This window comes from Eulemur rufifrons, chromosome 8 (genome assembly GCF_041146395.1).
Source record: "Eulemur rufifrons isolate Redbay chromosome 8, OSU_ERuf_1, whole genome shotgun sequence".
NCBI lineage: Eukaryota > Metazoa > Chordata > Mammalia > Primates > Lemuridae > Eulemur > Eulemur rufifrons.
This window is the reverse complement of record NC_090990.1, coordinates 4,865,002-4,935,775: the sequence shown is the minus strand read 5'-3', so window position 1 is coordinate 4,935,775 and position 70,774 is coordinate 4,865,002. Positions and strand designations below refer to the sequence as shown.

The following is a 70,774-nucleotide window of genomic DNA, read 5'->3' as shown; positions in this document are numbered from 1 at the left end:
ACATGAACTCTGGGGGACACATTCAAACCCTAGCACCAGTTCTGCTCAAACCTGGCAAGATCTGATCTGGAAATACGGCCTCCATGTGTGCTGCCAGTGTTCCGGTCAGTACACGAAGGACACAGGCTTCTGCAAGTTGCACTAACTGAGGTTCCTTGGATATCCAAGAGATCTGCCCAATGACATCTACTCTTTGTACATTTAAAAAAAAATGCCACGTGCAAAAAGAAACCACAGGGCAATAAGAATTGACTGAACATTGTGTCCAGTCTGGGGGTCTGCTGTGAACATTTTAATCATCCGAGCAGCTCTGGTGCCTGGCAGGGAGCCTGGCCCTTGTTGGCACTTAGCACATGTTGGGTGAATGAATGTGAACTGGAAGGATCTTCAAGGAAAAGGTGCGCTGTGAGCTGAGCCTTCAGGAATGGGTGGAATCTGCACGGCAGTGGAGGGAAGGTGTTCTGGAGGGCAGCGGAGGAGGGAGCATCGTGAATTAAGAACATGCATCTATGCAACAAATATTTACCTGGCACCTACTGTGTGCCTGGCAGTGGATCTAATGGTCCAAAAGACAAGTAAACCAATACTTAAGATTATTTCAGGTAACTGTCAGGGACAGTGTTAGGGTGCCGGGCCAGACGGGAGGGTGGCTTTAGAAAGGGTGGTCCTAGGCAGGTCCTCCCCAGGGAGGTGACATTTGACCTGAGACCTGAGGGAAGAGTGTCTAAGCAGAAGGAGCAGCGGGAAGGAGCTCGGTTTTGCCACGAGCCGGACTGCGCTGCGGCAGCGGGCTCAGAGAAAGGAGCAGGCCCACTGAGCCTCACTGGGGAAAGCACGCGGAAGAATCAAGAATTGGCTGATAAAGCTGAAAGATCTGCTGTACTGGCATTCGGTGTCTTTAGAAACAAACTGGAAGACAATTGTGGTTGGCAGAACAATGATGCCCCCAATGCGCCCCTGCCCTCATTCCCAGAATCTGTGAAAATGCGGAGTCATGCGGCAGAGGAGTGAAATGTGCAGATGGAATCAAGCCTGCTGACGAGCTGACCCTGGGGGGAGATTATCCGGATTATCCAGGGGCCCAGTGTTATCACAGGGAAGAGAACCAGGGCGAGGGCAGCATGAGAAAGACCCGGTCTGGGGCTGCCGGCTTTGATGGGCCCCGGCCGCCAGCCAAGAAACTCAGGCGCCTCTGGACGCTGGGAAAGGCAAGAAACAGATTCTCCCCACAGAGCCTCCAGAACCAGACGCAGCCCTGCCGACACCTTTTTGTTTGTTTGTTTTTGTTGAGACAGAGTCTTGCTCTGTCACCTGGGCTAGCGTGCTGTGGTGTCAGCCTAGCTCGGAGCAACCTCAAACCCCTGGACTCAAGCGATCCTCCTGCCTCAGCCTCCCGAGTAGCTGGGACTACAGAAAGCGCCACTGCACCCGGCCCCAACACCTTGAGAGACCGTGTCAGACTTATGACCTGCAATACCCTGAGAGCGTAAATTTGTGTTGTTGTAAGCCACTAGGTTTGTGATAATTTGTTACGGCAGAAACAGAAAACTGATGGAGATGTTGCTACTGGGTGTTGGGTGGGGGCTGCTGAAACACCTAAATAAATACCTCAGAGCAGGGCAATGGCATGAGCGCTGGGCAACGGGAAGAGGCTGGAAGAATTTCAAGAAATGGGCATGAAAAGCCTCGACTGGGTTAGTGGAAACAGGAGGGTTGAGGACCTTGCTGCGGAGGACTCAGGGGGAAGTCGGGGGGCAAAACGCGGATGCCCTCAGAGAACACCCAAGAGGTCAGGGGCGCGCAGGAGAAATAAGAACCTCCTGTCCTCCCTGCCCTGAGATGGCCCTCCGGCCACCATCCGTGGCACTGAGCGTGCTCTGCTTCGGTCACTTCACATAAAGTCCCTGTTAATGAAAGACACGCAGTGTTTCCAGGTTCCCACATGGTTTTCATGATTATCCTTGGACACAGCAGCCTGGTGTTCCAATCAGTCCACTGGTCATGATTTATTCGCTCACTCCCTTCTTTTTTAATGCTTGTAGAGATGATTCTGAAGTGAGCACCTTTTTCCAAAATTTGATGGACTTGTTTAATACTATTAAGTGTAATTAGAAATAATAAAATTGTATTTCTTTAAAAGCATCTAGTTTTCTCTTTCCCCCTAATGGACAGTTCGTCCCAATGCATGAGAGGAGGCGGATTTGGAGAAATGGCAGAGCAGAAGCCGCCCAGATCCAGGCTACGGCCTGACCTGGTTTCCAAAACTCCTGATCTCTAGGGACCAATGTCAGACGATGTTTATTCCTCCTTGGTGCAACTGGGGAGCTTCTGGTGTGGGGCTTGGCGGAGGCAAAGATGAAATCCACGCTGTGTGTGACTTGTGCACTGGCAAAACACCAACCTGTTTCTTATCAACATGTTTAAGGAGATTTGCTCCTGGGAAACGTTGGCAGGTCCAGAGGGCAGAAGGGTCATAAAGCCATGAGGGCTCAGGGGAGAAATAGCAGGTCCTGCAGGTGGCCAGCCCACAGCAGGACTAAGGTGTCACTTGGCAGGTAGAGCGCACCTGTTCTCCCACCTGAGCAAGGATGGAGAACAAAGAGGCCGGAACCCCTCTGCCCACCCCACCCAGGGAGGGGGTAAGTGCCAAGTCTAGGAAACTGTCACTATCCCTGTCCCTTTCCCACCAGGTATGGGGACCTGTGGAGGGAGGTGAAGGCCTTGGAGTTGCTTCTAGCAAGGAGGGGACAGTGCGCCCTGGGAGAGCAGTGTAGGGGAGCAGCTATCCCCAAACCCCACGGCTTAGGGGACGTGGGAGGCTGGGTGGCACTGCAGACACACCTCCCTCTGCCCTCCCCCAGTTCCCCCACCCTTAAGGGCCCAGGGGACTCAGCCTCTGAACGATGCCCGAATCCTTGTCTGTCTGGCTGGGGCAGGGAGTGCCGGGCTTGGGCTGTGGGCGGTCAGGCAGCTGATGGCGTGGGGTGTGCAGGGAGAGGGCTGGGTGGTGGTCCAGGGTACGGCTGTTCACCAGCTGGTTTCTCTGCTGTGGGAGGCAGCCACAGAGCCCACCCAGCCCCCTCCTCACACTTTGGCCCTTGGGCTCAGCCGCCTCTGAGCTGCCCGGGCTGAGCTGTCCGGGGTGTCATGGTGGCCATGAAAGCCCCTGTTCCTGAGCTCAGCCTTGTTTCTCTAGAGCCAAAGGCAGGCAGTGGGTCCTCGGGGCCCTGTGCATTGCTCCCCATCTAGAATGCTCTCCCCGCAGAGGCCCCGCAGGGCTGCTAATCTCACTGCCCGGGGCGCAGCTCCAGGCAGAGAGAGGCCTCCCTGCCCACCCCACTGAACACAGCCCCCGGCCCCCATTGGCTTGGGCCCCACCCGTCACTTCATTGTCCTCACAGCCTCTCACTGTTTGGAATCATTGTATTTGTCTTTTTTTTTTTTTTTTTTTTTTGGCCTCCCCTCACTAGAAAGTCAGCTTCCCGCACCCTGCTGGGCCTGTCCCCTAAAGCACCCCCCACGCCACCCGTCACCTCCCTCCAGGGCCAAGCCCAGGCACATGGAGGTGCTTAGATAACCCTCATGCAGACAGAGGAGACAATGCTGTCCATGCCCCAGCCGCCTCCTCCTCCTTCCCTGGGCGCGGCCAGGGCTCCCCATCCACTTCCAGGCCACGGTGGACCCCACAGTGTGCTGACCTTGGCCCTCACCTCCCGCAGCGGCTCCAGCCCACGCTGGTGCTGGCCACCCTGAGCGCGGCCTTCGGCTCGGCCTTCCAGTACGGCTACAACATCGCGGTGATCAACACGCCACACATGGTGGGCACAAGGCGGGTTGCTGGGCAGCTGGGCAGGGCCTGAGGGGTGGGAGGCGGCTGCTGTCTTCTTCCATGGAAGCCACTGTCTTCCCCTGGCCTCCTGGATGCCCATCTCTGGGGACCAGGGCATGACTGGAAGTGCTGCTCCCAGGAGTGTTGTCCTCTCCTAGCACATTGGGACGTCGGGGGGACCTCGAGTCCCTGCCCAGCATCTTTGGTCCTCAGTCCCATTGCTCTCACCCTGGGAAGGCCCCTCATAGATGACAAAGAGAATGGGGTCAAAGGTTGAGCTCTGTGGGTTTAGGGATTGAGATTGGGGCTGGGGGAGCGAAGGGAAAGAGAAGAGACCTTTAGCAGGTGGGGGACCCGAGGGCGGAGCATCCACAGCCTACTAAAGTGTGGTGGGGGGCGGGCAGCTGTGCTGATGAGTCCAGGCGGGGACCAAGGACTGACCACGGCTTTGACATTGTGCAGGGTGTGAGTGACCCTGACAAGGTCAGCGGAGGGGAGAGCGGGGGACAGAAGCTCAACTGAAGGTGGTTCAAGAGAGAACAGGAGGGAGGAGCAGAGAGGAACAGGCAGCCTTTCCAAGGAGTTCCACTGCATGGAGAGACAAACAACACTTAGGCCGGGCACAGGAGGCTGAGGCAGGAGGATTGCTTGAGGCCAGGATTTCAAGACCAGCCTGAACAAAAGCAAGACCCTGTCTCTACAAAAAAAATTTTAAATTAGCCGGGCGCAGTGGAGTGCTGCAGTCCCAGCTACTCGGGAGGCTGAAGCAGAAGGGTCGCTGGAGCCCAGGAGTTCGAGGTTGCAATGAGCTATGATCACACCACTGCACTCCAGCCTGGGCAACAGAGTAAGACCCTGTCTCAAAAACAAAACAACAAAAAAAAAAATGATGCTTAGTGGAGGGAGATGGGGGGGATCATGTTAGATCTTTTAAGGCAGGAGCTGGGTTGTGCACTCATGGGAGGGGAGCAGCAGGAGGGGAAGGCCAGGGATGCAGGACAGATGGGGACAACCACAGGGAGGATGTCTCTGAAGGGGTAGAGGGGATGGGACCCAGCCTCCAGGCGGGGCAGGTGGAGTGGTCGTTCATGTGGGTATGTGAGTCCTGCTGTATTTTTAAAAATCAATGTCATTAACTTACAGTTACTGCTTTATAGAAGGTACTGCACTAGTTGCTCATGGCACATACTAATATATACATGTATGTGTATATTACGTATATACACAAATCAGTGTACTCATTCATAATTATTACCATTGAGGGAACATCTTTTCTGAGTCAAGCAATGTACCACCCCTTTATCACAGTTAATGCTCACAAATTCCCTATGAGATATATTTCCATAACTGATGAGGAAATTAAGGCTTTAGAGGTCGTATAACTTGCCTGAAGTTATACAATTAGTAAGAATATTTCCTATGTTGCCACTGGCAGAGTAAGGCTCTAAAAAGTGAATTTTCTAACAGTGAATTTTTTTACAATTATTTTTTTGTGCAGTGTGCTACATCATCTCAACCCATCACACAGTAGATTTGTTTATTCTCAGGTAACAGCAGGAAATTAACAGATTCGATAGTGTCCCAGGGGTATTGGCAGAAATATCCCTCTGTGCAACGGCAAGTGGCCACTGAGAACACTCACGTCATCGTTTCTCATGAGTTGCACAGTGTTCTTGGCTGTGGGTGGGGCATTGTTTTCCAGGTCTTGAAGTCATTCTACAACGAAACCTACTTCGAGCGACACGCCACCTTCATGGACCAGGAGGTCATGCTGCTCCTGTGGTCTTGCACGGTGTCCGTGTTTCCTCTGGGCGGCTTGCTGGGATCCCTGGTCGTCAGCCTGCTGGCTGATAGGTGTGGCAGGTAAACAGAAGGTTCGCTGCTCTCACTTGAGATTCACGTTAGGAAGCCGCACTGTCTCGTGGCCGTTGTGCACCTGGTGGGGAGATGATGTGACCCCTAAAACCAGAAGGTCTGAAATCTAGTCTCCACTTTGGCACAGGCATCGTGACCTTAAAGCCAGTCCCCGGCTGTCCCTGGGATTTCCTTCCTAGGCAGTGGCAGGGGAGAACACTCCCTCCATCACCACCGCAGAGGCGGGGCAGCCTTTGAGACCAAAGTTCCTGACAGTCCCCAGCTTAGTGCCTTGTAAGCACTTCCAGCAGGTGTTTGATACATGCTTGTTGATGGGCTTCCATTCGGGGTCCGGTGATCTCGTGGCTCCAAGTTCCAGTAGCTGCAGCCCCTCCTTGCACAAACTCATCAGACTTTGTTGCCAAGGTTTGGGGTCACACTGAGTCACTCTGCTGGCTGCCACCAGCTCATATCTAGCTTGGAAATGAAGGCCAGGTAGGTCTTTGTACTTTGCTTGCCTTACACAGGTTCACTAATCTTTCTGCCTAAGCCCAGGTGCTGCAAAAACGTGACTGCACAGATAAGGAAAGATGAACAGGTCAAGGTCCCCAGGAAGGAAGAGTGTGGGCCAAGGTCTCAGGGTGAGGCACGGTGGCATTCCATTAGGTCAGCCCCCACTCATTGGCAATTCACGGTGACACTTGGACTTGACGTGCCCAGTGGGTGGTTCGCAGGATGAGTGGAAAGCCCCCTAAGGAAGCTGACTCGAGAAGCCACCGCATTTCAGTCTGCAGGCTTGAAAGAAAATAGTGCAGATGTGAAAATTAATTATGTATTTATTAATGCAGGACTCAGGGCCTCTTCTTGTGAGTAGTTAACAATTAATTTGTCATATGTTGTGCCCTGGAATGAAGAAAACACTCAATGTATTGTAATTATGCCATAATTCAGGGTTTTTTTGTCATCCAGATTGTGCTATTCTCGGCTAGACTGAGAGTGATTGGACTATTCTAGAAGCCTGGGCTTGGCTTCCACATTTCGTGGTCTGAACCCCACAGTCACAGAACTTTGGTGGTGGAGGGACCATAAGGACATCCCATTTTGCAGATGAGAAGGCTGAGCCCAGGAATGTGGTGGAGCCGGCCTTGACCAGAGGGTCCCAGCCCTAGCCCCTCCGAGGCTGACAGGCCTCCTGGTTGTCAGGAGGGATTGGGGGTCCAGAGGAGGGCGGGGACCCGTGGGGGCCGCTTATTCTCCTGCCGGCTGATTCTCTGCTCTCCATGTGGGGGCTCTGGCCACTGCTCTGGCAGCCCCAGGAGACAAAAGTGGCCTGAGGACACCAGTCTGCATGTCTGTGGACTCCCTGGTGAGTCCTCAGTGTGGCTGAGCCAGGGATATTTTCATGGAGACCCCACCACTGTCCCCCTGCTCTTGGCACCAGAGCCCTGCCCTCCTGGTTGGCTCATTCGGGGCACCTGCATCAGTCGGGGTCCCGGGGTCCTCTGTGGTGTGGGGGAATCACAAGGTGGTGCCTGGGGCTGCTGGCAGCTTCAGCACCTCCTGACCTGAAGGGGTGAGGGGAGGAGCAGTCACCATCGCCTAGAGGTGAAGAGAGAGAGAGATGGAGGGAGGGAGGGAGGGAGAAAACACCAGACCCGCCAGCCAGCAACCCCACAGCCGGGGAGCCCTCTGCCCTCCCAGCCCACTCCCTTCTTCTCCATGTGCAAAGGCAAAGCCAAAGGCAAGGCAGCAGGGGCAAGGGACCCCGGGTGCCACCCGCATCGTGATAGAGCACAGAGTCAGGAAGACAGGAAGACGGGATGGGTCACAAGGGCGCCGGGTGCACCAGACACTCCCTCCCTCCCTTCTAGAAGCTAGTGGTTTTTAAGCCTTGGACAGGATCTTGGAAGTGACCTAGTCCAGCTCTGTATCCCACCTGCTGTGGGAACTCGGGTTTAACATTCCTGCCAATCATCGTGTCTGGTATAGACACCACCAGCAATGACTTGACTACCCCCAGTGACGGGAGGCTCTCTACCTCCTGAGGCAGCCCATTCCTCTTTCCTTCCCTACCACTTCTAGGCAGTTCCAATTGTTAGGAAGATCCCCTACACCAGCCCTACTCCTAGTGACCCCAAATCTTCCTTCCTATTGTCCTCGCTTCCCGGTTCACGCTTCCCATCTGTCCTAATCAGCTCAGGCTGCCATAACAAAACACCACAGGTAGGTGGCTTAAACAGCAGACCTGTATTTCTCCTAGTTCTGGAGGCCAGAAATCCAAGATCAAGGTGCCACAGATTCAGTTCCTGGTGAGGGTCCACTTCTTGGCTTACAGACTGCCTTCCTCTTGCTATGTCCTCACGGGGCAGAAAAGGAGAGAGATTTCTCGCATATCTCTTCGTACAAGGGCACTAATCCCATCACGAGGGCATCCCCCCATGACTTAATCAATCCCCTCCTGATGCCATCACATCAAGGGCTTCCACGGATGAATCCGGGACACAATCCAGTCCACAGCCCCGTCCACCAGCGCTTGCGCAGATACAGCCCAGCCCCGCTGAAGACAGGTCTGGAGAGCGTGAGCTGGTGTCTGGCCTGCTGTCTTTGCAGGAAGGGGGCCCTGCTGGTCAACAACGTCTTCGCCATCGTCCCTGCCATCCTGATGGGGGCCAGCAAGGCGGCCAAGGCTTTTGAGCTGATCATCTGTTCCCGAGTGGTGCTGGGCGTCTGTGCAGGTGGCTGGGCCCCGGCGCAGGCTCACCCTCGGGGGAAGGGGCTCTTTGGCCGGACAGAGTCCAGCTGGCATTACCTGCCTCCGTCCCCTTTCGGGGCATCCTCCTGTCTCCCTTCCCAGGCCCTTGCAAGCCGTATGCTTTCTAGCCCTTCCCTTTCCTTAATAAAATCTTCTGTCGGGGAAGGATCTTTAAAAACACACTTTTACCTTGAAGCACAAATAGCCAATAAGGTCTTACAAGGTATCTTCCAAGGATGTACAGTTTAAACTGAGGATAAGGGGCTTCAAGTGAAAGGAATACAGAATTTGGGGTCTCAGGCAGCAGGTGAGCGAGGTTTCTTAACTATAGCAGTTTCTCCTATTTAAAAAAAAAAAAGTTATACAAGTAATCTGTGCTTTAGAAAAATCAGAAAATAAACAGAAGCAAAAAAGTTACCTTCATGTCCCGCTACCCAGGGACACCTGGAAGCTCAGTGTCCTCCCCTGTGGAAGTGGCCCAGCCTGGCAGCTAGAAAGGAAAAGGTGTCGTCCTCTCACCCTGGTGATGTGCCCCTGGGGGCTGAGGATTCTGGAGGGATTTTGTTACTGAACAGTCAAGATGGGCCCATTTCCATCTCCACAGAGGGGCAGACAGTGCGGAGAAGCTCCAGGGTTAGGTTGGGGGTGAATGAACCCTCAGGCCCGTGTCGGGGGAGGCCGGGTCTGCTCCTCGCCTCCCCTGATTTCTGCTTTGCCCGAACCAGGCATCTCCTACAGCGCCCTCCCCATGTACCTGGGAGAACTGGCCCCCAAGAACCTGAGGGGCATGTTGGGAACCATGACCGAGGTTTTCGTCATCCTTGGCGTCTTCCTAGCGCAGATCTTCAGCCTCCATGCCATCCTGGGCAACCCTACAGGTGACCAGCAGCACACGGGGGTCACGGGGGGGGGGGATAGCTGGGGCCACAGCACACGGGGTCTAGGCATTGACTCGGCTGTGCCGATATTACCGATGGATCAGGTCAGATGGGGCCTGAGAGGTGACCTTTGAGTTGGGCAATGTGCAGCGTGGTGGGTGACCTTGATCAGGGCTGTTTTGGTGAGTGGTGGGGACACATCGTGCTCGGGAATGGGAGGCAAGGACTTGGAGATGAGCAGTGTAGACCATTCTTAGGAGTTTTGCAACATAGGGAAGGAGAGAAGGTGGGTGGTAGCTGGAAGGGGACACGGGGTCCAGGGAAGAGGGGTTTTTTCAAGCCGGGAAAAGTATTGGCACCTTTGGCTGCTGCAGGAACAGTCCCTAGGGAGTGAGGTCAATGGGCTGAGCCACCGTCACCATTACCAGGGTGGGTGTGGCCCCTGCACACCTGCAGACGTTTTCTTCTGGTGGCTTCTATTTTCTCAGGGGAACAGGAGGTGGGGTGGTTGCCTGAGAATGAGGGTGGGGGACAGGGTGGAGGTTTAAGAGAGAGGAGAGAGTGTGACACAGTCACGCAGGGCTGAGTAAGAGGAGGGCGCAGCACACAGGGCTTGGACTCGGCGCAGCGGGGGCGTTTATCACACTCATTTTCAAATGACCCACATTCCACAGATGCCTCAGTGGGTGGGTCTGTGTCCTTGCATTCCCCACAGTACCCTGAAGGGACTCGGACACTCCGAGCCCGGTGGGCGCTGGGTGAAAACTCATTAGGAATAATGACTCCTAAACCGCCGCACTGTAGCTGAATATTAAACACACTAATTAGACAGGCATCGACCGGGAAAAGCCACCTTGCACTGATGCTCAACACATGGCACCTCTTTCATCCTCGCCACGCCGTGGCTGGTACTTTATTTGTAGTGTTATTAGCATTATTATCTTTATTTTACTGATGAGAAAACTGAGGCTCAGAGAGTCTGAGCAGCTCGTCCAGGTCCCACTACCAGCAGGGGTGGGCGGTGGCGGGTGCAGCCCCTGCTCTCTTCGTGGGATCTCAGGGTCCCCCCTCACCCCAGCCTTCCAGGAGGAGCTCACACAGGCACATGCCGGGTCCACCCCACTCCCCAACCACAGCCCCCAGTGGGGCAGAGGTTATGCCCATTCCAGCCATAAAATTAGGAACAAGACGTAGCTTCATTTTCTCTAGGGCTCAAACTTTTTTTTTATTCTTTTTTTCTTATTTTTTTTTTTGCTTTCTAGGATCGTTTCTGATCAAACTTTTAAATCATATCCTATCCCTAAGAAAAACAGTGCTCTTCCTGCAAAATAATTAATAACATGTACTTTTAAAATTATAATTATTTTCTCCATTTTTCATGTGGAACCCCTTTGTGGGTGGGTCCTGGGTTCTCCCCAAGGGTAGGAACACCAGAGGCCAGCGACCCTCCCTGAGAAGGGAGTCAGGCCGTGGAGGGGGGCCAGGCAGGGGGTGCTCGGAGCCCCACGGGTATCCCTCAGCCCTTGGCCTGGCTCCTTGCAGGTTGGCCGGTGCTCTTGGCGCTCACGGGGGTGCCTGCCCTAATTCAGCTGCTCTCCCTGCCCTTCTTCCCTGAGAGCCCCCGCTACACCCTGATTCAGAAAGGAGATGAAGCCACAGCGCGGCAAGGTATGAATGCCCAGCTGCTCCACCAACCCCTCCACCCTGGGGCACCCCGGAGGCCGTGCCCGCGGTCAGAGTAGGAGTCACCGTGGATCGGGGCTGAGAAAGTGGTGTGGGGTGGGTGGATAGAGCGGGGGTGGAGATCGGGTCACAACCACGGTTTTGGGGACCTGGCTGGGGTCCGGTGGAGGGGAATGGCGAGGGGAGCCTGCGGTCAGAGTGGGCCGCGTGGTGGGGTCCGGAGGTCCAGCCCGCAGCGAGATGAACGGGCTGCTGGGGACGGCGCTCTGCTCCTGGCAGCTCTGCAGAGGCTGCGAGGCCACGCAGACGTCGAGGCCGAGCTGGAGGACATGCGAGCAGAGGCCCAGGCCGAGCGCGCCGAGGGCCGCCTGTCCGTGCTCAACCTCTGCACCTTCCGGCCGCTGCGCTGGCAGCTGGTGTCCGTCGTGGTGCTCATGGCCGGCCAGCAGCTGTCGGGCATCAACGCGGTACGCCGGACCTGGCGAGGACGGGGTAGCGGGGAGGGGGAAGCAGATTGAGCAGAATGAACCAGATTTGATTTATAAATGGGTGGCTCCCGCAGCGCAAGGCCAGGGGTCAGTGGGCCCAGCCTGGGTCAGGAGCTTCCACCAGCCATGACACAGGTGAACATGGTCCTTTAGCTGTAACCGTGTCTGTGGATGGTGCAGTGGGAAGGGTGGAGATCTGAGAAAAACAGAGGGAAATGTCAGAGGTTGGGTGGGTAACCCAGGTGGTGCCCCCGGGAAGTGCCCGAGAGTGGCTTTGGGCCTTTAGGGATCTGTGGATGTTTAACAAGTGATCTTGGGAGGGCCGGACAGCCCAGGTGGGGGCCACCAAATGGGGAGCAGCATGACATGGCTATCAGAAGTGCTGTTTGTGCCAACGTCCTTAGCTCTTGACCAGAAGACAGGCTGAATTGGGGCTTGACTTGGCCCAAAGCAAGGGGTGAGAAATCATTTTGTGGGGTCTGAGCTCATAGAACAGCAAAGTGACAGAGGGAAAAGTGCTCTTAAATGTCGTGTGGTCCAGTTCTCATTTCATAGATCAGAACCTGAGGCTTAGAGGGGGGCAGGGCCGGGCTCTGTCCCCGGTGTCCTGACCCCCGGTCATGGCTCTTGCCCATCAGCTGCTGCCTCCTTCCTGTCCAGGGGTCCCCAGCCCAGGCTTTCAGGACTGTTCACTGCTTGAGTCAAGAACGTTAAGCCAGTGGCCCAGGTCTTTGGGCCTCTCGGCACAGCCCTGTGTTTTTGTTTAGATCAACTACTACGCAGACATCATCTACGTGTCCGCGGGTGTGGACCCCTCTCACTCCCAGTACGTAACTGTGGGTGCCGGTGTGATCAACATAGTGATGACCGTCATCTCGGTGAGTGCCCGGGCAGCATCCTGCCTACTGGAGGGGTCTCTGAGCAGGTGTCCCCAGGTAGACAGGAGCCCCACAGAGTCAGCTGAGTGTGGTGACCCTGATCCTGGGGTCACTTGCAGGACATGGACTTTTGGATGTGCTCCTACTTACCATCTGTGTGACCTTGACCAGGTGTTTCAAAATACTTTCAAATCCAAGTTTCTTCCTGTGTAGAATTGTGATGGTGATTGCAAAACTCGGTATCCTGATGTAGGTGTTATTTTCAGAGTTTAATGTTTAAAATCTGAGCCACTTTTGCTTTGTCACACATGTTGCATCAGGGTGACTCCGCAAAGGTGCGCTCACGCACAAAGCTGAAGATCACGCTGTTCCTTCCCCGGAACATTTTCAAGTTAGCGTCTGATTATTTTGATTCTTATGTCCTGAGTTGCCAGGGAGAGTCAATTTTTTTTTGGAAATTATTTATTACTTATTTATATTTTCCCTGGAGCTAGTTTAAGTCCCAGTCGGGAGGGAGAAGTGAAGGAAAACAGCAGAGGAGGATGACAGGAGAATTAGGGGAGGAGGCAGGAGGCCCCCAGGGCCCAATTCTTAACCCCTTCCTCCTGCTGTCCCCTGGGCCCCTCCCTTTTGTTCCTCTGGGGCAGGATCCACCCTGTATCCTCAGAGCCCTCCTCCTCTAGGATAAATGATCACCATAGGACCTTCTTCCCCGTCTGCCTACCCGGAGAAACCCGAGCCAGAAAGACAGACGTTCCCTCTCCCTGGAGGGGCGGCATCTGGGCGCCAGGCACAGTCTCACTGACGCTTTTTGTATAATGCTGGGATTGCCGTTGTGCTCCTGGCTGGCCCTCCTCAATGGCAGTGACAATCCCTGTCCGCAGGGTGGCTGGGAGAATTGGAAGTAACATGAGTCAAGTGACTGTGCAGGGCCTGGCCCTGGGTCGGACAGTAGGGACGGAATAGACACAGAAATGGCATTACTAGAGACGCAAAGGAAAGGAAGGAATATGCTAGTCGGAAGGAGCGTGGCCGAGCTTGGAGCACCAGGGAATGGGGGAGTCTGCTTTTAAATGTAGGTTTTATTATTACTCAGGTATGGCCAGGCCAACAGGTGAGGAGACAATTGCTGCTGAAAAGATAGTTTGCGACTCACAGTTCCCAGGAGGAGGGGGCAGGCCACGCCGCACAGGCCACACAGGAAGCTCTAGGCCAGTCGGGCGCAGAGGAACCGAGGGGAAGATGTGAGCAAGAGCCTTTATTGCGGTTCCTGCAGAAAGGAAGGGGCGAGGCAGGGCAGGCAGGTTTAGTATTAGCTCGGTAAACAGCAAATAGTTTCAGCAGGCTCTGGGGCATACGTGGCTCTGGCTGATCAGGCAGCTGCACAGCGGCCAGAGTGTGCGAGCCCCACCCAGGAGGTGGAGGGAGTGGGCCTGGGTTGGCTTGCACAGGAAAGAGGCGCTCTCGGGGACCCCTCTTTGCTACCTCCAGGAATTGGCTAACTGTGGGAGGGGCAGTCCCTTGGGCCAGCAAGGTCCCAAGTTGTCAAAGCATCTCAGAAACCGGAGAATGTGGTTGTTCCAGTTGGGAGGAGGGAGCTGCAGGGAGCCGAGATCCCTGCAGTCTGTAAATGAATGGAACCAGGAAGGGTCTTGGTGTAGGGCATGAGCGTCAAACACGTGTCAAAGCAGGCAGCCTGCATCCCACGCACAGGCAGGGAGGTGAGAAAGGGGCACCCTTAGGAGGCAGTGGAGGCTCAGCCCAAGAATTCTGGGTGCCAGGTGGCCTTGAGGCTCCTCACCGCTCACACTTTCCCCCAGGCTTTCTTGGTGGAGCGGCTGGGGCGGCGGCGCCTCCTGCTGGTCGGCTACGGCATCTGCGGCTCCTCCTGCCTGGTGCTGACACTGGCGCTCCTCTTCCAGGTCTGAACTCACTCCCTGTCCCCTGGGCGGGGGATGCGGGCAGGGGGTGGAGGTGAGACATGTGGACAGGTACTTTGCAATGCTACCATCCTGGAGTTCGTGGAGGTCAGGGATGGTTTGGCTCACCTACACCCGGGCCTGCAAACAAATAAATAAACACACCGGCCCAGCTGTTACGTAAAGGAGAAACTGAGAGAACAGTTTGCAATAAAATATATATGTGCATATGTAAATAGGAGGGCACAACTGTGCTAGAAAACACCTACTGATAATGAACAGGTGTGGATTTAAGAGCACACCTGTTCTTAAAGAGGCATCCCGTTCAAGAAGTAGAATGATGTGAGAACAGAGGCTGGCGTGGACTACAGAATAAACATTCGGAGAAAATAACTACTGACCCAACGCTCTTGTCTGTGACAAGAGGAAGGAAAACAGTCTCGATTGAAATAGGAACAACGACACACAAGACGAATGAGAGGGTCAGGCTGCAGGGAAGGAGGAAGGCACAGGATGTTCTGGCACATGAGCTCGGGCTGATTTGAAACTGTGTCCTTAAAATGACTCCCCAGGTAATAAGTGTGGCAGAGCTCTCTTTAGAGGGCCCTGCCCTGGCAAGTGTACGTCAGTCTGTAGTATTAAAAGTATCTTGGAGTCCAGATCAGGGCAAACTGGGAAAAGAAATAGTAAAGGGACAGGCTAAAAAGAAATTGGGGATCGTATCATGGTAAGATTGAAAAACACATCAGGCCATCCAAACAGGAAATATACCATTATAATGTGTAACTTTTTTCAGCCTATATTTATTACCTACGTCCTCCAGAAGTTACGAAAATACATAGGATGGCCATGATGTGAAAGTTTTAAATTTATTTTTATTTTGTTTTATTTGTACAAATGTATGGGGTACATGTGAAATTTTGTTACATATATATAATGCAAAGTGATCATCAAGTCAGGGAGTCGAGGGTGTCCATCTCCCGAGTACGATACACTTTTGCTTAACTATGGTCACCCTGCTCTGCTGTCAAACCCTGAATTTATTCCTTCTCTCTAACTGTGTGTTTATACCCTTTAACCCACTTCTCTTCATCCCCCTGCTCCCGAGCACCCTTTCCAGTCTGGTTTCTCTAGGTGATCAAATTCTGTAGCTCCCACATAGAAGTGAGGACATGGGATATTTGTCTTTCTGTGCCTGGCTTATTTCACTTAAGATAATGACCTCCAGTCCCATCCATGCTCCTGCAAATGACATGATTTCATTCTTTTTATGGCCAGATAGTATTCCATTGTGTATAGATACCACATTTCCTTCATCCACTCCTCCACCAATGGACAGTGTGGCTGATTCCGTATCTTTGCTGCGGTGAACAGTGCTGCAATAAACATGATACACAGGGGTGCAGCTGTCCCTTCGATATACTGGTTTCTTTTCCTTTGGGTGGATACCCAGAAGTGGGATTGCTGGATTGAATGGTAATTCTATTTTTAGTTTTTTGAGAAATCTCAGCACTGTTTTCCATAGTGGCTGTGCTAGTTTACATTCCCACTGGCAGCGGTTAAGAGTAATATGAAATATTTTTAAAACAATCAGCATTTTGTGTCTCCTCGGATACTTCTTGGCTGTTGCTGCTTTTGCAGTAACTGCACCACTGTACTGAAACCCTTTCAAATTAAAAACATGTAGTTGCAAACATGAGCATACACGTACATACCTGAGTACAAGAGTGTGTGGAGTGAAGAGATTACTCTGTAATTTAGAGATGAGGTCTTTGTTCTCTTCCTTCTCTTCTTAATGGCCTCTCCCTAATGACTTTCTCCTTAAGCGCTGGGCAAGTGTAGAGACCTTTCTGTGGGAGGAAGCTGTTGGGGTCTGGGGACTCTTCAGCAATCTGGGGCCTGGGGAGGGATAGGAGAGGCAGAGGGGGGCAGGGGAGAGGCGAGGAATAGGATTAGTGACTGTGGGGGGAGGCAGAGAGATAAGAGGAAGGGGTTTATTCACCCTGTGCACGGGGAGAATCGCAGAGCGATTACCCAATATCTCAAGGGGATCCAGATATTTTTATACCCTCTTTTTAGCAGGGAGGGGGAGACGAGGAGTAATCGATAATTCTGTTTAGGGGCAATAAATGGTTGCTGAAGAGGATAAATAGATACTTGAGAGAATGAATGGATGGGGAGAAACAGATTGACTTGCAAACTTAAACAGCTATCATGTTTAAAATGATTTGGACCCGGTCTGGCTGCATTCTTGATTTTCTTTCCTGCAGTACAGTGAGATAAAGGGAAGGGAAGGGAGTCCACTGTGCTTTTGACGGGTCAGTCTGGTTTATGCAGCTGGAGGGACAGCCACTTCCAGTGCCTTTTGATCTCGAAGGGCCTTCAATTCAAAATACCAAGGAGTCATATTTTGGGGCGAAATTTCCTGAACTCCTTCATGACGTTCATGATTCTGTTTAATTAAACCTTCCTGTTGAAAGAACTTTCTTTTCTAATTTTAAAACAAATGTAAGTTTTTAGTAGAAACTTTAGAGACTATGGGCAAGAGGAAAGGGGTGAACAAAACCAAGCATCGTCTGCAGAGGGCACTGCCAGTGCATTTCAGAAACCCTGGCAGCGTCCTTGGTGGCTTTTCTCATTCACTTCTCTGTCCGACCTGGGGCTCTGCCTGAAAACGCGCCAGCGGCTGGCCCCTCACACCAGCTCCAGGGCGGCCCCCCAGCCTAGGCAGCTCCCCTTTTGCTCCAAGTGTTGAAATGCCCCCGAGCCGCCCGTCTGCTTCCCCCAGCACCTTCTGTTGAAATGGATCCGGTCTTACCACTCCTTCACTCGGAAGCCTCCAGTGTCCCTTCACCCTTCATGTTTTCCAGCCCGCTGCCAACTTCTTCCTTGTAGCATTCATCATCGCTGTCATTAGAACGTCACCTGGGGAGCTCATCTGGGGGCGCCCCGTTTAGTCTGGCTGGAGTCCATAGACCTGGTTTTGCGCCAGCCCTTCCGCTGGCCGTAGGGGCAGAGAGGGTGGTCTGCCGGCTCCCCTGGCCTGGAGCTCCTACAAGATTCCCCACAGAGAGTGCTAGAGTGAGTCCGGATCCCAAGCCCATCACCTGTTGATTGGGTGACTTGGGCCAATGCTTGATCCCTGAGGGACCGGGGGCGGGGGGGGGGGGGGCCTCATGGTCTGTGCCCGGGCTCTCTGACTGCACGTGTGCAGGACTGAAATAGAAATATGCGCCTGCAGAGGCGTGTCAGGAAGGTTAGATGGGTAAATACATGTGAAGTGTAGGAAGTGGCACCTGGCATGAAAATAAATAGAAGTTAGATATTCCTCCTCCTCCGTCACTCAAGATTAGGTGAGGTTGGAGGGAGCCCGCTGTGAACTTGAACGTTAGAAGGCAGTCCTTGTTCTCATCTTCCTCTCTTGCCCACAGAGCCCTTGAGGCCCATGTAGGTGTCAGAAATTCAGGTGGTGCAGGAAGGTGGCCTTGCAGGTGGACCTCTCTGCACGTGGGCCCTCAGCCCCAGGGTCGCAGAGGTCCCAGGCCAGGTCCTCTCAGCCCAGACAGCCCTGCCTCTCCCCACAGAGCACCGTCCCTGAGCTGTCTTACCTCAGCATCCTCTGCGTCTTCGCCTACATCTCGGGACATTCCATCGGGCCCAGTGAGTACCGCACCCCTCCCCCACCCTGTCCTTCCCGGACCTGACGCATCTGCTGTGCTCAGTGAGTATTTGTGGAATGAATGGGTGTCCTCAATCCTCCACCCCCACTGGAACAAGAGACCTGCTTCTGCAGGCCTCGGGCTCCTCCGGGAAGAACTCAGTAACCAGAGGTGCGGGCAGATGAGAGGTGATCTGTCAGGTCCTAAGGGACGCTTAGTTGCATTGTCCCGGTGGAGAAGAGGGGGGCAGGACAGTTAGCTTCCCGCAGCACCCACTCCGGGGAGCAGAGCCCTGAGGAAGGCGCCCTCCTCTTCTGCAGCTGACAGCTCCAGGGTGGCTTCATTCTGGGGCTCTGAATTCCCCTCCGAGTGCCTCCCCAAGGCTGCGCATTTTGCACGTGACCATATCAGCCAAGGGCTGGAGATTGGTTGGGGGAGGGGCTGACTCTTACTCTTTTTGTGCATAAAGCCAGAGATACATATACAGGACATAAACAGATATACAGTATGAATTTTCATGGGATGACGGTTAGGGAAAAAAATGGCTTTAGACATTTTAGACAAAGCTCCTTAACGGGGCGATAAAGAGAAACGGTTCAGAAAAGGACTCGGCCCCAAAGAAAGGCGGGCGGCAGGCGCTGCGGTTCCCAGACCCCCCACGGGGGGCAGCACCCCCGGCTCGGCCGAGCCCTGCTGCCCTGACCGTCGGGGAAGGTCAAAGCCACGCAGCGCAGAGAAGGGCCGGGAAAGCTCCGTGCCTGGGAGGGGAGGCCGCGTTCCTTCCGCGACTCACCCCCGCTGCTCCCAGGGCGTTTTCCATCCGCTTCATCGCTACAGACCTTCACTGGCCTTGAGGAAACCTGGCAGTGGAACCCAAATCCCAGGGGACCTTTCCCGCTCCTGCCCTCTCCGTGCCCTGGCCTTGTGGACGTGGGTGGGCTTCCTTTCCCGTCCCCGTCGCAGCAGGGCAGCCCGTACGGGTCCCTGAGGTCTGAAGCTGGAACAGGCCGCATGTCGCCAGCCCTTGGGGACATTCCCCGCGCCCCCCCCTCCCCCGGCCCCGGGCCCTTCTCCACTCCACTGTCCCCGGCCCTCTGCCCGCAGGTCCCGTCCCCGCCGTGGTGAGGACCGAGATCTTCCTGCAGTCCTCCCGGCCTGCCGCGCTCGTGGTGGACGGGGCGGTGCACTGGTTCACCAACTTCATCGTGGGCTTCGTGTTCCCGTCGGTCCAGGTGAGCCAGGGGCTCTGTCCCCACCCCTGGCCCAGCCAGCCCCAGCCAGCCCCAGCCCTGCGGCAGGAGGGGCCCCAGGGAACCAGCAGTCGCTCCCCTCGTGCCAAGAACCTCTGAGAAGTCAACGAGGGTGCGTGGCTCTCCCAGGCTTTTAAGGGCAGGTGACGCTGCTGCAGCCAAACCCTCTGAACAGGCCAGTTTCCCACCGCTGAAGGGAGCTTCCCACTCCACTGTGAGGGGCCGATTACTCAGGTGCTCTGATCCCTGAAGGTCAGAGGCAATAAAAAGCAAGCTAGAGCAAGAAACGGAGCAAATCCCCTGCTTCCTGTTGCTGAGATGTGCACATGACCTTGACCTTGACCTCTGTCTGCATGCTTAGCACCTTCAGGGCCCAGAGACCATAAACCCCTATTGTCAACGGGCTAAGGATTCCTTTTTTATATTAGGGGATCCAATTTTCTAGCTGTTTTACTCCTCCAGGCCACCAAGAACCTCCTTTATGGCTCACAAAAGCCTCACCCAGAACTGTCCTGTTGTGTCTTTGTGTCCCCCTCCTGCTGTCTTCGTCTCTCTGTCTAGGTGGCCATTGGTGCCTACAGCTTCATCATCTTTGCGGGAATCTGCCTCCTCACTGCTGTGTACATCTACGTGGTCATTCCTGAGACCAAGGGCCGAACGTTTGTGGAGATAAACCGCATTTTTGCCAAGAGAAACGGGGTGGAGATTCCAGAGGACAAGAAAGAAGACACCATCATTGTTGGTCCTCAAGTACTCTCTGTGGCCACCATGAAAACTTCCTTTTAGGGGCTCTGTGTGGCGTCTGTGTGCCCGTGGACAAAACTTCCTACTATGACAAAGGAGATTCCCTGCCCCAGGCCCAGGAGAAGGGTAACAGCTCTGAGACTTTTGTGCCCCCAGTGGCAACTGGAAGGTAGTGGAAAGTTTAGTCCCTGATTTAGTTGAGAAGTGGTCAGCTGGGAGGGTGACAGACAGGGCCAGGCAGGTACGCGAGCATTGATTGGTCAGACTCGATTCTCTGATTCTGCATTGGCACCACAACTTGAATGATGTACAGATTCACTTTTTAAAGTAAAACTTTTCAAGTTCAGCAATTGATACGCGGAGACCAGAATGTTAGCTGAAGAATCAAAGGCTCTAGATCCCACTGCCTTCCTGGCGAGGTGGCTTCCTGTCTCCACACCATGGAGATTACACAGCTAGTCCTGGCCAGTGTTCACAGCTGTTGATCCCAGGGGCAACTGGGCAAAAGAGTATGACTTGTTCCCAGTTTCAGCAAAACAGTCCCAGTCAATTCCCTCCCTAGGCTGGGGCAGTTGACATCTTACTTGAACACAAGGAAAGCATGTTCAGCACCTGCATTCTGCCTGATCCCAGCAGATCCCCTGCTACAGTCCTTGGTTGACTCTCTGTCACCCCAGATGGTAACCTTGGCATTGCATGGTTTCCTGCCACCACCCCATGTACTTTCAAACGTCTGTGCCTTTCTTCCTGGGTGCTTTCACACACCCCTCATCCAAATGACCAAAACCCTACCAAGCCCTCAAAACTCAGCTTGAAGGTGCCTTTAGAACCTCTCCTGTCCTACCCAGGGGGAGGTCCCCTCACCTCTGGGCTCCAGAATCACTGTGTGCCTTCTTCCCTTGGAGTATTTGTCACTTTGCATATTAATTATTGGTCTGCCTGTTGCCCTGTAACAAATAACCTCCAAATGTAGTGGTTCAAACAGCAACAGTCATGTGTCTCCTGGTTTCTGTGGGTCAGGAATTCAGGTAGGACTCAGTGGGGACAGCTTGTCTCTGCTCCTTGACATCTGGGGCTTCAGCTGGAAGACTCGAAGCATCCAAAGGCTCGTTCAGTTTCTGATGGTTGTTGCTGGGGCTCAGCTGAAAATGACACATGACCTGGGCCCCCCCATACCTTGGGAGCTGGATTGGATTCCTGGGGGTGAGGAGAAGGAGAGACAGACAGGCAGACAGAATCTCTCTCTCTCTCTCTCTCTCTCACACATACACACACACACACACACACACACGCACACACACACACACGCACATGCCCCAGCTTTCAAAGCCACATAGCATGAGTTCTGCCACATTCTGTTCGCTAGAAGCTGGTCGCTAACTCCAGCCCATGCTGGTGGAGGGCCGGGGATAGGAGCTACACTGCAGCTTTTGAACAGAAGGGTGTCGAAGAGTTTGCAGAAGTTGTTTTAAACCACCACAGGATCTTTCTTTTGATCCCAACTTTTTCACCTGTTCTGGTCTTTAGGACCAGGTAACCTTAAGTTACCTAATCTCTTTTAGCTTCATTGTCTACATTTCTTAAGTTGAGACTGATAACATTTGCCTTGTATAAGCCAGGTGGAAATGCTTGGTTGGCTATGAAGCATTTTGCAAACGCCACGGGTCATTTTCCTGATTACTATTGGGATAGATGTGACGGCGGAGGACCCTGCGTGCTCATCCCAGGGACCCCGCCAGGCCTCTGGACCTGTACGGAGCCCTGGGCCGATGACTGAGTCCTCTGGAGGTCCAAGGTGTGACTCCAGCAGGTCGCATGGCTGAACCAGCTCAGGTATCTCATTCAGGAATTCCAGGAGTCCATGTGATTCTTCCCCAGAACGAGGATCCCTCCCCCCAGGTCACACACCCTGCTAGAGGCCGTCTCCTACAGCCCACTCAGTGGTTTGAGAGCAAAACATTCCAGCAGCCACCAACCAGAGTGCGGCTGAGTGACCTAATGTCCTTCAAATACGTTTGCTTCTTTCTGGAGTAAAACAGAAGATGATCTGGTGGCCGATGTGGTTGGTGTGAGTGGAGAAGCATGTTCTGGGCCTAAACAAGTCTGACCCACTTCCCCTGATACAATACAGCCAGGGACGGATAACGAGGGGGTGCTATGAACAATTTTATGCCAATAAATCTGACAACTTAAATGAACAAACACCTTGAGAAACACAAAGTACCAAAGCTTACCCAGTAAGAAACAGATAACCTGAATAGTCCTAAATCAATTAAAGAAATTGAATTTTTGTTTAAAACCCTTCTCAGAATGGAAGAAAACTCCAGGTCCCAATGGCTTCACTGATGAATTCTACCGAAATTTAAGGAAGAAATAATGCCAATTTGACACAAATTCTCCCAGAAAGTTGAAGAGGAAGGAATATTTCTCAACTCATTCCATGAAGCCAAAAGCACACTAAAGACATTAAAAGAAAACTGCAAATCAATCTCTCTCATAAACATACACACAAAAATTATTAACCATATTTTAGCAAGTAGAATCCAATAATATATTATGAGGTTTATACATCCTGACCAAGTAGGGCTTATCCCAGGAATGCAACATTGGCTTATTCCTCCCCAGATTGATCTATTCCAATCAAAACCAATTCCAGTCAAAATCCCAACAAGCTTTTGTTGGGGGGTATAGAAATTGACAAGCTGATTGTATTATTTATGTGTAAATGCAAAAAACCTAGAATAACCAAAACAACTTTGAGAAAGATGAAGTTGAAGGGATAATATTACCTGATGTCAACACTTATTATAAAGCTAGAGTAATCAAAATAGTGTGGCATTACTGCAACAATAGCAAATGTATCAATGGAACACAACAAAGAATCCAGAAGCAGACCCATGCATATACAGACAGCTGATTTTCAACAAAAGCAACTGGGCAGTGAAAGGACAGTGTGTCCAACAAACGTGCTGGGGCAATTACACACATATACAAAACAATAAACTCTAATCGATACCTCACATCATATATAAAAATGAATTCAGATCAGATCATAGACCCAAGTTAAAACCTTAAATTATAAAACTTCTAGGTTGGAACATAGGAGATAAATCTGTGAGCTTAGGTTATACAAAACACCAAAAGCATGATCCATAAAAGAAAATATTGATAAGTTGGAGTTTGAGAGAAGTAATTAGGGAAATGAAAATTAAAACCACAGTGAGATACCACAGCACACCTATTAGAATGCCTGAAATTAAAAAGACTGACTACACCAAGTGTTGATAAGGATGTGGAGCAACTGGAATGCTCCTACACTGCTGGTAGGAATGTAAAACGGTACAACCATTTTCCAGAACGGTTTCCCAGTCTCTTAAACAGTTGAGCATACATCTGTCATGTGATCCAGCCATTCCAATTCCAGTTCCAATTCCAGATATTTACCCAAAGAGGTTAAAGCATATATCTAAACAACGGAGTGCACACAAATGTTCACAGCAGCTTCGCTTGTAATAGCCAGAAACTTGGAAACAACACAAAAGTACATCCAAGTGAGTGGATAAACAAATAGCAGTTTATCCATGCGATAGAATTGTACTCAGTGATAAAAAGACATGAGCTTTTGACACACTGCAGTATGGATGAATCTTAAAGTAATTATGCAAGTGAAAGGAGACAGGCCACAAAAAAAGCGTGTGCTGTATTATTTCAACTATATAAAATTCTAGAAAATGCAAACTAATCTGCAGTGATGGAAAACAAATCAGTGGTTCCCCAGGAGAACTTTTGGGGATAATAGAAATGTTTATTATCTTGATTGTGGCAATAATTTCATGGATGTATACATATGTAAAAACATCCAATTGTACATTTTAAATAAGATAAGAAATGACTGATAAAAACTTTTTAAAAATTCACGTTAGGAAGCCGAACTGTCTTATGGCCGTTGTGCACCTGGTGGGGAGAAGATGTGACCCCCAAAATCAGAGGGTTTGAAATCTAGTCTCCACTTTGTCACAGGCATCATGACCTTAAAGCCAGTCCCCGGCTGTCCCTGGGATTTCCTTCCTAGGCAGTGGCAGGGGAGAACACTCCCTCCATCACCACCGCAGAGGTGGGGCAGCCTTTGAGACCAAAGTTCCTGACAGTCCCCAGCTTAGTGCCTTGTAAGCACTTCCAGCAGGTGTTTGATACATGCTTGTTGATGGGCTTCCATTCGGGGTCCGGTGATCTCGTGGCTCCAAGTTCCAGTAGCTGCAGCCCCTCCCTGCACAAACTCATCAGACTTTGTTGCCAAGGTTTGGGGTCACACTGAGTCACTCTGCTGGCTGCCACCAGCTCATATCTAGCTTGGAAATGAAGGCCAGGTAGGTCCTTGTACTTTGCTTGCCTTACATAGGTTCACTAATCTTTCTGCCTAAGCCCAGGTGCTGCAAAAACGTGACTGCACAGATAAGGAAAGATGAACAGGTCAAGGTCCCCAGGAAGGAAGAGTGTGGGCCAAGGTCTCAGGGTGAGGCACGGTGGCATTCCATTAGGTCAGCCCCCACTCATTGGCAATTCACGGTGACACTTGGACTTGACGTGCCCAGTGGGTGGAGAAGCCACCGCATTTCGGTCTACAGGCTTGAAAGAAAATAGTGCAGATGTGAAAATTAATTATGTATTTATTAATGCAGGACTCAGGGCCTCTTCTTGTGAGTAGTTAACAATTAATTTGTCATATGTTGTGCCCTGGAATGAAGAAAACATTCAATGTATTGTAATTATGCCATAATTTAGGGGTTTTTTTTTTTTGTCATCCAGACTGTGCTGTTCTCAGCTAGGCTGAGAGTGATTGGACTGTTCTAGAAACCTGGGCTTGGCCTCCACTTCCTTGTCTGAACCCCACAGTCACAGAACTTTGGTGGTGGAGGAACCATAGGGACGATCCCATTTTGCAGATGAGAAGGCTGGGCCCAGGAATGCAGCGGAGCCGGCCTTGCCTCGGGGGTCCCAGCCCCAGTCCCCTGAGGCGGACAGGCCTCCTGGTCATCAGGAGGGGGTGCAGGGCAGAGGCCTGGAGGTGGTCGATCCTGCTGCTAGCAAGGTTTTGGCTCTGACGGGCAGCACACTCGAGCATGGACACAGTGGCCTCTGAGGGAGAGTGTGGGGCCTGGCCGGTGCAGTCCGCTCAGAAAGCCAGTGCGCATGTCGGCTAGTGACTCAGGGAGTGCTCCGTGGAGCTTGGGGAGAGTCGTGCCCCTGGAACTCTTAGAGCCCCATCAGTAGAGGTTTCTTTTAGGGGAACCCCTGTCTTCTGGCGTCAGAGCTTCCTAGGTAGGCCGCCTGGATCAATTTTTCAGATACTCCCCATGGCCTCTTCATAAAATCCTGGATTTCAACCTTGGAGGGGACCTTACCTGTCTTGTAGTTCCTGCCTCTGGTGGGAATCCCTGTTTCAACATTCTCACGGTTTTTATCAGGCCTCGGCTTGAATGCCTCCATTGACAGGCAGTTCATCACCTCCCATTCCAGTCTGACTCTGGAGCCAAACTGCCCAGCTTTGAAACCTGGCTCTGCCACTTGGGCAAGTTACTTAACTTCTCTGTCTTATTTTCCAATCTGAAAACTGTGGATGATAATAATAGCACTAGTACTTGCTTCTTAGGGTTCTTGAGAAGATACCACGTTTCCATGGGTGCGGGGCCGGCAGCAGGTGCCTGGCTCGATCCTTCCGGTCTGACCCTCTCAGCATATTCTGGCTTCTGTGCACGTCACCTCTGTCCTCCCATCTTACCTGAGGTGTCCGCAGCCGCCAGAGGCCACCCAGCTGGAGCCTGGGACAAGCCGGATGTGTGGGGAGTGGACGCCCCGCTACAGCCCGTACCACCTACCCATGAGGGCTGGTTATCAAAGCCCCCCAAGTGGGACCAATCTGAGTGTGTCCCACACTATCCTCAGGGGCCTTTGGGGGATAAAGCTCCCAGTGCCCAGGTGGCACCTGTTGGTGGCTGGCCTGAGAGCGCACCTTTACTGGCTCCTGCCTCCTTCTCCACTCCGACTAGTATTTCCTTCCACTCCCCAAACAAGCCGCTTGTCCTCAAGTCCTTGACTCAGGTCTGTTTCTGGGGAACCCAAAGTAAGCACGGCGTTCAGGGCTTCGCCCGGTGTCTGCTCTCACGCCCGCCCATGACAGTGAGAGCAATTGTTGCTGTCGGGCAGCTCATTTGATAGACTGTCTTCCTGGACTGATCCCAAACCTCCCTTCGGAGAACTCCGCCCTTTGGTGCTCACTCTGTATTCACCCGGTTCCCTCACCCTGTCTCAGACGTCCTCCCTGCGCCTCCGTGAGGAGGGACTCAGACGTGGCACTCCCCGTTATTCAGTTTGTCTGTTTTTTCATGTCCAAAGTGATACAGCCACCTTCTGTCCCCAGGGGCTGCAGAAAAGGAACCGCATTGATCAATAACTTCTTCACCGTCATCCCGTCATCCTGGTGGGAGCCTCAGCGTGGTCCAGGCATGTGAGCCGAACATCCTTTCTCGGGCGATGGGACAGTGTGCGGCTGCTCGGGCTGGTGTCTGGGGGTGCTGAGGCCCCGGCCCTGCGCTCAGGGTCTCTGGGAGGGACAAGTCCCACAGGGGAGAGGACGGGAGTCCGGGCTCCTGTGGGTCCTCCCAGCTTCACAATTAGACTCATTGCTTCCGTATGTGGGGACAGAAGTGACCAACAATGAAGGTCCCAGACCCCATTTCTTGTTCCCCTTTTCTACCTGCCGCCGGCCCCTGCTCAGCTCTCAGGCCCTGAGAGGCCCTCGTCTCCTCAAACTCTTAGACATGTCCCTTTAACAAAAACCTGCTCTCAGCAATGGTTCCTTAAAAAACAAAAACAAACCTTATGAACATTTTACCATATTTCCTCTCCTCCTTTGCTGAAATATTTTAAAATAAATTGTAGACATCATGATGTTTCACCCCTAAATATGACATTATGGATCTTTTAAAAAATTAAGTTATGTTTTTATATAATGCCTTTATTTCACACACCAAAATTTTACATAATTCCATTTCAGCCATACGTCTGACTGAAAATAAAATATTTCCTTTTTTTTGAGACAGACTCTCACTCTTTTGTCCTGGCTAGAGTCCCATGGCATCAGCCTAGCTCACAGCAACCTCAAACTCCTGGGCTCAAGCAATCTTTCTGCCTCAGCCTCCCGAGTCGCTGGGACTACAGGCATGCACGACCATGCCCGGCTAATTTTTTCTATATGTTTTTAGCTGTCCAGATAATTTCTTTCTATTTTTTAGTAGAGACGGGGTCTCGCTCTTGCTCAGGCTGGTCTCGAACTCCTGACTTCGAGCGATCCTCCCACCTTGGCCTCCCAGAGTGCTAGGATTACAGGCATGAGCCACCAAGCTAAAATATTTCCTTAATATCCCCTAATATCCCTGCCAGATTCAAACACCTACGATGCATTTGCGATCACCCCTGCCAGGCACCCGGAGATGCCATTGGGTTTGCTTTAGGTTCTTGTTTGTGTGTTTTTTTCCTGTAGTTTTTGTTTGTGTGTCCTTTCAGCTTGCAGTCATGTGGACTTGAACCCTAAGGCCAGGGTGGGGGGCGGCAGGTGCTTTTGGATGCTTGAAGGCACCTTTTCTCCCCCCACACCCAGATGTCCGGCCAGACTGTGCGGTTTCCTCGCCCTCCCCCTTCCTGGGTGGACGTCTTTCCCACTGTCCCTCTTGCTGGAGGTATCCGCTTCCTGGTCCCACTCCAGATGGGGGTTGCTGTGCCGAGTCTCCTCCTCGATTTCTGAGATCCACATAGGGCAGTGGTCACCCGAGGACAGGGCCAGCCCAGAGTGAGCTGAGAGGGGTGACCTCACTTCCGAGGATGTGGTCCAAGCCCTGGGGTCCCGCCATGCTTGAAGCCCAACATCCCCTGGAGTTTCCTGGGAGGTGAACCCATGCATTCCCTGTGCTGCTGAAACCCATTTGATCTGGGTTTTCTGCCTCTGAAAACAAAGCATCTTGAATAAAATAGTTCGTTAAAAAGCAAAGCGAGTCAGGAACATTTCATGGCCAGCTGGGGGTTAGAGCCCAGTGCAGACGCCCAGCAAACCACAGTGAGCCCGCCAGCGGTTCTCGGGGCAGAAACACAATTTCCCGCCCCGCCCCAGGCCTGCTGAATCCGAAACTCTGCGGTGAAGCTTTAACAAGCCTGCCTGGTGAGTCTAGCGCGCCCTGTAGTTTCAGGGCCACTCCTCTGCGTTAATGTTTTGGAACCTAAGACCAAAGGCCTCTGCCTGCCTGACCCAAAGGCCACACGCAAATCTCCTGCCGTGACCAGATTTCCATTTTTAAGAGATGCTTTGACTGCAGCTCGATGACGGCTGGAATAGAACAAGTGCGCAGAGAAGCAGGGGTGAAAGTGAGGAGACTGACCGGGCGGCCACTTTCACAGCCGGGGAGAGATGCTGGAACTGGAGGGAGGTCAGTGAAAGCTGGAGGAGGCTGGAGCGACATCTGGGGATGAGATGCAATGGGACTGGATGGCGGGGAGAGGAGGGAGATGTTAAAACTGTTTGCTGTGTTTTCCATCCTTCACTGGATGGATGGTGGTACCACTTACTGAACGCGAGGTCACAAGAAAAGTACTAGGCTTTTGGAGGAAAACCATGACTTTGGTTTTATCCATGTTGTGATTGAGTCCCTGCAAATTCTGGGGTTCAGTCTGCTCGGGCCACTTGGATGACATCTGTCCCTGAAAACAGTCCTTGTGGCCAACAGGAGGGAGCATACTGCCCCATCCCCGCCTGAAACATGTGGGCTGAGAGCCGGAGGGCAAAGCGCAGCGGCTGCCCCTCACGGATCTCCAAGGAAGGGGCGTTCCAGGTCGGGCTTGGCACCCTCCCCCAGTGCTAGTGAAATGCCAACCTGATCACACCTCAACATCCCAAATACATGCCACGCCTCCTCTTTCAACTTAGCTTTGATGCTTTGAGCCTTGGATGCTGCATTAATGTTTATGTTGCCACCAAGACTCTCTGCTTGCGTTTGCCTGGGATGTGTCTATCTGTTCAACCCCGCTTTTAACCTCTGTGTGTCTTGTTTCAGAGAGGCCCAGTCTGAGAGTCTCTGCCCTTGAATAGTGGAGTTTAATCCATTCGTATTTGTTATAATTGATGTTTACTCTTCTGCATTTTGTTTTAAGCTTTGTTTCTTATGTTCTTGCCATTTTAAAAAATGTTCTAGTCTTTTGCTGTATTAATTAACTTTGCTTAGTTTTTATATCCACAATGTAGGAGTTTTATATTCTATTTCATTTTATTAATAGTGCCCACAGACCCCCTGAGGCCCTTGTAGGTGCTCAGAAGTTCCAGGCGTGGCTCCTTCTTCCTGTGGTGGAAAGGTGGAGTCCACAGGTTGATCCATTGCACTCAGGCTCTCAGAGGTCCCAGGCCAGGCCCTCTCAGACACAGCCCCCCTTTCCCCACAGAACACGGTCCCTGAACTGTCCTACCTTGGCGTCCTTGCCTACATCACAGGACATTCTGCTGCATACCTCCCCTTCCCGCACACTCCTTCCAGGGACAGCTGAACTGATGTCCTTGCAAATCTCCCTCTGTGGCTCCCGGGGCTTCCCAGATTTGGATCCAGAGCCCAGTAAGGAGAGGAGGCTCAGCAGGGTGGCCACACGCCCGCCGGGCTCAGGTGCAGGCCCCTTGGCTCAGTTCAGAAGCCCCGTAAACAACAGGTTTGGCGCAGAGGTCGTGCCCTGCCGCGGAGAAAACAGTGGCTGAGCCCACAACCTCAGGCCCTCACCCAGTCAGCTGCCTCCGATACTCCTTCCTCCTCCAATCCATCATTTAAACCCAAAAGAAAGGCACCACAATTCAACTACTTGCTCTACGCCGTTGAATTCACACTAAGACTAACATTCCCTGGTGATAACATGGTGTTTCCCTACGTTCCCTGACGTGGTGTTTTCATTTTCAAAGGGAAGCTTCTCGGCCATAAAGGATTTTTAATCTCTGACGGAGAACTTCTGGCAGGAGCCTTAGGAGCTCCCGTCCAGTGAGGATCGGAGTGGAAGGATCACCAGCCTAGGACACAGGAGACCGGCTTCTAGATCCTGCTCCGGCATTCAGTGCCCAAGGAATCTGCACCAAGTGGCTCAGGTGCTTGCACCTGGGTTCCTCATTGGTAAACGAGCATCGGATGGGTGCCCTGATGACTTCATGGGTGGGGGTACCGTGCCCTGAAGGGTGAAGCGGAGGTCACCAGCTGGAGGGGATGCAAGAGCAGCAGACACAGCACCCCCATGGGGAGCGGGCCGGCCTCAGGCCCCCCGTGGAGATGTGAGATCCTTTTGTTTTTCACAAGGCCAGCAGTCCCACCCAGGATCTTGGATCCGGGGGCCAGTGATGGCTGTTTGTCCCCCGGCCCTTTGCATTAAGGAAGATGAGCAAGAGCCGCCTTTTCTCACGGCCCCACTGAGAGAGCGGCCAACACTCAAGCAGCCCCCGGGGGCCGTCAGGGGCCTCTCTCAGCTTCCACGCACGGGAGCCCAGGCCACTGTCGGGTCGGGGCGGGGAGCTCTGGCACAGAGGCCAATGGGGCATTTGATCCATGTTTGGAAAACACTGGGGTCCCCAAACCCTAAAAGCCAGCCCAGGGGCCTGCCTTCTCGGAGCTGAAGTTGTCCAGCTGCGCCCCAAAAAATGCATCTCCCGTCTGTTCCATAGGCCAGTTCCAGGGGCCCGAGTGGTGGGTTAGAGAGTTGGGGGGGACAGGACTCGGAGCTGAGTTCTGTCACCCCCCTGAGAGGACGCGTCAGGACAGGCCCTCTGGTCCCTGCGTCCTATGGGTGGCTGGAGACAGCAAAGCCTGACCTGAGATTCTGATGGAATAAAAGCCGTGCTGTGCTTAGTTGGGGGTCGTGTGTGAAGCCAAGGCCTGCGGGGAGTTTCTGTGGACGTCCAGGGCAGGAAGTACGACCAGGTCCAGCAGTCACCAGCAGGCCAGCGTCTGCCACCCGCCATGCCGCCTCCCACTCTGAGGCCAGGGGGTCCTCGCTTTGCTGCAGCCCTTGTCCCTGGCAGGGCTGAGTGTCCGCTCCCCATCTTGTCCTTGTGTGAGGATCAAGGTTGCCAGGAGCCAAGAATGGCCCCCTCTGCACAGCCTCGGCACTCAGATGTCACTTACTCAGGCCCAAGAGGGGACATCTGAGTGACCGCTGGCCCACCAGCCATTCAGCTGTGTGGGGGGCTCTGTCATCCAGGGGTCGAGGTGCTTAGAAATCTGCAAAGCCCCACGTGGAGGCAGCAGAGACCAACGGCCAGGGTGACCCCACATCTCACTAGGACAGCCCAGGGACACACACTCTGCTCTTTGTCCCTGATACGCCTGTAGCTTGCCTCGAGACATTATAGGTCTTCTGCACCTCAGTTTACCAACATGAAAAATGGGGGCATGGACGACTAGACCATCTCTATGGTCCCTGGGCACAGGCCCTGCCGTCCTCGCAGTGGCCACGGGAGGACAGCACCTTCCCTCTAAGGGCCACCCCATGTGCTTGGCCCTCCCGCCTGTCTCGGGCGCAACCTTCCCTGCTTTGCTTAGTTTTTTATTAATACAAAATGGCACCAACACAGAAGGCCTCTCAGAAGTTTTCAGAAAATTTCTGGCACTGGTGAGAGGAACACCCACTGCCAGCGCCACGGAGCAGCTGACGGGCTGTGTCCAAGGGATGTTTTGTTTCTCAAAACTTTGAGCATCATGAACTTACGGAACCAATAACAGGACGTTGCAATTCCAGGTCTTGCTAAGGGGTCTTCCCAGCCTCTGCCCCCCACCCGCAGCAGTCGGTCAGGTGACTTTCTTCCCGCTGACAATGTGAAGCTGGTTTTGTGGCTGTTTAAAGAACAGAATTCTATCTGCTGCCCCTGGGGTAGGAGGCCCCAGCGTGGCCGGGCCCACAGGTGCACTGCAGCTGCCGGGAGAACGTTTTCAGAAAGCAAAGTTGACCTCAGCCATTTAGTTTAAAAAGTGAACATTAGCCCAAAAATAATAGCACTTGAAGCCTTTTTATTTGGGTTTTTGTTTTGTTTTGTCTTTAGTTACTTAACCCCATTCAGCCAAATTCCTACTCTGAGTTATTTGTAATAGTGACAGTGGGAATCCTATATTAACAGTAATTACACAGTTAAACCATAATATTTGCAGTTTCCGTTCAAGTTACGAAAATGTCAACTGATGATTGGAAACTTCCATTTTCAACTTTTCAATGCAATTAAAACAAACCGAACTAATATAATTGATTGTTTAAAAGTTGAAAATTTTAAATGCTGAAAAAATTCTAGATATATTTCCTTCCTTCTTTCTTTTGTTTTTTCATTTGCTTTATTTTTTTATTATTACAGAAGCAATGCTTGTTTACTGGCATTCCATAACAGAAAAAAAGTTATAATCTAACCCAGCCAGGAGAATTTATTATTTAAACCCTTGCTGTGGAAGCTTCCAGATCTCTTTGCACTCACACAAGTGCTCACATACACATGCACATTTCATGCCTCTTCCCATCTCCAAACAAATTCTCTGTGGTTAGATATTTAGGTAATATCCAAGTTTTGATACTTCAAAACTGAGCAAGTATAATTGGGTGAAGTTTACTAAAAAGTTTTAAAACTTTAAAAATAGCGATTTCTTTACCCTCAAGTGCTGGACAACGAATTCCTCAGTTGCCTTCCTGGGCGCCCTCCTTCCTCTTCTCTCCTAGAGGGGGAACTCTCTTCCTTTCCCTCTCACTGTCCCCAAGGGGTCTCTAGAAGGAGGTCAGGAGCAGGCCCAGGCCCTGCTACTCCAGGGGCTCCTGGAAGGCCCTGGACAGTGACAGAGGCCGAACTGTCCAGCTGGGCTGGCGGCAGGTGGCTGGGCCTGGGTGGCTTGGGGCCAGCTCCCTGGAAAGACTCGGTTCTCTGGCTCAGACCCTTCCCTCACTTCCTGCCGCCTCGCCTGCCCTGGCTGTCCCACCACCCCCTGCTCCCGCCTGCAGCCACTGAGCCTGGCAAGTACCTTGTCCCTCTGGGCTCACCCTCCCTGATCCCCCAGGCGGGACCCCCCCCCAACACACCCACCTCGGTGCACTCACATGGTGGGAACAGGGACCACCGGCCTCCGCCCCCGACCTTGACCTCCAGAAGGGGGTGCCAGTCAGAGCAGGACCTCAGACAACTGTCCGCACACGACGGCTGCTGGGGAATAACAGCGTGCTCGGGGCTGCAGGGTGCTTCAGACACCCAAGCTGCTTGTCCTCGCCATTTTTTCCTAAGTGCTGAAGGTAATGATTTTTCTGGACGCCTCAGCCATATTGATGGGAGCATTGCCTGGTCCTCCTCCCCACAGAGGGAGGTGCAGAGCGGTGGAGAGATGACTGGTGCAGCGTCCGAGACCTGTGTTCCAATCCTGGTTCTATATTGCTGATGAATTCTGGGCCTCAGTTTCCCCGCTGGTAACCGGAATCTGAGTCCCCAACTCATGGTGTTGCCATGAGGCTCAAGATGAGCCGAGATCCGTGGGAACTTTTGGGAACTTTTGAAGCACAACATAAACGTGGGTGACTCTTGTGAATAAAACGTCCCCAAGAGCTGGGTCCGTGCTCAGCCTGATTCCTGCCTGGGTCATCTGGGGTCCCCTAGCCTCACCATCTGCATTTGGAGCTGTGCTCCCGCCCAGGAGCCAGGGCAGGATCTCCTGGTGGCCCCAGGTGGCTGCAGTGAACACATGGCTCAACCGGCCCAGGGATCCAGTGGAGGGGATTTCTGGAGGCCACCATGATTCTACCCGATGGCAGTCCTTCCCTCCTGCATGACACATTCTTTCTAGAGCCACCCAGAAGCTCCATGCCCCGATCCAGAGATGAGCCTGCCCAGATAGAATCACAGAAGCAGTGGGCTCAGCTCTGGGATCACAGGGCAGGGCAAAACGGTGAAGAGGCTGCCACCGCCGTGTTACCTGAGAGAGCCAGGGTTATCCCAAGCTCATTGTCCGTCTCTGCGAACAGAAGATGGTCTGGTGGCCTCCGTGGTGATGTGGGTAGAGAAGCAGGTCCGTGCCCTATATTCAGTGCAGGGAACAGCATATGCAAAGGCCCTGTGGCAGGAACATACTTGGTATGTCTGAGGAACACTATGGCCAGAGCTCAATGAGCAAAAGGGAGAATGGTAACATGGTATCCAGAAAGTAGCCAGTGGCCAAATGATGGCACCAAAATTAGGACTTTGGCATTTGTTACAAGTGTAATGGGAAACCACTGGAAGGTTTTAAGTAGGAAACTGATGTAATTACATTCTTCTTTTAAAGGGAATAAATAGTAAGAAAGTAATAAAGAGCAATGAATACCCACGTATCTATCACTCACCTTAAGCAATACGCCATTACAGACACAAAGATTGTTTAGACGCACAATCTAACAATTTCCTTCTGTCCCTCCTCATCATGGATGCAAGCCAATATTCTGAATTTGGTGTTAATTACCTTTACTATGTATTAAGCCGCCTTAAAATTCTACAGTCATTTGTCACTTAACGATGGGGATATGTCCTAAGAAATGCGTCATTAGGCGATTTTGTCCTTGTGCAAACACCACAGAGGGCGCTAACACAAACCTCGATGGTACAGCCTGCCGCACACCTGGGCTAGCAGGTGTGTTCTGTTGCTCCTAAGCTACACACCTGTACAGCATGTTACTGTACTGAGTACTGTCGGCAATTGCAGCACAATGGTGAGTATTTGTGCATCTAAACGTATCTAAACATAGAAAAGGTACAGTAAAAATACAGTGTTACAATCTTATGAGACCACCATTGCATATTTGGTCTGTAAGTGATATAACTATTTGCAGTTTTCTTGAGACAGGGTCTCGCTCTATTGCCCAGGCAGCTCACTGCAACCTCAAACTCCTGGGCTCCCGTGATCCTCCTGCCTCAGCCTCCCTAGCAGCTGGGGGTACAGGCATGAACCACCACGCCTGGCTAGTTTTTTTTAATTTTTGTACTTTTTGTACAGACAAGGTCTTGCTTGTTGCCCAGGCTAGTTTCAAACTCTTGGCCTCAAGCAATCCTCCCCCCTGGGTCTCCCAAAGTGCTGGGATTATAGGCGTGAGGCCCCACGCCCGGCTTGTTCAACTTTTTATAAATATTATGCTATCCATTTTTCCTGCTGCTTGGTTTTGTTGCTCAACATTATGTTGGTAAATTTCTACCATGCTGATATTTCTAATTCTAGTTTATTCTCTTTACACTACATAAATGATCTGTAAAATATCCATTATTTTACATTAACCTGTTGACAAACTTTTATGTTGTTTCCTATATTTTTCAAGGAGAAGTAATGCTACTGTGAAGGTTTTTGTTTGTTATGTATATATGCAAGTCTCTCTAAAATAAATACCTAGGAGTGGAATTTCTGGGTCACAGGAGATGCACCTGTTCAACTTTACGAGGTCATTACCAAACTGCTTTTGGAGTGGTTGTACCTGGTGACGCTCCTCCCAGCACTGGGTGAAGATTGCGCCACATCCTCAGGGCGTTTGGTATCATCAGATCATCAAACTTCAAAGTTTTTGCCAGTCTGGGTTGTGAAATGGTATCTCATTGTAGTTTCATCATTGCCTTAATTACCACTGAGATGGAGTCTCTGCGTGAATTAACTTATTGATCATTCCTGTGTCTCCTTCTGGTTCATCTTTTTTTATGAATTTTCTCTTGTGTTGTTAGCTGTTTTCTTATTGATTTTTAGGATTTCTTTATGTGGATGCTAATTCATTCATTCATTCGGCACATTTTGATTATGTGCCAGATACTACTACTATTTTTCTTCTTCTTTTCCTTCTTCTTCTTCTCCTTCTCCTTCTTCCTCTTCCTCTTCATTTTTAGACACAGGTTCTCACTCTGTCGCCCAGGCTGTAGCGCAGTGGTGCAATCATAGCTCACTTCAGCCTCAAACTCCTGGGTTCAGGTGATCCTCCCAAGTAGCTGGGATTAAGGTGTGCACCACCATACCTGGCTAATTTTTCTATTTTTTGTAGAGATGGGGGTCTCAATATGTTGCCCAGGCTGGTCTTGAACTCCCAGGCTCAAGTGATCCTCCTGCCTCTGCCTCCCAAAGTGCTGGGATTATAGGCCTGAGCCCCCACACCTGGCCCAGATACTCTTCTTAGGTACCTGGAGTTTATTGTTCTTGCAGAGCTTACTGCTTTATGGCAAATTCCACATCTTTCTATGCCGTGAATTCCCTGAAGCAAAGCTTGCTTTGTGTTTAGTGACATTAACACTATTCAGTGTTGCCAAAGACTGCCAGACTGATGCATCCATTATAATATAATCCGTTATATTCATAATATAAAAATCCCATGAATCTCCCATCTAGTGGAGTTAGGAACCAATCACGATCATCACCTGGGTCCCTTATTTCACTGAGATTGCAAAATAATTCCTTCTGCACTTACCAGCTGGGATTCTTCCAAGAAGAACCTCCGTCACCAACTGCAGAGGGGTGGGTGAATGGTGGCTGCCCCAAAAGAATGTCCACTCAGAACCTGTGAAGGTGAATTTATTGGAATTAAAGGGTCTTTGCAGATGTAATTAAGTAAGGGTTTTGAGGTGAAATTGTCCCAGATTATCGAGTGGGCCCTAAATCCATGGCAAGCGTCCTTACAAGAGAGAAGCAGAAAGACACAGACAGAGAAGAGACGGCCGTGCCGAGATGGAAGCAGAGCCTGGAGCCATGAGGCCATAAGCCCAGGAACGCCGAGAACCAACAGACGCTGGAAGATGGAGGGAGGATCCTTCCCCGGAGTCTCAGAAGGGAACTTGGCCCTGCCAGCGCCCTGATTTCAGACTTCTGGTGTCCAGAACTGGGTGAGAATTAATTTCTGTTCTTCTAAGCCGTGAAGTTTGTGATCATTTGCTACGGCAGCCACGGGAAACTAATACAACCAACTGTGGAATTAATCTGAAATGCTTTTGTGGACAGGAAAAATAGGATAAATACTTGGTTTTTTCGCCTCTATTTGCCAATTTACAGAAAAATAAAGGGCTGCTCTAGCAACCTCCAGAACGGACCTGTGAGTTTCCTTTCATTTTTTTTTTAAGGATGATTATGAGCTCGTGCATGTCTATATAGCTGATGTTTCAATTCATTGTAGTCATTATTCTTTTCATGATATTGTTCTTTTGGATGCTTAAGTTGCCCCAGGAGCCCCTTAAAGATGGCCCCAGTGTTTTTTCGACATAACTCCAGGACTCTTAGATAGGTTTCTTGTTTTCTGGCTTAAAAAGCAAGATAGCCCAGGTTCATCGTACATAGTCTCACCCCAGATCTGTAACAAGCCATTTCTCCCAGGAGCCCTGAGGCCGGTAGTGGGAAATGGTGTTTAGAGACCACGGTCTGATTATAAGGGTGTTCATTGCTTCTAGGTGGTGGCTGCTGCTGGGTCTTTTCATTGACAGACCTAGGAAATTCATGCTTTTTAGAAAGAGAAAAGAAATTTATAAATTCATACTGATATTTCCAATTCAAATGTATGATTATCTAGCTTTTTAATTTTTGTTTGGATCTCTTTTTTTAATGCTGAAAATCTTGTTACTAAGGACATTAACAAAACTATGTAGGCATATACAGTAATAGAATATAGCAATTGTGCACTCACACGCAGAGTTTCGAAATAACAATACCAATGTAATTACTAACAAGATTCCTGAGTGCTGTTTAAGATTTCTTGGTACATCTTGTCCTTAGGATGTACCTCACCAGGTGTGTATGGTAAAAATACTATGTTTAAAACAACACAGAAATATCCTTCTCTGTGTGGTTTGTGCCATCAGATCAATGTACAATTATTCAATTGTTTTACTATATTCTGATGTTTCAAGTTAACTTGAGATTTAACTTTTAGGGGTTGCTTTTTCCCTTCTTTATTTAATTTTGTTTTATAATGATGTAAAACCCAAGTTTCCAAAGTCAAAACTACTAAACAAGGTGCATCCAGAAAACCCCACCTTCCAACCCCACCCTCCCCACTCTTTTCCCGGACAACTCCTTTTAGGTAACTCTTTTTATTAACTTTTGGTTCCTTTTTCTCTTGTTTGTGCCTGAAACATAAATAAATACTTAAATATATTCAGAGTTTCAACTTTTCATATGGCATCTGTAAAGTTGCATGCATACATACACATTGCCCTATACCTTGCTTTTTCCACTTAAAAATATAGCCTATAGCTGGGCATAGTGGCTCATGCCTGTAATCCCAGCAACTCAGGAGGCTGAGGCAGGAGAATCACTTAAAGCCAGGAGTTTGAGACCAGCCTGGGCCACATAGCAAGACCCCATCTCTAAAAATTAATAAAAATTCAATTAAAAATATATATGTAGCACCCAGAGGTTATTCCTTATGCAGTTCCCCATTATGTGAATTAGTCTGGTTTAGTCAACCAATCCCAATTGACAGACCTTTGTGTTGTTTCCAGTATCTTGCTATAAATAGAGCCATCATGAATGGCTCTTGGGAATAGAGTTTTGGGGTGAGAGGGCTGGGTCCCAGGATGCAGGCAAGAGTACTCCTGTTTGTTTACATTTCATTTATTTGTTTATAGTATCTCTCTCCAGACAGGAATGTAAGCTCCTTGGCCATATTGCCCACTGTTGTGTCTCCAATTCAATAGAAATACTCATTTCTGGTTGAAAAAATGAATCTTACGATGTCATTCCTCAGCTAAACCCCTGCAATAGCTGCCATTACCCACAGGGTAAAATCCAAACCCTTTAGTGGCACAGAAGGTACCAGTGACGGCCTGACATCCCCCAGGTACCACCCCTCCTCTCCTTGGTTCACGAGGGGACCCCCTTCTCAGCCTTCAAAACCCAGGCCAAGCACCAGTCCTCCCATGGAGGTTGTAAACATCGGCGTTCTGTCCATCGTAGGGTGACTGGTTATTTAAATGTATGTGCTGCTCTCTGGACTTGAGCTCCAGGAGCGTAGGAACCGTCTGTCCCTCCCCGGTCTCTCAACCGCCCGTACTTAGCACGGTGTCTGGCACATGGCAGGTGCTCACAAAGCTTGTTGAGTAAACAAAAAAGGAGACTTCTGTAGTTGAAAGAAGGTGGATACAAAAGGCTTGGGTTCAAATCCTGGCTTTTTACCCACTACCCGGGGGCCTTGGGGCAAGTCTGCGTCTGGGTCTCTTCTGTACACTGGGGATCATGCAGCGTCATCGGGGGTGGCCGTCGGGGCTAAATGAAGTCACACAGGGAAGTGCTTTGGGTATGATAAAGAACAGTGTGGAAGAGCAAAGTGGTAACAGGGCAGATAAAGGAGTTCAGAAGCAGACGTGAGCTCAACCAGGGAAGAGGAGGGTGTTATGGAGTGACAAGGGGGCAGTGAGGGTACACATAACTGACCAGTAAAAATAATGGCCACTCTGCTGGGCACTTACTAATCAAGCCTCAGCACTACAAGACAGATTATGCTGTCATCCCACAGGACTCACAAGTGGCAATGAGCACTTGAACCTGGGTTTGGTAGCAACAAGGCCCAGGTACCGCTGGACTGACCAGGGGGTCTGCAGGCCGGTCCTCTCTCCTCCCTCCCTCTCTCCCGGGAGCCTGCCTTCTTCCTCGTCCCTTGTCTTCCTTTGACGCACAGGGCATGGCCAGGACACCACATCTCCCCACTGACAAGAATCTCTTTCCTTTTTGTTGAGCTTGGTCCCAGAAACCCCTCCCACCTTGATCTCTGTGCCCTCACCTGTGTGTGTCCCCTAGGGTAAGGCAGAGAAGGGATATCTGAGCAGGTACAAAGGAACAGAAAAGAGAACATTTTAAATGGCGAATTTCCAAAATCATTTTATTACATCTCAATGCTAAAGGGAGGTGGGGCTGGTTTACAATTTACGCAGATCAGGGCGATGATTTCATGGGAGGGTAAGTCGGGCTCCATTGCCTTTAAATTTCTACTCCTATCGATTTCCGCTGGTGACATCTGACTCAAACCCCTTCTCATGCATTTAGACCATCTCACTTCCGTTCATGGACGATGGTTTCCCCCGGCTTAATCTGAAATTCAGCAGGTGCCTCAGGGGGGTGATGGGTAGGCAAGGTGTGGCTGCAGCGTGGCCTCCTCTTCCCGTCCTAGCTCAGGCTTCAGGCTACTTAAAATGCCAGCGTCGTCTTCTCCTACCTTTCTTCTCTTCAATAAATCTTCTCAAGTACGAGAGGCCGTTGTTGATCTTGCTTAGGTAAGACTGGAGCTCAGAGGCTAGAACATATTCTGCAAAAAGAAGAGTTAGTCAGAAAAGGTCAAAACTTGGAGGGTCCTCGTGAAAACAGAAAATGTGGCAGAGCCAGAGGCCACTCCCCACATCGTATTTACGGGAAGTATTTCTGATTCCTTCGAATGCCCTCCATGCTCCCATTCCACTGGCTTCAAGCACCTTCACTGTGTCTGACTTTGGGCTTGTAGCTTCCAGAATCCAAGGGGTGGCGTGTTGAAGAGGGTTGTATTCTTGGACCTGGATTTCCCATGCAATGCTCGGTGGCCCTTACCTGAGGGTATGTAGGTGTTTTCTAATAAATAAATTGCAAGAGGTCTGTATTTGGCTATTGTCTTGTTTTTGTAACTGACCTTGGTTTCTCAGATCATTCTTCCTTGATGGGTTAACCATATTCGCCAAGCTAGGGTGGAATTCTACAGAACTATGAGATGTGAGTCACGCAACTGGGGTGCCTGAGTCACGCAACTGGAGTGCCTGGGTCCAATCACTGCTGCACAGAAATCTGGGCCTGCAGGAAGGTGGGGCGAGAGGACGCCCAGTCCTCTGTTCTGTCATCAGCAAAAGGAGGCCACAATTCCGATCCCTTGGCTGGGGGTAGGGGAAGCAGCCCTCTTACTATCTACTGGGAGTTGAAGTAATGGCCCTAAACAGCAAGTCTCAGGAGGGAGGGCCACGGTGGACTCACAGGCAGATTGCAATGGGGGGCCCCAGGGCACGTGTCTAGAACGTCAGATCTCCCTTGTGAGGACAAAGTGGAGCGGCCCCTAGGGAAGGAGCATTTAGGATGTGGTATATGGGAAACCATCCAGTCTGTTGGTGTAGAATTTTATTAAGGAGCATGACAAATTCAGAATGGGGAGACAGATCGGTGGGTCTAAGTTCCCTTTGGTTACCCTGCTAGCAATTGGACCTGTGTAAGAGGACATCACTTTGGAAAAAGGAATTGTTGCTTTTACTATTGTCTATAGTATAATACAGGGAAATCATAATTATAGCTGACATCAGATTTTTCCTCTCTTAGTATGTATTGGAAGAATAAAGTGATATAAGAGGAAACAGTAAGTGAACCAGGAAGGAAATATGGGGAGAAAGTCACAAATGGGCCTTTATTGGGGGTGGGGGGTATGGAAATTTCAGAGTTTTGAAAGACACATATTAAGGTAGGGTAATATTGAGTGGGCAATACTGATTGGAGACCAATTCCATTGTATCAGAGGATGTAAAAGTGTCAGGAATGGTTAACAGAAATAGATGGCAAAGACAAGGGATCCTGGGAATGCGTACAGTTCACCACAACTTTACAGAGGAGCAGATAAAATAAAGATGGGAAGGTTGCAGAATATTGACATTTTTGTAAACACATAAATGAGGTGAGCCAAGAACAGAGTTGGAGCCTGACCCAGTGAATTAGAGGGTGCAGTGGAGGCCAGACTGCCCAGCCTACTTCCAGCCCCCTGTGTCTGGGGCTTGAATCTTGAGCAGACACAGTAAACAATCTGTGGTCTAGTTAACCCCACCCTGAGAGAATGTATAGGAGGAGTTAGACGTGTGTTTGCAATACAGACCAAGAAAAGTGTGTGGGAAATTATTTGGGTTGGGTTTAATAAGGTTAACTTGAACCCATACTCTTATGAGAGCTTCTGGATGTTGTCATCTTGATTCTCCTACTATCTCTGGCCAAGACCAGGGAGGTGATAAATCACGTAGTTGTCTATCCTTATTGTCTCCTTTGCTCTACTCACTGGCATCACTGCCTGGACTGGGAAGGTGAGTCTTCACCCTCTGCCCAATCCCTGTCTGGGTTGGCCATCTGGGCCTCCTGCCATTGAGATGACTCTGCTTCTTGTACTATTTTCAGAGAAGACGGGTCCACCCAGAGAAGGGAGTAAAACAGGAGTTGACAAATTGCAAAATATAAACAAGAGTTGATCTCACTCACCCTGATTAGAGGGGTACACAAAGTTGGCTTCCACTACTCTGTGGTTCAGGGGCTGGGTCCTGCGATAGTCATTCTGGATAGTCTTGTTCTCGTGATCCAATAAGGAATTTTCTAGCCTCAAAACCTGTGGACAATAGGAGGTGAATTATGGAGGTGAAGAGGCACTGGGCAACTTAAAAATGTTTAGTTAACAACTGGACTACATCTTGGATTTATGTAACCCTTATTAATAAAATAAGAAGATCTCAAGTCCAGAGGAGGTTCTGGATACTATGTGCCAGGCATTATTTCAGAACATATCTACCCATTCATTCTTCCAACACGTATTGCACACATCTCTTTTCATCTTTTCTACAAGTATTTGGTCAAAAGTAGAAAGGAGGCCAGGCACAGTGGCTCACGCCTGTAATCCTAGCACTCTGGGAGGCCGAAGCGGGTGGATCGTTTAAGCTCAGGAGTTTGAGACCAGCCTGAGCAAGAGCGAGACCCAGTCTCAACTAAAAATAGAAAGAAATTATATGGATAACTAAAAATATATATAGAAAAAATTAGCCGGGCATGGTGGTGCATGCCTGTAGTCCCAGCTACTCTGGAGGCTGAGGCAGGCGAATCGCTTGAGCCCAGGAGTTTGAGGTTGCTGTGAGCTAGGCTGACGCCACGGCACTCTAGCCCAGGCAACACAGTAACACAGTGAGACTCTGTCTCAAAAAAAAAAAAAAAAAAAAACACACAAAACTAGAAAGGAGAGAAAGAAGTAAACAGAAATATATCAATTGTTAGGCTCAATTTTTGTTTTTCTGAAAATGTCTATAATTTATCTACATCCTTGGAAGGCATTTTTGCCACAGGTACAATTCTATGTTGGCTATTTATTTTCCTCAGCACTTTGAAAATATGGTACCATTGCCTTCTGACTTTCACTGTTGCTGTATTGAATTAACTCTTGGTCTAATAGTACTCTTTTCATGTTAATCTGTCTTTTCTCTCTGACATATTTTTAAATATTCTGTATTTGATAGTTTCACTTAAGCATTTAGTGCAGAGCTTCATATATATATATAAAAAGATATATACGTATTTTATATATACACACACACAAACACATACACACACAGAGGGAGAGGAAGAGACGGAGGAAGAGGGAGATGGGGAGGGAGAAACTGAGACATTGGGAGTCTTGAATATATGACTCAGTACCTTTCAACTCTTCCTGAAAATTATCAGTCAATATTTTGTCAAATCATGCCTCCTCCCTATTGTGCCTCTCTTCTCCTTCTGGGACTTCAGTTAGATATTTGTTAGACATTTCCACTGTACTCTCTGTGTCCCTTTACTTCTTTTTCATATTTCCGTCTCTTTTTCTCCTTGTGCCTCATTCTAGATAATTTACTCTGCTCTGTCTTCCAATGTACTAATTCTCTCTTGAACTGTATGTAATATGTTTTTGAATCTATTCATTGGATTGGTTACTATTATATCTTTCCATTTCTATTTTCCAAATTCTATTTGGGTTTCTTTTTCCAAGTCTGGTTGTCCATTCTTATACTTTTTTCTTCTTTCCTCATATTTAAATCTCTTATTTCTTTATACATATTAAACATTCTTATGTTAATTATCTGATATTTCTGATTGATCTGATATAATTATCTGAAATATTTATAGGCCTGATTCTGCTGGCTTTCACTCATAGTGTCTTTTTCCTTGTGTGTTTTGTGTTTTTTTTTTTTAATTGAGCTAATTTCAGGTAACTTTATTTGTGAAAATTCTTCTAGATCTGCATTTAAGGTGCATTTTTCCAGAGATAATGTACATTTCCTTTTTTCAGGACGCTGGAGCACTTCCAGCCTGGTTGGCAACATTTTTATGTGTGGGTGTCCTTGAGTAGGGGTCTTGTTCACCTTTTCCTCAAGTAAGGAAATGAAAAGTTTAAGAAAAAGAAATATTTGTTCCTGAGGAAGAATATCAACTCAGAAGGAAATGTCAGCTTTGCCTTGCAAGCTTAGTAACATTTGTCCATTTATTTAATTCAACAAACTTTTGTTATGTACCTGAGCTATGCTGGGGGACAAAAGACGACTGACATGGCTCTTCTCAAAAGGCTACAGGCATTTTAGAATGATAACGAGCTAACTATGAAGCTGTCCTTCTTGCATAAAGCCATTTAAGAAGTTAGAATGTAAGCCCCATGAGGACAGCAATTTAGTACATCAAGGACCTAGAACAGTGCCTGGAAAGAACAGCACTCAATAAACATTTGCCTTCACTGTGCGACTCCTCTCCTATGACTTGAATCAGGCTCCAGTCCTTTCACTGCATTTGCTGTTGTTGAGTTCCCTCCTGCCTCAGTTTGCCTATCTCTACCACAGCAGTGGGAGGATCACCCATGGCTATATAGGTGAGGCACGGTAGCCCTGTGCATGGAAAAGGCCGTCGGAACCCCAGGAGTTAACACTAGCTGGGATTTGGGGAGCACTCTTGTTAACCGGGCAGTCCAAAGGGAAGCTTCGGCAAAGCGATGCCATGCATTACCTGGGCCTTGGAGAGCTTGACAGAATCTGCCAACACAAACCAGTGGACATTCTCGGTACAGGGAGGAGTGGTGAGTGATCCCCGGTAGCTGTAGTAGCGCTGGAGGTCCTCCGGCAGCATGTCCCTAACGTCAAGGCCGCTCAGAGTTGTGCTTTGTCCTAACCAAGGAGACAGGAGGGACAGGAATGCAGGGGCCGCTGCGGCCCCTGGGAGGACAGCTCAGGCCCCACCATATTCAAATCCCCTGATGTAAGCAGAAGAACACAGAAGCTGATAATTGGGAAACATTTCCCCAGCGTACGCCCTCCTGGGAGGGGTTAAGAGGAGAGACTCTGGGGACAGCCACCTCGGATACCTCCTCCTGGCTGAGTGGCCTTGGCTGGGTGCTCGCTCTGAGGCTGTTTCCTCGTCTGTAAAAAGGGGGCAATCAACACAATTGCTGTGAGCGGAAAGGGGAATAATGTTTAGAAAGCGGCTGGTACATTGAGCCGGTCCACAGGGAAGTGGCCGTAGTGTCGCTGCCATCATCACTCTCACTGTTATCAGGGAAATGAATGACCCCTAGAGGCTTCCGGGTAAGTGTCCTCAAAGAAAGAACAAAATTCCTTTGTTTGGGCTCCTGTAGAAGCAGGCGGGTAGAGGTTGGAAAGGCAGAACCAGAACCGAGCCAGGAGCCACGGCTTCTGGCCCTGAGCGCCTGCTGCCATGCCCAGTGGGAACCCAGCTCAGCCACAGCTGGGGCGTGGGGACAAGGCGCTTCCGTGGGTGTCTGAGGCTCCCACAACAGTCACACCCATTCCTACTCCAGAGAGTGACTTGTTTTGTTCACGTCAACCACTCTGAGCCCCTGAGCCCAGCATGAAACTACCAAAGCAACATGGAATGGAGTTAGATTGTCTCTCAATTTTCCTGAGCACTTTTGCCTTTTTTTCTTTCCTTTTCTTTACAATTTTTTTTTTTTTTTTAGGGACAGGGTCTCACTCTGTCAACCAGGCTAGAGCACAGTGGCACAATCATAGCACACTGCAACCTTAAACTCCTGCTCTCAAGCGATCCTCACGCCTCAGCTTCCTGAGTACCTGTGACTACAGGTGTGTGCCACCACGCCTGGCTAATTTTTTAAAAAGTTTTGGTAGAGATGGGGTCTCCTCGATATGTTGCCAAAGCTGGTCTCAAATTCCTAGGCTCAAACAACCCTCCTGCCTCAGCGTCCCAAAGTGCTGGGATTACAGGTGTAAGCCCATGCCCAGCAGTTCTGTACTTCTTAAAGGCAAAGATAGTTTTGAAATATGCATAAATAGGCTTGTTCAACCAAGACCATAATGTCCAGTAGTACATAATCCCACAAGTAGGCAAACGATTTCTAAGTTTTATTATTATTAGAGGATTTCAAGACAGAACCTTCTAAAGGGCCCTATAGCACAGATGTTTTCATAACTCTAATATATTTAAGTGAAGGTCAAGAATTCCAGAATCATGGTGCGGCCACTATGAAAATAGTACAGTAGCTCCTCAGAAAATTCACATAGATCACCATACAATCCAGCAATTCCACTTCCCACTATAGGCCCAAAAGAATTGAAAGCCAGGACTTCAACAGATGTTTGTACACCCGTGTTCATAGCCGCATTATTTACAAGATGCAAAAGGTGGAAACAACCCAAATGCCCACCAATGGATAAATGGATGAATAATGTGGCCTATACAAACAATGGGATGTTATTCAGCCTTAGAAAGGAATGTGGCTCACGCCTGTAATCCCAGGGCTTTGGGAGGACGAGGCAAGAGGATCGCTTGAGGCCAGGAGTTCAAGACCAGCCTGGGCAACATAGTGAGACCCCTGTCTCTACAAAAAATTTTTTTTAATTAGCTGGACATGGAGGTGTATGCCTGTATAGTCCTAGCTACTTGCAAGGCTGAGGTGGGAGGATGGCTTGAGCCCAGGAGTTCAAGGTTACAGTGAGCTATACTGGGGCCACTACACTCCAGTTTGAGTTACAGGCCAAGACCCTGTCTCTGAAAACAAAAAAGGAATGAAATTCTGATACATGCAATAGCATGAATGAACCTTAAAGACATGATACTAAGTAAAATAAGCCAGACCAAAAAGGACAAGTATTGTATGATTCTTTTTTCATAAAGTGCCTAGAATAGTCAAATTTATAGAGATAGAAATAATGGTCACAGGGCTGGAAGGAAGGGGAAATGGGGAGTTATTGTTTATCGGGTACAGAGTTCCGGTTTAGGAAGATGAACATTCTGGTGATGTGTGGCGGATGGCTGCATAACAATGTGGATGTACCTAATGCCACTGAATTGTACCGTTAAAATAGTTTAAGTAGTAAATTTTATGTTCTATATGTATTACTACAACAAAGCAAAAAAATTTCAGAACCATCTGCAAGTTTAGGTAACTGGAGATCTTCTGGGGTCGAACATACCTAAGGCTGATACGTGGGAATTTAGGGAGAGGTCATTTGTAATTAAAGAACTTTCGGGTTGCTGAAGGTACCTTCTGGGTATTCTGTGAACATAGACCTGCTCCTGTCATGTATTTGGCAAGAATTTAACGCTAGACATGTGCCAGCTGTGCTACTAGTGCCGGCGTTACCACAGTAACAAGGCAAAGTCCTTGCCCATTGCACTCTAGTAACAGGACAAGATAGTAAACATGTATATAAAATATAGGTGGTCATAAGTACTGAGCAGGAAATTAAAGCAAGGTGATGTGTCACGTTTCAGAGGTGAAAACATGGGGACAAGTTGATGGTGTGGACGTGGGGGGCAAGGGAAAGAGGAAAATCTTCCCAGATTTTATGCCGACAATGGGGTGGATCATGACGTTCTTCACTGAGATGGGCAAGAAGCAAAGAGAGCCAGTTTAGGGACAGGCCCAGGAGGTGGGAGATACAGAGTTATGTTTTGGCTAGCGTAAGTTTGGACACCCACAGCAATATCCAGTAAACAGCTGGGTGAAGCAGTCTGGAATTCAGAGAGAGGTCGTGTGGACCAGAAGCGGAATTTCTTGACTTGGAGGAGGAAATGTGTCGGGCTCAGTTAGCAGAAATAGATTTTGGAGTCTGCAGCCTGGAGACGGCAGTGCAGGCCGTGGGAGCAAATGAGGTCCCAGGAGAAGACAGAGCCGGGCACCCTCCAACACTTAGGGCAGGGGCCAGAAAGAGGGCAAGAGAGCAGAGCTCAAGAGGCAGGGTGGGCGAGGCTGGAATGAGAGTGGGCTGCCCTGGACCGTCATTTCAAGAAAAGAGGAGAAAAGTGGCCGGTAGATCTGACAACAGGAGTGACCCCAGCCAGCCCAGTGGAGCGGTGGGCCAGCCTGGGGTGGGCGGGTGTGAAAGGAGAACAGTGTTAGACGACCCTTCCCCGGGGAGCCAGAAAACGGGGTGGAAGCCGGGGAATGATGGGGTCAGGAGATACTGTCATCTGTGTTTGGACCCGTGTGCTGAGCAGAGAGCTCTGATGAAGAGTAGGAAATGAATGATGCCAGAGGGGGGAGGGAAGAGCAGGAAAGAAGCCCCCAAGGGTGAGAGAGGGCTGGGGACAGTGCTCACATGGGAGGGGTGGTCTTGACAAGAGCAGGGATTTTTTTGTCCGTGTAACAGAACAGGGGACGTGGAGTTTGGTCCAGATGCAGGTGGGTTACAAAGAAGGGTGAGTTTCTGGCTGGTCCTCCTGCCTTCTCAGAGAAGCGGAAAGTGAGGGCGTCAGCTCCAGAGGAGGGGCTGGGGCCAGGGCACGGGGGGCTCCCAGAGAGAGCAGAGAGGAGATGAGAAAGGAAATGCCCAGAGTGGTACTTTGGGATTTCTGGGTGGTGTTAATGACTGTTCCTATTTGCAGCTATGAGTAAAAAATCATACCAATTAGTTGTCTATGGGTTTCCATGAAACCACATTCAGCTATCCCTACTTAGTGGAACGCCAGCCACCCAGAAGTAGAGTTTGTCAACAGGTTGCTCGGAGGTGTCCGCTGCCTGAGCCACAAGCAGGAGTCACTGCAACAAGTGATCTCAGGCAGGGAAGGGTGGGCTCCCTTGGCAGGGCCTGCCAGCCACCCTGCCCCACCGTGTCACCCTCCCTCTGCCTCTGCCCCACCTCACACTCATTCCTCTGCCCTTACCTGGATACCTGATGTTGGCCAGATGAGAAATGAAGCTGGCATAATAAGAGTTTTCGGCGTAATCCTTCACCTGTAGGAAAAACACGCAGCAGTTAATGTAGTGGAGAAGAGCCCTCCCGCCGTCCTGCTCACCCAGCTGCTGGGGTCTCGCTGATCGGGCAGAGCTGAGAGTAAGGAGACAGCCCCCCTCCCCAGGTTGTGTCTGGGGGGCACAATCTGGCCGTTCTTTGCCAACAGCTTCCTGGGCTCATGTGTCTCTTCGAGGGAGGAACTGTCTGAAGCATTTTAGCAACTTTCAGGGAAAGGAGCTTCTTGGTGACTGGTGACGCCCCCAGGAATGACCAAAAGTCTCTGCTAAAAACCCCCCGTGCATTTGTGCCGGGCAGGGTCAGTCGCAGTCAGATTCCCTGTGACGAGGGAGGCTCGATCTCGGGAGCTTCCTGCCTCATCCTCAGGGCTCCTGCCAGCCTGCCAGTCAAGCCAGAGCTGCCCCAACTCCAGATCACGCTTTCTAGATGCGCGTTGCGTTTTAAAAAGCCAGAAAAGTTGCTTTTGGTGAAAAAGGTCTATATTCATTGAATCTTTTCAGTCAAGTGGTATTGACGCGATTTCTCTTCCCCTGTGCGTGATTTCAGGCTATGCTGGCGTGTGGCTGCCACCCGTTATCTGTTCTCCAGATGTCTCCTGTCTTTTCTGTTCCTCATTCTGCCTGTACTGCCTTCCCTTGCGTTAAATACTTCCAGTGTGCCATTTGGCCACTTTTAGCTATTTTCTTAGCAATTGCTCTAGTGATTACAATATACAATTTAACTGAATCACAATCTATGTCATATTAATACTAACTTAATTCAAGTAAAATATAGCAACTTAGCTCCAATATCGCTCTGTTTCTTCCCCATCCTTTCTTCTATTTTTGTCCTATATATTACATCTACGTATATTATAAACCAAAAAATACAGTGGTATAATTATCACTTTAAACAATCTTATGGGGTTTTTAAAAAAAGGAATTAAAAGGAAAAAAGACAAAAAATATATGTATATAGTCTTTCATATTTACCATTTTTGGCATTCTTCATTTCCTCCTTTTGGGAGGCAGTGTCTCACTCTGTCACCCCGGCTGGAGTACAGTGGCACAATCATAGCTCACTGCAGCCTTGAACTCCTGGCTTCAAGCAATCCTCCCACCTCAGCCTCTCAAGTACATGGGATTATAGACACATGCACCACTCCCAACTCTTCATGTCCGTCTGTAGATTCAAGCTACTGTCTGGCGTCATCTCCTTTCATCCAGAAGGACTTCTTTTACTACTTCTTGTACGACAAGTCTGCTAGCAATTATCTTGGTTCTTGTTTGTCTGGGAATGTCTTTATTTCACCTTAATGTCTGAAGGGTGACAGTTAGATACAGAATTCTTGGCTGCCAGTAATTCTATTGCCTCCTGATGACTTGAGAAGTCAGCCATTAATTGTACTGTCATCTCCTTACATATAATAAATCCTCTTTCTCTTGTTGCTTTCAGCAGTTTGATTTTAATGAGTCCAGGCATGTATCATACTTGGGGGATGTTGAGTTTTTGGATTTGTAAATTAATGTTTTTCATCAAATTTCAGAAATTTAGCTATTGTTTCTTCAAACATTTTTTCTTACACTTTCCCTCTCTCCTCTCCTTCTAGGTGTGCCATTGCATACATATTGGTACACTTGGTTTGTTCTCCATGAGTCCGTAAGGCTCTGTTCATTTTTTTCAATCTGTTTTCTATGTTCTTCAAATTGGATAATTTCATTGCTCTATCTTCAAATGTGCTGATTCTTTCTTCTACTGCCTCAAATGTGCTTTGGGCCCATGTAGTGATTTTTTCATTATGTTCATTGTACTTTTCAACTCTAGACTTTCCATTTGGTGCATCTTTATAGTCTCTGTTTCTCTATTGAGAGTTCCTTTTTGAGTCATTGTCATCATATTTTCCTTTAACTCTTTGAACATAGTTTCCTTTAATTCTTCAAACATATTTATGATAGTTGCTTTTAAGTCCTGTCTGCCTAACCACTCTCAGTACATTCAGGTCAGTTTCTATCAGTTTTTTCCTCTTAAATATAGATCACATTTTCCTATTTCTTTGCATGCCCTGATTTGTTGTTGAAAACTGGACATTTTAGATAATATTTGGCATCAAATCTAGATTTTGATTTTCAAAAATTGTCCTGAAGGGTTTTGTTTGAGTATTTGTTTAGTAACTTGCTTGGGCTTAATCTGTAGGATATGTCTCCCCAGAAGTACTCGGCAGCTGATTCTCTGCTCAGTTTTTAAGTCTTATTTTATTTTTTAGCCTGAGTTTCTAGGAGCCACCTAAGGTGGACATAGCTTTGTGGTCAATGATTTGGGCACAGGTTGTGTTCAATCCCCTTGCACCTTCTGCAAGGTACAATCTGCAATCTGATGGATCTGTATATGGGTTGAGAAGCACATTCAAAGTTCAACCTGTTCTCCCTGAACATCACCTAAATACACATCTGGGAACGACACCAATTGGATATCAGACTGAGGTGGGAGGTGGGGGAGGGGATGGGGGGTATGCCTACACAATGAGTGCATTGCACACCGTTTGGGGAGTGGTAACACTTGAAGGTGCTGACTCGGGAAGGGGGGGTGCGGAAGGGAGGGATATATACCTACATGATGGGTGCAACGCGCACTACCTGGGGAACGGACACGCCTGGAGCTCTGACTTGGGGGGAAAGGCGGTACATGGGCAACGTATGTAACCTGCAATTCTGTATCCCCCATAACAATAAGATGAAATAAAAAAAAAAAACAAAAAAACAAAGTTCAACCAGTTCTCACATTGGCTTCAGCTTTTACTATCCATGAGGCCATGCTGGGGAGTTTACAGAGTCCTTCTGTGTCTCTCACTTCTAGGATCTTGCTCATTAAATTTCTGATTAGTCTGCTACTCTCCACTCACACTAACTGGGACTGCAACCTCAGACTACCAGAGCTGCAGGTTCTTCCTGTTTGCTTTCTGTTTTTTCTGCCAAGTTTGCTGCTTTTACTGGCAGCGTTCCTGGGCATGGGCTTTCAACTTCCACCCCTAGTCAAGTCAGCCCTCTGCCCCGGCAGTGAAGCTGCTGGTTTCCTGACCAGCCCTGCCCTGATAAAACCACCTGTTGACCAAATTAGGGGTTGGGGATGGGAACAGCCCCAGGCAAGAAGTCCGTAGACACTCATTGTTCTTACTCAAAATTCTAGCCATTTTTCATTAACAAATGCTGCCATTTATTGTTTGCCCTTGGTCCATTTCCAGAGCACCGAAATGATGGTTTTCATCATTTTATCCAATTTAATACTTATTTCTTGGGGATTGGACTCCTGACTACTTCTAGCCACCTATCCCTAAGTCCCACTCTCTCAACTGTCTCAGAAGTGCAGAGGCGCTGCCTTTGTCTGGTTGGACTGCAGGCTTCCCCTTGCCCTTCAGACTAGTTTGTGTCTAGTCAATCCTTCTGTGACTCCAGCTCTTTTAAGTAAGCTTCCCCAAGTTATTCAAGGTCCCGGAGGCTGATGACACAGAAGGAGCACAGGAACTGTGGGCAGGGCTGGAAGAAGGGTTGATTGCCCATCAAGTCAGTGTTTGCAAGAATTGTGAGTGCAGAAAAGGGTGAAGAAGGCTACTAAGGAAGACCCTTCATCTAGACTTCACCCCTTGTTTGGACGTCAAACTATAGCTTCAAACACAGACACACACGCGAGTTTCTGCCTACCTCAATGAAGGCTGCCAGTACAGCCAAACCATCTGGGGCATCTTGGGCGACGTCGTAGCTCTTGTACTTAGAATTGTAGTGAACAACGTGAATCTGTGGAAACAAGACAGGATGAGTCCAGGGCAGTTCATAGAGACCTCAAATGCCTGAGGTTTCCTGGGAAGGAGGAAAAGAAGGAAAGATGCTGCACCTGAGGCCCCAGAATGTCCCACAAACAACTCTGACCCGTCCCCTTCATCTCTGCTCTGAGTGCCATCTGTCAAGATCAGAAACTTCTCCAAGAATGGAGAGAGCAGGAGTGGGATTCTGGGAAGATGGCAGCTCCAGCGCATTTCCCCGAGCCCATCTCCCGCGCGGCAGACGGGCTGGCAGAGTCTGGAGGATTCATATGAGGACACGGGATCTCCTGGGGTGCCTGGAGGGGGGTGGGGGAGAATGAGCGTGAGCTCCCTTGCCCCAGGAAGCCACTGCAAACCTGCAGTCACCCTAAGGATGGATCCAGGCAAAAGAGGGAACCCAGAAAATCCAACACATACAAATCCAGCTGGAACGAAGGAGGGCTCGCCACCCCTGCGGGCTGTAGAGTCCCTGCACGCTGTGAGTTCTCTGCGGGCGTGGACCCTGCCTGTACTCCCAGCACAAAGCCGTGATCAGTCAATAGTTGTTGAGTGAATAAAAAATAAACTCAACCTCAGGGTGAGTTAACTGTCACCATTGCACAAAGTCTTTTGGGTGCTTTAATAAGAAGAGTGACTATGGAGTTTGAAGGAAAGAGGACGCGATCAGGGTTCTCACATACCTCGATCACGTGTCTGACCCCATCGACGGTGTGCTCGGAGCCACTGATCTCCGAGGATGCGCCACCCCAGTGGAAATGCATCTGCTGGGCTATGTACCGGGTGCCGTCTGTGGTCGTCACTTGCATGGTTGAGGGCAGGCTGATCTGAACTGGAAGAGGCAACGCAGGGCACGGGGTGGGGCAGGTGGGCGTGGAGGGGTCAGGTCTACAGGTGAGGTAGCTTCCCTGGTCACCTCCCACCTGCCTGCACCCAGGACAAGCCAGCAGCATAGGCTAGCTTACAATGCCATGACGAGGGTCACCAAAGGAGAGGGGCACTGGCATGCAGGGGACAGGGTGAGGTCAGGATGGGGACGGGCACCTCTCCCAGGGTGCACACCTTCCTGCCCAGAACCAGCAGGTCGGGCGCAGGACCACGCAGTGGCAGGTCCCGCTTCTTTGGCCCTAGGGAAAGGGAAAGCCCTGAAAAAATACAGCCGATGGGTATGGAAACCAGAATTCCACTCGCCGTCTCTAACCAATTTTGGAATTCGCCCAAGGTGTGGGAATAGGAAGTGGGGCCTCTTGGGACTATTTTGATTAATTTTACGATCCAGAGTTAGTATTGTTTGTAAGGCCAAGTTGAGGTTGCTGTCTTCTTCATAACGTGGTTAAAATCCGCATCCAATGTAGCCTTCTAGAACTAGCCCAACTAACACCCGGCTGTACCTGGATGTCAGAAAGTGTCCCAGCTGGGCTTCGACACTTCTATTTTATGGACAAGGCAGCTGACCCAGGGAGGTGGAAGACTTGCTCAAAGGCACACAGTTCACCAGTCAGGAGCAGATCTGGGCTGAGAACTGAGTGTCTAGGTCCTCATCTCAGACCAGATGTCACCACAATGTGGCTCATCATGTCTTCAGAAAACAAGAGACCAAATTCCACAGCAAGTCAGGGACACGCAAATTCTTGGCTTGGGATTTAATCTGACTGTGATTATCAACAGATACATGAAAATGTTAGGCTCTCGTCCGTGGAAAAATGAAGTGTTCTTCCAGCTTCCTCCTGCCTCTCACCCTACCGACGTCCCACAGGGAGTCACCTCGGTCAGATACCTGCAATATTTCACCGGCTCAGGCCTTAGGGAAGTCCTTGTCTTTTGGAATGAGCTAGGCAAAAAGGAAAAATGGACTGAATGACTAAGAAAAATATCTACGAGGATTTAATTTGGGCTTTGGAAAGGGGCAGACAGCATCTGTCTTGTCAGCAAGGTCTTCCTGTTTAAAGTCATCGGGATGTGTTCGCTCCGGCAGCACATATACCGAAACTGGAAAGATGCAGAGAAGATTAGCATGGTCCCCACACAAGGATGACACCCAAATTTGTGAAGTGTTCCATAGTTTTTAATAAAAAATTTTAAAGTCATTGGGGGCCTGGCACAGTGGCTCATGCCTTTAGTCCCAGCACTTTGGGAGGCTAAGGCAGGAGGATCACTTGAGGCCAGGAGTTTGAGACCAGCCTGTGCAACATAGTGAGACCATGTCTTCACAAAAAAATTTTAAATAATGAGGTGGGCATGGTGGCACATGCCTGTCATTCCAGCTACTCGGGAGGCCGAGGCAGGAGGATCACTTGAGCCCAGGAGTTGGAGACTAGTGAGCTATGATCACTCTACTGCACTCCAGCCAGGGCAACAGAGCAAGACCCCATCTTAAAAAAAAATAAAATAAAAACAAATAATAAAGTCATCGAAGATGGTTATAAACAAGTAAGTTTTCCTAAAAAACAAATATTAGATATCTGGTACCTGTAAAAAATATTAGATATTTGGTACCTGTAACTTCCAAATTGCCTAAAGGAGCAGGCAGCTCTGATTAAATTTATAATGTAATATGCTATAATGCAGGAATCTGGCCTCAAAGATTTTAACAGGCCCTTTGGCAGAACAAGTGCTTTGTATTTGGAGCTTGAAATGTGGCCGGCTTCAAAAATCAATGCTCGCAAGTGAAAGATGTAAGAGCCTTTAAAAGGAGACGTGCTGAGAGCAACGGGAGCCTGGGAGCCCAGGGCCAGGCCAGGGCTTCCTAAAGGGACAGTTAACACCACGTGAGCAATTAGGGAGAGGCTGACAATTACAGTTCCCCAAAACAGTTCCCGGGAGACAGACATGTCAGTTCTGGTTACACTGACAGGCCTGCACAAGCCAGGTTGGAAAATGGCAGCAATTCTGAGCTTGTTGCTGTGCTTTTGAAAAGGTGAAGCCAAAATATGTATCCCCAAAAGTCAACTCTCTGCACCTTCCAGGTCAGAAAATGGACTCAACTTCCAGAAGAGGTTGCTCCCCTTGATGGGAAACCAATTTAACCAATTTCTCATCAGACAAGAAAAACCACATCATCCAAGCATTTGCTGTGTTCAAGAAGCAATCAGCAAAGTGTCAAGGTCGTGAAAGTCAAAGAAAGACTGAGAAACTGAGGGAGCCTGGGGGAACTAAAGAGACAGGACAGCTAAGTGCAATGTGGGATCTGGGAGTCGATTCTGGGCCAGAAGAAGAACAAGAGTAGGAAAGTGATGTCATTTAAATGAGGTCTGAAGTTAATCGTATTATATCATCTTAATTCCCTAGTTCAGTAATAAATGTACTGTGGCTAAAAAATGTTAATGCTAGGGAAAGTGGGACAAGGGTATATGGGACTCTCTGTATTACTTTTGCAATTTTTCTAGTGGAAAACATTTTTAAATAAAGTTTTTTTAAAAAATAAGACACAACCAGCCTCCAGTCTTCAAAGATTAAAACCTGCTGAGGCCGGGCGTGGTGGCTCACGCCTGTAATCCTAGCACTCTGGGAGGCCGAGGTGGGCGGATCGTTTGAGCTCAGGAGTTCGAGACCAGCCTGAGCAAGAGCGAGACCCCATCTCTACTAAAAAAAAAAATAGAAAGAAATTATATGGACAGCTAAAAATATATATAGAAAAAATTAGCCGGGCATGGTGGTGCATGCCTGTAGTCCCAGCTACTCGGGAGGCTGAGACAGGAGGATCGCTTGAGCTCAGGAGTTTGAGGTTGCTGTGAGCTAGGCTGATGCCACGGCACTCACTCTAGCCTGGGCAACAGAGTGAGATTCTGTCTCAAAAAAAAAAAAAAAAAAAAAAAAAACCTGCTGAGAAATCAGCGTCACTTGCCTGTTGGGGATTTATCCTGTTACGTGTAAGTCTTTTCTGCTCAAATGCACCATTCAGTGAACGTTTTTCAATCTGTCCTATGTCAGGCTCTGTGGCAGGTATGCAATAGAAAGATGAATAAGGGATTGTCCCTGTTTTCAAGGAACTAAGTAAATAGAGTAGCCGTTAGCATGTATTAAGAAAACAGTGCCAGGTGTGCTGGCGGGTGCCTGTAGTCCCAGCTACTCAGGAGGCTGAGGCAGGAGGCTCGCCTAAGCCCAGGAATTCAAAGTTGCAGTGAGCTGTGATGAGCTAGCCTCGGCGACAAAAGTGAGACCCTGTCTCAAAAAAAAAAAAAAAAGAAAGAAAAAAGATGCCACTACACACTTATTGGAATGCCCAAGATCCAAAACACTCACAATGAAAACGGTATAACCACTCCGGAAGAATGTTTGCCAGTTTCCGACAACACTAAACCTACTCTACCAAATGATCCAGCAATCGTGCTCCTTGGTACTTACCCACATGAACTGAAAACTTATGTCCACACAGAAACCTGCAGACAGATTTTATAATATAATAGCTTTATTCATAATGGCCAAAACTTGGAAGCAACCACGATGCCCTTCAACAGTTGAATGAATAAGCTGTCCTTTACGCAGACAATGGACTGTTATTCAGGACTAAAAAGAAATGAGCTACCAGGCCACGGAAAGATATGGAGGGAACTTAAATGCATATTTCTAAGTGAAAAAAGCCAGTCTGAAAAGGCCACCTGCTGTAGGATTCCAAATACATGACATTCTAGAAAAGGCAAAACTATGGAGACAGTAAAAGGATGGGTGGTTGCCAAGGGTTAGTGGGGAGGGAGGGAGGAAGGGGTGCAGTACAGAGGATTTCTGTGGCTCTGAAACTATTGGTGGATACCTGTCATTATAAATCTATCAAAACCCATAGGCAGTACAACACCAAGGGTGAACGCTAATGTAAACTATGGACTTTGGATGATAATGATACGTCAGTGCAGGTTCATCGACTGGAACAAATGTCCCACTCTGGTGTGGGATGCTGAGGGGAGGGGCAGCAGAGAAAAGGGAACCCCACTCTCTGCTCTCAGTACTTTCTGCTCAATTCTAAAACATAAAGTCTATTAAAATATACAATAATATAGAACAATAACATATATATGTTCCAAGATATAAAAAGAAACCTAGAAAATCAAAATTAACAAATCATGACAACTTTTTTGTTAAATTTGGTATTCATCAAAATTTCATTAGTTTGAAATTTGTAGATTAGTTTTCTTTCTCCTTCAGTAGAATTCCCAATGTGCTTCGAGCTTGCTAAAATATAGCCCATTGTAAAGTGTATAACCAAATAATTGCACAAGCTAAATTATAAAAATCTTTCAAAATACTTGACATCAGAAAATATAATTAATGTGAATTTGGGTGCATTCTGACATGCTGTAGTGTGAGGTGGGGACCCCAAAGGAACAGGCTTTCAGCCTATAGAGATCAGGCCAGAGGAGGAAGTCACCGGGTCCTCTGTAGATTGGGAGGAGGGAGCCATTGCCGGCTTCTGGGAAGCTGGGCTCTTCCTTTACACCTGCTCTCTTCTGGGCCCTCAGCACAGAGCCCTGCACGCAGCAGGTAGTACCAATAGATTCTCAATCGTCACTCCTGGTGACTGTCCAGGTGGGGTTAACAAAGCTTCTCCTCTGCCTTTGGCCTTTTTGCTCCATCCCTTCCACCAAGGGCAAGAACAGGAGGAAGAGCTCCCCCACTTGCCAAGCTGCTGGAAGCTTCAGAGAGTAAACTTTGGAAACAGGAGCACAACATTAATGATAAGAATGAGGCTTTCATTAAATATTTGTGTAAGGCTGGGCACAGTGGCTCATGCCTGTAATCCCAGCACTTTGGGAGGCCAAGGCAGGAGGATCGCTTGAGGCTAGGAGTTTGAGGCCAGCCTCGGCAATACAGTGAGACCCCATCTCTACAAAAAAATAGAAAAATGAGCTGGGCATGGTGGTGAGCACCTGTAGGTCCCAGGAGGCTGAGGCAGGAGGATCACTTGAGCCTGAGAGTTCAAGGCTGCAGTGAGCTATGATCCAGGCTACAACACTCCAGCCTGAGCAATAGATCCAGACTCTGTCTCTAAAAATAAATGAATAAATATTTGTGCATTTCTGGGCTCCTGGCCACACATGCCTGAGCCCTATTACAGACATGACTTCTCCCACTTGCTACTTTCACCAGCCACACAACAATTGGATTTATTTTCTTGACTGTGCAAATAGGAAAACCAAGTCCGGTAATTTCCATACACCTGTGCGGCAGGCAGTAAGCTCACCCGACCCAGTGGGAGTGATGGAGTGAGAGCTCGAGGTATCCGAGGAATAGACATCTGGGGTCTGGGTCCAGCTTGGCCATTAGAGACTGTGTGACCTTGAGTGAGTCCCTCGGCCCCCTGAGACCTCGGGTTTCCCACTTAAAACATGTCCCCCTCTTGGGATGCCATGAGGCTCAGAGGAGATAAGCCCACCTGGGACACCAGGAAGATGTTCTGCAAACGTAAAGCGTGGATCTTACAGTTGCCCAGAATGGACTCCCAAAGTGGGGGTCCCGTGACCTAGCTTTTCCTGTCTGACCTTCACCCCCTTTCTAGCAGGGAACAATACTAGAGCTTTCTTTCGAAACCTCAGAGAAACACTGGGCCTACCTGTCAGGAGCTTTGAGCTAATCAGACTCAATATATATGGAATATATATGGAATATAAATATATACGAATATACATGGAATATATTTTCATATATATGGAATGAATATATATGTGGCATATAGGGAAACCCAGCCCAGGGCACAGATGAACAGAAGACACAGGTGAGAAGCTGGCCTCAGCACCATGGCTGCTCCTGCCTGGCGCTGGCTGGGTGGTTCGGAGTGAACGTGGTGCGAGGATAACGCAGCGAGAAGGAGCCAGCGGGACGGGGTCTCGGGATGGAGGCTGCCCGGCTTTGGAAGAGCCATCAGGATTCCAGGCCTCAGGGCCTCTGTTCCCCATGCTGAGCTCTGGAGCTCTGTGGCTCTGTGCGGGCCACTCCCGGCAGGTGTGCCTGTCACCTGCCTTCCCCTGCGGACCACCAGGGCTGCCCGTGGACTGGCGCCGCTCGCCCGCCCTTACCTGTGTGCCCGTTGTTGGTCATGGAGAAGTCGCCGGCCTGGGTGCCGTAGCCGGTCAGGTTGAGCGCCCTCAAGGACGGGTTGTACTTCACGTTCCTCCTCTTCAGGTCGATGGGTGACTGTTTCTGTCCCCCACAGGCAGGGTAGTGCAGCGACCAGTGAGCTTCATCCAGCGCCCCCTCTGTGACAGGAGAGAGCAGGTCACAGTTGGAGGGGCCTCCCAGCCGAGCCCCCGCTGCAGGCACCTCACCAGGCCAGAGGCCAGGGCCCAGGGGCCCTACAAGGTGCCTTCCAGAAAGCAGAAGCTGGGCGTCTGGAAGGAGGCTGATGGGACATCTAATGAACACCAGGACCCTGATGACTGGGGGCTTGGGCGCCAACTTCTAACTTCCCTGTGGCACCCACTGGCCCTGGGAACATGACTTAGTGTTTTGAGCACAATGAAAGTCTTTTATACGTAACTTTTTTCCTCTCCTTTGAACCATTTCCAGCTGATAAATGCATGAGTGGGGTCCTTGGCTTAGTATGACTCTGCCGCTACTGGGGGCTTTTCCTCATTTCCTCTAAACGGCCCAGTTTTCCTTCCAAGCCCCCCAGGAACACAGCCCCCTTCTCCCTGTGCTGCAGGAACCCCCTCCCCACGTTCTGGCTCCAGCCCCTGTTATGGGCCCCCAGCATGGCGAACACCACCTGGGTGTCTCCACCTGTAGATTCGGGGCAATTGGGGAAGCATCAAGTTCAGGGAGGACCTAGCTAGAATGGTTAATTGTTTTTAAAATCAGAGGAAGGAAATTTATCTTTTCAGGGATGATTGATAATCACAGGGGACAGAGTAATGAAAGCCAGTTGCCATTACGGGTGACTTGGCCCCCAAACAGCTGCGGATCTTGGTTCCGGCCATTTGCAATTGAGGACCCAACCTCGCCCCTGCTTCGGGGTAGCTCTGCGGTGAGTGCGTAGCTTGTTTTAGCAAAGGTGTTCGTACAGGGGCCTCTCACGGCTTCTGGGTTTGCCATCAATGGAAAAGTCAATTCTTTATTTCTCTGCTCTTCACTGTTTAATGATTCAAACCCATTTTTAAGCAAATCTTTCCTAGAGGCAGATGCCAAGACCAAGGGACCAGGCAGGAGGCCTTCAGCACAGCCCCTTCTTGGATCCAAACGCTCTGGCCCAGGGCCCTGTCAACACTGGGACATCTCTCGGGGGTTCCTGGAAGGCGTTTGCAAAAGCTGCCCCCAGGTTCTCCGGGGCCTCCAGTGGCTTTCCAGGAAGCCCACAGTCTCCAGGCTGGCTGAGCCTGGGGAGGACAAGACCTTCATTGTCTGAATTTTCTCTTTTGTAACTTCAGAACTGCACCCAGCCCGGCTGGACCAGATGTTAAGCAGAAAGCCCCAGAGCCTTCCCAGGACCTGGCAGGTGTGGGGACAGCCTCTGCTCAAGGACAGAGCGGTTGGTTAGAGTTGGCCCCTCTGAAGCTGGACGTCCTGCACCTCCCCGGGGTGTCCCTAATACAATTGCCCTTGACTTAACGGACATACCAACCACCCTGAATATGTGCTTCCCGCTCGTCCAAGGGAGTGGCAGATTTTGCAGACAGCAGCCTCAACACTGTCTGCCCCTTCTTCCTGCCACCTGCCAGCAGCCACCAGCCTCCCCTGGGACCCCGCATCACTATGCACTACAGAAGAGAAGGGGCCGCAGGCAGGAGCTCCCTCACTGGCACAGGAAAGGGTGTTCAGTGTTCCATAGCCCACAGACACGGGCTTCCCAGCTTCGGCTCACGTGCAGGCCAGGACCCTTGCTAAATGCCAGGATCTTAAATTTCACATGTTAAAAGTCTGGTTTGGGGAGCCTGGAGACGATCTAAAGGTAACTGGGTTCTTATCAAAATGTGCATGAAATTTCCTAGAAGGAAGTTCCCCCAAACCCTGCAGCACCTTCTGTGGGGCTACCAGGAGACCGTTCTAAGAACTTTATTCTCCACGTACCTAGAACAATAAAGCAAAAGCTTTTATAATCAGAAGCAGTGGCTTATGCAGGCAGGTGGAGAGCGGTGGCTCACACCTGTAATCCCAGCACTTTGGGAGGCCAAGGCAGGAGGATAACTTGAGGCCAAGAGTTCGAGACCAGCCTGGGCAACAGTGGGACCCTATCTCTACAGAACATTTAAAAATTAGCTGTGCATGGTGGCCCGTGCCTGTACTATAGTCTTAGCTAGTTGGGAGGCTGAGGTGGGAAGATCCCTTGAGCCCAGGAGTTCAAGGCTGCAGGGAGCTGTGACTGGGTCACTGAACTCTGCCTGGGCAACAGAGGGAGACCTGGTCTCAAAAAATAACAAATAGGCTGGGCGCGGTGGCTCACGCCTGTAATCCTAGCACTCTGGGAGGCTGAGGTGGGCGGATCGTTTGAGCTCAGGAGTTCCAGACCAGCCTGAGCAAGAGCGAGACCCCATCTCTACTAAAAATAGAAAGAAATTATATGGACAGCTAAAAATATATATAGAAAAAATTAGCCGGGCATGGTGGCACATGCCTGTAGTCCCAACTACTCGGGAGGCTGAGACAGGAGGATCGCTTGAGCTCAGGAGTTTGAGGTTGCTGTGAGCTAGGCTAACGCCACGGCACTCACTCTAGCCTGGGCAACAGAGTGAGACTCTGTCTCAAAAAAAATAAATAAATAAAAAAAATAACAAATAAAAAAGCAACAAGGGGGCTCAAGCCGGCCAACACAGAGTGTGGAAAAGATTTCAGAGCAGAAAGCCCACAAGTGAACCAGGGGGTTGTGAAAGGAGAAAGTTATTTCCTCTTTTCCTTACTTGAAGTTTAAGTTCAGTTTGTTCTCCATACATTCCAAGACCTTGGAAAGGCAGCGACTGAACCACAACCAGCGGGGGTGGGGGCCGCCTTGCCACCCTGGGAAGTGCCAGGCTCCCCTCTCGTCCTCAAGAAGGGGGCTCCTCCCTTCTTTGTTGCAGGGGTAACCAGGGAGCCATGCAGGGGTGGGGGGCTTACCTGAGTAGGTCCACTGGGCCCCATGCTGGGCCTGGGTGCCCAGGAGGAACAGGGACAGAAGACGCACCAGGGCCCTCATGGCGTGCAGGTCTGAGATCAGGACTGATTCTGGGGAAGCTCTTCTTTTAAAGGCTCAGGAGCTGTAAATAACAATTTGCCATGTCCAGCCAGCTGATCCACCCTTTGCTGCACCCACTAAAACAATAACACCTTCCCCACAATGGCCCTTCTGACTTGGTTCGTCAGGCCAGGTGGCCCAAGCACGTGGCTGCTCTGTTCCGAGTTATTACCACATCCAGGTAGTCCATGGGTTTGGTTAACTTAGGAAAAGTCACCTGAAGGCCACACAGTACAGTCATTGTAGACAGGTGACCACAGGAGGGGAAAAGGCCCAAGGCAGGCAGAGGCAGCTTGAAGGCCTTCCCTGCACAGTGGCACTTCCTGTGCCCTTTCTCCTGGCACCGGACATCCGGGAACGGCTGCAGGGCATGGCCGGTCCCTGCAAACCCTGCAGGGTTTCACGTGGAACCTCCTGCCTGTCTCAGTAAGGGCCACAAGCCACTGCTGCGGACTTACAGCTGCCCCGAGCCAGGCACCTGGGGAAAGGGCCTGGCCCCACGTTCGGGCATGAGGTGGAGGGTCCTAACTAGAGGCACAGAGGTGCCCGTCCTTGCCTTAAATCAGTGCTTGCTCCTGCATCCCAGCTCATAGGCCACGTCCCAATCTGTGCCTTTGGGCCACCTGAGCTGGCAGGGGCTTCCGTGGTCCTCCATGGATCTGTTCTGACAGCTACAGAGACCTTGGACACACCCAACCGATCAACAGAGGTGGCTCCATGGATTGCCTAATCCTTGTGCATCCACTTGGCTAAATAGTCCTTAAAGTTAGCTGAGGGGGAAACCGCTGAGCTTATACCTGCTGACAGGCGGCAGTCCCAGGCCCTTCGGAGAGACAGAGGGCAGGCCTGGTCCTGTGGGGTTTCCACGCTGGCCAGACACAGAGTAAACCCCCTCCCACCCTCGTTTAACCCACTGCTCGCCTGTCCCAGGGATGGCAGATGGCAGCACACCTTCACAAGGACGTCAAAGGCAAACATGGGATCTCCTTACATTTCAAAGGGCTCCCTATTGTCATTTAATTAGGAAACATCTGCTGCTGCAAAGATCTTGCTGGAAACAGATCCCTAAAGCTCAAGAACTGAAAGAATCTTAAAGAAAACCAAGCGTGGTTAGGAGCCAGGGTTCCGAAGCCAGTCAGGGCTCAGATCCCAACTGTGCCAGTTACTGTGTGACCCTGGGCGAGTTACTCGACTGCACTGAGCCTCGATTGTCCTGTCTTTAAAAGGAGTTAATGATAGTACCTCACTCCTGGGGATTCAGCAATAAATGTATGCCTAGTCGTCTGGAGCAGAGCCTGGTGCATGCCAGATGGTATTATTGTCCATTCAGATCCTTCGTTTTATGGAGAAAGGAAGTGACTTAACTTTGTCACCCAGTTAGTGAGGGAACTGGAGGTAAAAATGACTCTCAATCTCCAGCTCATGGAACTCTTTCCCACGTTTGTAGAAATTAAATGTTTGAATTTTTTTTGTAGAGACAGGGTCTTGAACTCCTGGTCTCAAGCAGCCTCTTGCCTCAGCTGCCTTAGAGACCAACTCTCGGCAGGGCTCAGTGGTTCACGCCTGTAATCCCAGCACTCTGGGAGGCTGAGAGGGGAGGATCGCTTCAGCTCAGGAGTTCAAGACCAGCCTGAGCAAGAGTAAGATCCCATCTCTACGAAAAATAGAAAAATTAGCTGGGTGTGGTGGTACACACCTGTATGTAGTCCCGGCTACTCCGGAGGCTGAGGCAGGAGCATCACTTGAGCCCAGGAGTTTGAGGCTGCCATGAGCTACGATGACGCCACTGCACTCTAGCCTGGGTGACAGAGTGAGACTCTGTCTCAAAAAAAAAAAAAAAGAAAGAAAAAAATTGAACCTCACTTTCCCCTACCCCCGCTGAAAAATAAAATTAAATTAAAAAAAGACCCACTCTCCAGTCCTTGCTAAGTTTGTCACACCCTGCCTGCTGAGCCCCCACCCTGCAGAAAGGGCTGCCTTATACATCACGAGACCCCACCTCTGCCGGGGAGAGTAAGACCCCTTGACATCAAACTGGCCAGGAAACACAAACTGAGCCGTCTGAATTTGAGGGTGGGGGTGGCATCTGAATTGGGAAACACAGAAAGAATGGGGAGGGAGCTGCAGATGGGCGGAGGCTGCAAGTTCAGGATATGACAGAAGCCAAGGAAGCTGGGATGAGCCTGGGCCATGGGGGAGGGGACCTCTGCACCGAGAGGGAGGGAGGGAGGGGCCCTGGGGTGTCAGAGGAGCTGAGAGAAGCTTTCAGAGCTCGGAGGGCTGGGGGGCTGTCGGGAGGCTCACCAGCCCATTTCCCATGGGGTTTCGCCGCCCTGAGGTGGGCGCTTGGGGTCTCCCGCTACAGTTGAGCTCTAGCACTTTTGCTGCCCCAGGCGTCTCCTTACAGGCAGCACACAGAGGGTCCGCACAGAGGCAGCCGCTCTGCGACACTCCGTCCGGCAGGTCTCAGGCCGAGTCCTGGGTTCCCTGTATCTTTGGCTCAGGCAAGAGCCTGGGCGGCCAGTGGTCTGTGCAGCTGGCTGATGCTAAGAATTGGTGTAAAAGTGAGTAATTAAGGTAATAAAGGGATCGGATCAGCGACACTCTTGAACATAAGAGCCATCTGCTAAGAGGGGTAGGGGTGGGGAGAGAGGGCCCCTCCTTCTGCACTGCACACTCCCAATGACAGGAAGGACTCAGGATAGGACAAGGTCACTTTTGTTGCCTAATTTCTTACCCACTGTCTTCTTCCGTCCTAAAATTTTCCATCAGCTTTGAACAGGAGTCTCCTTGCACTTGTGAGGCACGATGTTTGCTTTGGTTTGTTTTTGTTATTGTTTTTTTAGTGTGGTCCTTTTTACCCTGAACTTCCTTCTGCTTTCATCCAACCACACACCCAGCTCATCAAGGCTGTTTTTTAATTCTAAATGCCTGTTTTTCTAGGGCTTATGGTTTGAGTGGCTGTCTGAGATGAGCTGACAAGTATGGTATTTTCATTACAACACAAGGTCAAAAGGGAGAAAGGAGCTTTTATTCTGCTTTGGTTTCACCCCTGCTGCACGGCAAGGCCCACCGAGGCAAAGTAAAAGAAGAGGGCAGGGAGGCACGGTCAGCCCAGGTAAGCAGGGCAGCACCATTAGCCCAGGTAACTGCGAGGCATGGTCAGCTCAGGTGAGCAGGGAGGGATGACGACCCCCAATGAAGAGAGGCCCCACCAGCCCGGGTGAGCCCATGCGCAGGCTTGCACAGGACCAGGCAGAAGAATGAATCTGACTGCACCAGAACACGCACATTTGGGCTGTAAGGAACACACACAGGCCATGGTTCTGTTCCAGGCGGGAGTGCCAGCTCTCTGGAATCCTGAAGAATGAGTCAGTCTTTCTGGACAAGTGAGTTTTCTAAAGGGTTAAAGACTCAATCTTATACAAGCCCAAGACATTTAATCCATTTTAAATTAAAACCTCTAAAATGTATCACACTTTTTAAATAGATTAAGCTGAGTATTATTGAACTGTTCTTAACAACATTCAGCTGAACTTCCTTCTGCCATCACAAATCGCCCTAATGTATCAGTTATTACCCTGCATTGTAACATACCGATGTCCACCAGGCCTATAACCATGTAAGACAATTCTCCCTACATGAAATGACCCCTAACTGTAATGTTTTTGGATTTCTTATATCAGATATTGAGGGGGAAATGTCACCTAACTTACTCAGTTATTAAAGTTATACACATATATGCTCACGGGTGATATTCAAAATCTGAACAACCACAAGGCAAGAGCATGACCAACCAGAACGGAAGCTAGACTGGGTGCTGTCACAGGGTCTGGAAGCCCCCTGCTCTGCCAGGTGTTAACCCTGGAAGTTGGTGGATGGTGGGGAGATTTGGAGGTTCCCAGGAAGGGCTGGGTGGTGGGAGCAGTAATGTATGTGTTGATTTTCTTATCATTACCATGGCCAACATAGGCTGCCAGCTGTTGCCTCTTAGGGTTGTCTGTTTGCCTGACTTCATCTCCTGGCTTCCTATGTGCTGTTTTGGTCCAGACGACCACACTTCTTGGAATTACATGTACAAGAAGAATGGGCAGAGCTGAACTGAGCGCCCAGAGACTGTCAAATAGCTAAAGTATGCAAACCCTCAAATGCCTTTTTAGACTACTCAAAAAATTTCTATTTCCTGGCCCAGGCACAGTGGCTCAAGCCTGTAATCCCAGCACTTTGGGAGGCTGAGATGAGAGGATCACTTGAGCCTAGGAATTTGAAATCAGCCTGAGCAACAGTGAGACCCCATCTCTACAAAAAATTTTAAAAGTAGATGGGTGTGATGGTGGTGCCTGTAGTCCCTGCTACTTGGGAGGCTGAGGCAGGAGGATCACTTGAGCCCAGGAGTTCAAGGCTATAGTGAGCTATGATCTTGCCACTGCACTCCAGCCTGGGCAACAGAGCAAGACCCTGTCCCAAAACAAAACAAAACAAAAATTCTGTTTCCTTTCTGATTTGTAGCTACATCCATATAAATGAAGCATTGACACAACCAAATTATCACGTGAATATCCAGCCATATCCAGCCCCAATTCCATGAGTACACCCTTGCTTTCTCTCACCAGCCTCCCTGGTCTCAGAGTGCATCTCCAGCCTCAAGTGTCCTCCTGGAATTCAGCACCTGTCATGTTGGGGTGACCACCAGCAGGCACTTTCCTCCAGCGTAACTACCCTACCACTTCACTGGGTACCAGTAACTCACAGCCAAAAACACCCACCCCCAAACCCTGGTGGAAATCCTCTTCTATTATTAATCTAGGTATAAATGAAAAGGAGCCAAATATGTAAAACTATTCACAGCTCAGCCTGCCATCCACGTTCTATGCCCCTTCTCCCTGCAAACTCACCGCAGGTCCTGCTCTTGGAATTAGATGTTCTGTTTGCATCTCCTACCAGCTGGACCTTCTACTCCTTGCAGTAGCCAGAGTCTTGTTGATAACCCTTGAATATACTCCACCCCCAGTCACTTCTGTAGGGCAGGTTTGTCTGTCTTTCAGCTCCACCCTTCACTGGCCAATAAGCAATTCCAAGTCCATACCCAGTGCTAACCCTTCTCCTGTGCCTAAGGGGCTGGTTATGCAAGTAGAAGACTGTATCAGTTTCCTGTCATCGCTGTAACAAATCGCTAAAACCTCAGTGCTTAACACAAATTCATTCTCTTACACATCTGGAGTTTGCAAATCTGAATTCAGTTTCGCTGGGCTAAACCAAGGTGTGGGCAGGGCTAGTTTCTTCTAGAGGCTCTGAAGGGACAATCTGCTCCCTTGAGTTTTTCAGTCCTTAGCAGCCACCTGCACTCCCCGGCTCCTGGCCTCTTCCTCCACTCGCTTCAATCTCTGGCTTCCTCCTTTGATCCTGACCTCCTCTTATAAGGGTCCTTGTGGTTACATTTAGGGTCTACCCAGGTAACCCAGGATAATCTCTTCATCTCCAGATCCTTAACTCAGTCACATCTGCACGTATCCTTTGCCCCATGAGGTGATATTTACAGGTCCCTGGGGATTAGGACGTGACCATTTGGGGAGAGCCATTATTCAGCCTACCACAAGGATGCAGGGGAGCACTAAGCTAAATTACACCAGGAATTGCTGGAAACCGGATTTAGACTTCAGAGAACAGAGTAATAACTCAGCAATGGCAAGAAACGTACCAGGGAGGGTGTGGAGGGACAAAACAAACAAGAGCTAATCTACCTGGAGAAAGCATGGTTGCCAGGCACTTTCGAAGCTCTTCATGGCCACAGTGTTGTGACCAGAGTTGGCGGATGGGACCAGAACATCCCTGGTAACCTGAAAAACGGTCAGTAGCACTGAGGGGAGGGGCCAAGGGCCCAGTGTGGTCACTCTGCCAGGAGCTAGAGGAACCGTCACTCTCATCCAAGACAAGAGTCGACTTATAGCTGAGTCACAGTCTGGCGTGTAGGAGGAGCCTCTGCCTCACAAATGCAGAGGCCTTTACTTTGTGCCCACACAAACCTCTGCCAGATTGGTCTAAAAATGAAAAGCATGTCACAGATACACTGAAATTTAAAATCTCTAAGACTTTCCACTTCTGCAAAGGCAATCTGGCTTATTGTAAAGCAAACCTGCCACCGAGAAAACTAGATATGCTGGATGATTTTTTTTTTGGAAAATTTCTTACAAAGCATCTGAGATCATCAAAGCAGGGGTATATAAAAAAATTAATATATCACTAAAAGTTGGGTTTGTACCAGGAATGCAAGGTTGGTTTAACATACGAAAATCAATGTAACAAAAATAAAGGAGAAAAAGATATTAAAAACATTTCAACATATACAGAAAAATCAATTGACAAAATTCACCATCCAAAAGAGAAAATTAAAATCTACTTACAATTAGAAAACAAAAACTCTTAGGAAGCTAGGGGCAAGCCAGGTGTGGTGGCTCACGCCTGTAGTCCCAGCTACTCAGGAGGCTGAGGCAGGAGGATCACTTGAGCCCAGGAGTTCGAGGCTGCAGCAAGCTATGATCTGGCCACTGCACTCTAGTGGAGCAACAGAGTGACCCCATCTCAAAAAAAATTAAAAATAAAAGGAAACTAGGGGAAAAGGAGGAATTTTCTCAATTTGATAAAGAATACCTACCCCAAAAAATCTACAGCAAACATCAGACTTAATGATGAAATATTAAAAGTTTTCTCCTGAGATTGGGAAACAAACTAGGATGCTTGCTATCACTGAGAATATTAAAGTCTTCCTGGAGATCCAGGCTAGTGCAATAAAGAGGGAACATTTTAGGGATCAGAAAGGAAGAAATAAAACTGTCTTATTTACAGATGACATAATTGATTACACAGAAAATCCAAAAGATCAACAGATAAATTATGACAATTAAGCAATAAGTATACAAAGTTGATGTATACAAAGTCAATATACAAAATCCAATTGTATTTCTATATAACAGCAACAAACAACTAGAAAGTGGAAATTTTTTTTAATTTTATTTTTTGAGACAGAGTCTTGCTCTGTTGCCCAGGCTGGAGTGCAGTGGCATCATTATAGCTTGCTTACCGCAACCTCAAACTCTTGGTCTCAAACAATTCTCCCACCGCCGCCTCCTAAAATGCTGGGATTACAGAAATGCACTAGCATACCAGCCTGATATTTAAAATTTCTTTTCTTTTCTTTTTTTTTTTTTTTGAGACAGAATCTCACTCTGTTGCCTGGGCTAGAGTGCCGTGGCGTCAGCCTAGCTCAGAGCAACCTCAAACTCCTGGACTCAAGCCATCCTCCTGACTCAGCCTCCCAAGTAGCTGGGACTACAGGCATGCACCACCATGCCCGGCTAATTTTTTCTATATATTTTTGGTTGTCCAGCTAATTTCTTTCTATTTTTAGTAGAGTTGGGGTCTCACTCTTGCTCAGGCTGGTCTTGAACTCCTGACCTCGAGCAATCCTCCCACCTCAGCCTCCCAGAGTGCTAGGATTACACTACAGTAACTGTTTGTGGTATCATTGTCACTTTTGTATAAATCTAAAACTATGCTAAAATTAAGTCTATTTTTTAAAAACTTATACAAACTACAGTGGCATCAGAAAACATCAAACACTGATGAATAACTCTAATAAAAGATTGTTGGGAGAAATTAAAGACCTCAATAAGTGGGGGAATAGACAAGAATTTCTTAAACCAGATATAAAGAAAGAGATTATTTGAATGACATTAAAATTAGAAACTTCAGTTCATCAAAACGTACCATACCAAGTAAGCAGTCAAGCCCCATAATAGAAAAAGATGTTTTCAGTACCTATAACCAACAAAGGACTCATTCAGAATACATAAAGAACTCTTACAAATAAATAAGAAAAAAATCCAGCAGCTCATAGACAAAAAGGCCAA

General features: G+C 49.5%; 2 protein-coding genes and 1 non-coding gene across 3 annotated transcripts; 2 read left to right on the top strand and 1 right to left on the bottom strand.

The window, feature by feature from the left end:
* Positions 1-2,588: 2,588 nt before the first annotated feature.
* SLC2A7 (solute carrier family 2 member 7) lies at positions 2,589-19,976 on the top strand. Its single transcript, XM_069478234.1, has 12 exons — positions 2,589-2,639; positions 3,720-3,818; positions 5,532-5,692; positions 8,294-8,418; positions 9,161-9,313; positions 10,856-10,981; positions 11,276-11,463; positions 12,252-12,362; positions 14,183-14,284; positions 17,866-17,941; positions 19,045-19,172; positions 19,752-19,976. Exons 1-12 carry the CDS (start codon positions 2,589-2,591, stop codon positions 19,974-19,976), a joined length of 1,545 nt encoding a protein of 514 aa, XP_069334335.1.
* A 10,119-nt stretch (positions 19,977-30,095) lies between these two features.
* Positions 30,096-62,828, bottom strand: CA6 (carbonic anhydrase 6). Its single transcript, XM_069478230.1, is given in 11 exon segments — positions 30,096-30,205; positions 40,158-40,247; positions 40,411-40,487; positions 40,489-40,522; positions 42,191-42,314; positions 44,720-44,877; positions 48,854-48,923; positions 52,617-52,709; positions 53,416-53,564; positions 59,740-59,919; positions 62,750-62,828. Coding segments are annotated over 11 exon segments (1,164 nt in total).
* LOC138391065 (U6 spliceosomal RNA) lies at positions 54,692-54,798 on the top strand. The gene has a single exon (XR_011234706.1). It is a non-coding gene; the product is annotated as a U6 spliceosomal RNA (small nuclear RNA).
* Positions 62,829-70,774: the final 7,946 nt, after the last annotated feature.

Bases quoted from the DNA above. Each gene is read 5' to 3' on its own strand.
- SLC2A7 (XM_069478234.1), top strand. From the start codon at position 2,589: ATGGAGAACAAAGAGGCCGGAACCCCTCTGCCCACCCCACCCAGGGAG. The intron at 3,819-5,531 runs GTGGGCACAAGG...ATTGTTTTCCAG, and splicing joins TGATCAACACGCCACACATG to GTCTTGAAGTCATTCTACAA. The intron at 14,285-17,865 runs GTCTGAACTCAC...CTCTCCCCACAG, and splicing joins CACTGGCGCTCCTCTTCCAG to AGCACCGTCCCTGAGCTGTC.